Source organism: Pongo pygmaeus, chromosome 1, assembly GCF_028885625.2.
Source record: "Pongo pygmaeus isolate AG05252 chromosome 1, NHGRI_mPonPyg2-v2.0_pri, whole genome shotgun sequence".
NCBI classification, from domain to species: Eukaryota; Metazoa; Chordata; class Mammalia; order Primates; family Hominidae; genus Pongo; species Pongo pygmaeus.
The window spans coordinates 217,936,434-217,987,394 of NC_072373.2; the positions used below are offsets into that span (position 1 = coordinate 217,936,434).

Below are 50,961 nucleotides of genomic sequence, written 5' to 3' on the forward strand. Positions count from 1 at the left end.
AAGTGAGATTTTTGTCTCCAAAACAAAACAAAGAACAAGAATGGGCGGGAAATACTCAAAATGTTCAAATTTTATTTGGTTGCTTTGATGTTCTACAGCTGAAACTCAATCACAGACAAATTAGTATTTCATTATTTTTCCATCAGTAACTCAATCACTAGAGATTTCTGATGGATAAATTGCTACACAGGTTAAAAGTTTTCATTCAGGCACTCTTTGTTTCTGACATTCCTTGGTAACCGTCCTTGCAGGGATAACATTCTCATCAATGCAGAACTTTAGCTTCTCTTTCTGACTCTGTAGGACACGTGTCCCTGAAGTTCTCATTGACGTCACCTCAACATTTCCCTCCAGCCTTGCCCCTTGCTGTTATCTTTTTTTTTTCCCTTGCACTGAGCACTTGCCTGTGATTCCTTTAAGTTGCATGTGACCTGGACACAGTCACTCATCCCAGTAATCGCAGCACTTTAGGAAGCTGAGGCAGGAGGATCCCATAAGCCCAGCTGGAGCAACATAGAGAAACACTGTCTCAAATTGTCTTTAATAAAAATTTTGGAATTATTAAAAATGGAAATAAGAAAATAGAAAAGTAGCTTGCACCTACAGAGTAGACTTTAGTGTCCAGGAGCCTGGAAGAGTACTTTGGATTTATCTACCCCGCTAGGCACGCCTTCCCCAGCAGCAAAGATGGAGCTCCAGTTCCTCAGATGGTGATGAGCCACAGAAGGGCAGGGGGTGGGGCCAATGAAAATCCTCTTGGGCTGCCTGACTTCCCTCATTGTGCACATCAGCTCAGCCCGAAGTGGGGTGAAGATCTCCCAATTGACACGAACCAAGGAATTCAAACTCTCCTCAGGGGCAGGATACGTCTCCAGGCTTAACTTGCTCAGCCCACTGGTGTGGCGCAGTAGGTCCTTCAGGGCGTCCATAGACATGCAATTTCTGCCAAAGTAGAAGGTGGTGAGCTGGGAGCAGCAGCTCAGGCCAGGCAGGATGGCACTGTGTTGGGAGTAGTGGAACTGAGAGCCCTCCAAGCTGAGAGTCTCGAGAGAGGCAGCAATTTTCTCTAGCAGAGCTCCGAGGGGTTCAAGACTGATGCGGAACAGCAGCACATAGCTGAGATTCAGATGCTTTAGGTAACCGAGGCTTGGGTACTGGGAGAGGCACTTCACATCCTCTTCCAATAAGTATCCACAAGTTAATTCCAATTTCTCCAAGGGGTTCTGGAGGCACCTGTGGAGATCAAGAAGTTGGTTCTGAGCAATGGTACGAGTTAGATGAAGGTAGTGGGGAATAACCTCAAGGAAAATGCCTGCTTCAAACAAACACATTTGCTCCCACCATCTGATGATGGTCAGCATGCAAGTTGCTGCATGATGAGGACCCTGATCATTCAGAGGCAGTCCCATGTTAGCCTCAGCCCTTTCACCATTGCTTGTGTGATTAGTTCAAGGCCACAACATCTCTAAAGCCTTTTTTTTTTTTGGTCATCTTTTAGCAGAAAACTTCATCTCTGAGCCACAGGTACCCAGTGGGAGATGTGCACAAAGAACTCAACTCAGCAAGGTGTGGGGACATCATCTAGGGCTACCTGTTGGCAGGAGCTCCCTGACATGCCTGCATCTGCAAACCAACTATCACTTTTTATCACTGTCATGCCTACTCCCTCACTCCATCCTGGAAGCCCGCATTTTCCATGTCAATTGACTATCCTGGAGTTCAGAACAACCTTTTAAAGACAGGGAATTAGAGACAGGATCATACGTAATCACTAAGCTAGTGAGGACAGACCTATTGTTAAATGCACAGGTTTGATGCACTTTCCCTCCTTTCATACCCTCGTCTATTGTCTCTTTGACATCATATCAACTTGAAACACACTTTGTAAAAGGAAATTCACACGTGCAACCCCAATAGACCTGAAACCCCCACTAACTAGCTTGTGCATGGTGTCCCTCTCTAGCTTCTACCCCAGGACCCCAGGTGACCCTTCTGCCCTTTTTGGAGCGATCCTGTGATAGCCACCCCAGGACATGGAACACTGAATGGGACAATGTGTTGACCTTCTGGTGACCCCTTCACTGCGACGTTGCCACTGGCTGGCACACAGTACATGCCTTCTAGTGTTTGCTGTAGCAAAATAAGGCTGTGCTGTGGTCTGCATACAAAATGCAGGATCATTTCTCACCTGATCAGCTGTTCCAGGTGTCCACTGAAGAAGGTGATCACTTTTATTTTAAGCAACTGGAGGTGTTGCAGCCTGAGGAACACAGAACTGAATTTGGATGAACCATCCTTCGAATTCATTGTCTGACGTGTAATGATGGCACCTGGAGAAAACGAGTTTGCGAAGATTCTTCATCTCCTTCAGGTAACAACGAAGCTTTCTTATCAGTTGTGGCCAGGACATGTTGCGAATTTCCAGCTCCTGAATACTACTCAGATGTGTTATTTTCAATGACTTTCTGAGATAATTAATCGGCGTTAGATAATTGACCAGCTTACTACAGCACAGGTGTACTAAACCTCTCCTTTGGTAAACCCACTGAAAGAGGTATCTCAGGCACTCATCCTGGGGTATTTCCTTGAGGCAGACGTCTATGAACACCTTTAAGATCTAGTGTTCTTCCATCCTTTGACAGTCCTCTGCTGTCTCCTTCTTACTCATGGCCTCTGGGAAGCAGGACAGGGCCCAGGCTCCAGGCCTTATGGCCCAGAAATTCTCATCAACATCCCACACATCCAGCACTTGAAGTTTCTACCTCCTGTGGGTAAAGTAAGGGAGAGGCTCAGAATTTAGAAGGACCCATCCCTGACCTTTGCTTTCATTCTCATCCCATAAGTCAGCTACTCCTGTCCTCAGTGCTCCCTGTTCACTTTGTCTTTTCTCAATCCCTTTCCCTTTTTGATTCTGACTGGTCCCCACTTCTATTCCCTTTACCTTCCACTGAGTAAAGGCAGGTTTCTGTTCCCACAGTGGACCCTGTATTGTGAACAGTCCTTTCTCTGAGGATCTGGACAATGACCAAAGCCTCCCTGAGCTTCCTTGCCAACACCATCAGAAGACTCTGGGCCACCTTTGGGCTACTTCTCTGCCTGACCCTGCTGTTCTTTCCCTGGACACTTGAGTCCTATCTACCAGCCCTCCTGGGTCACCTTACCTGGTGTGAACCTTCTGTGTAAGCAGCATATGAAGTCCTTCCAGCAATGCTTTTAAGGTCTCCAGATGAAGCGTCTTCATCAGCGATCCCAGAGGGAGGCCGGTGAAGGGCCAGGCCTGCACCATCACCGTCAGAGTCTGGAAGAGTCTCCTGCTGAAGGCCTCCAGGAAGAGTGGGAGATAGAGCACCCTGGGCAGCTCCTCCACGGCAGAGATGGCCAAGGCCTGGTCTCTCAGCAGGCTCTGCCCCACCAGCTCCAGGGGTCTGGGTGGGACCTGGATGCTCATCCTGATGGATCTGCAAGGAAAATTTCTAGAAGACAAATCCAGGGAAAACATATCAATCTCAGGGCAAACACAATCACCTCATCTTCTCCTAGGACCAATATCATTGCTCTGGTAGAGGTAGAAAAATTACCACTTTACCCCAATTCCACTCTGCGCTTGGTGGCTTCAAATCTATATTTCTGCTTCTACTGGTACCAGGAAGAATGTCTTCCAAACACCAAGGAGGGAGGGGTCAAAGAGACCACTGGCTTATTAACTTTCATCCATTGCTCCACTGAATCCCAGAACCACCGGATAGTGCCACTGAGGATCCTGAAAGCCAAGCTCTAACTTTCTGAGGAAAAATTCCTTGTCACTTACCACCTTAAAGCAATAAGAATGAGAGTGTCCTGTGGCCTCAGACAACCTACATGCTCAGTTCACACCATGAACATGCTGGGGAAACACTAAAGGGACTTCCTAAAATCGATGCCATTATTTTTTATTTTGAAAATTTTCTACCAGAAATGGACCGGATGCTGTGGCTCATGTCTGTACCCAACACTGCTGGACGCCAAGGCAGGCAGATCACTTGGGGTCAGAAGTTCGAGAACAGCCTAGCCTACATAATGAAACCATGTCTCTAATAAATAAAAAAAAATTAAGAATCATTTGACTCCAGAAGGCAGAGGTTGCAGTGAGCCGAGATCGCACCACTGCTCTCCAGCCTGGGTGACAGAGTTAGACTCTTAACTCAAAAATAAGCAAATTGACAAATTAATTAATTTAAATATTGGCCAAGCATGGTCATGCATGACTGTCATCCTAGCTACCGTGGAGGCAGAGGAAGGAAAATCACTTGAACCCCAGAGGCAGAGTTTCCAGGGAGCCTAGCTCAGTGCCCTGCACTCCAGTCTGGGTGACAGAGTCAGAATACATCCCAGAAAAATACAAAATAATTCACTGGAACTGTAAAAGTGGTGTGATGGTATTCCACAGCATTTGGAAGGTATGTAGAGAAATGCTAAATGTAGCCGGGCGCAGTGGCTTACTCCTGTAATCCCAGCACTTTGGGAGCCCGAGGTGGGCAGATCACCTGTGGTCAGGATTTTGAGGCTAGCATGGCCAACATGCGAAACCCCGTGTCTACTAAAAATGCAAAAATTAGCTGGGCATGGTGGTGAGTGCCTGTAATCCAAGCTACTCAGGGGGCTGAAGCAGGAGAATCACATGTAACCGGGAGGCAGAAGTTTCGGTGAGCCAAATCACACCATGGCACTCCAGCCTGGGCAACAGTAGGGAAACTCCATCTCAAAAAAAAAATGATAATAATTAACCAGAAACTGTAAAAGTGCTATGATGCTATTCTAGAGCACTGTAACTCCAAGATGAACGTTCCAATACACATCACTTCCACATACTCACAACTACCCACTTTTGGACAGATCCTAGCGGCAAAAATAAATCCCATGATCTGAGCAAAACTGCACTCTTGAGATTGGTATGTGGGATACCTTTAAGGATTTCATGAAAATGAAAGCACACTTGGAGAATCACAATAACACCAAGTCTATGAACTGTAATTGAAGGGCACAAAAACAAATAACTTCAAATATCAAGAAATAAAAATTCATCTAACTGTAAATTTTTAATATATTTATTAAAAACTGCTTCCATAAGAATTTGAAAAGGACAGAAACCAAGCACAAATCACAATTTGATGGATGAAGACAAAACTACATTTAGAGGAAAAATGAAAGCCTAAATCTCTTCATCTCACAAAACAGACAGAAAAATATTCTGTGCCACTTTGGGATGTGTGTCACCATCCCTGACTGGCTGGCTGCAGATCAAATGGGTGTGACCCTAAGAAGGTGGTGACTTACAAGCGCTGGACTCACTTTGCAGAGTTCTGGGACCTCTCAGAGAACCAAGCAGTAGCTTCAGGTACGAGTGCTGTGGGTCTCTTCTGTGTACCCTCAGGAGCTTTTATACCCCTTTCTAACCCCACCCTTCCCTTCTCAATCACCAGCTTCCAATCAGAAAGTGATACCTGATTAGATCTTGTAGTCACACCCAGTCAATCCTGATTGAGTTTTCAACTTTCTTCTGACTAACTGATTGAATTAGATACACATTTATGGAAGTCAAAGAAGAAATAATAGGGTAAAAGTCCAAAACACATTCGTTCATTTATTCCCCAAATACTGATGAAGTTTGGCTAATAGATGACTTTCATAGTGATACAGGGAAGGGATTAATCTGTTCCTGATGTTAGACAAAAAAAAAAAAAAAGCCTTAAGGCTTCCTTATTGGAGGACGTTTGGCCCATCAAAATTGTCAAAATGTTTCAGAGCTGCAACAGCCTGAAGAAGACAGTGATGTCATTCCCAAGAAAACAGAATAAAAAGCTGTGTATATCAAATGGTCACCTTGGTTTTATGCTATCTAACATAGCAGATCATGTGCACATTCAGGTAGAAGAAAGGAACCACTGAGGGCCTGATCTATCTCAAGACTAACTGAAGGCTTCACTGAAGGAAATCAGGACAAAGTGACCAAGTGAGGTGGGGAGTGACAGTATGAGACTAGGTGTTCTGATGGGAACCTGGAAAGGAAACAAGACAATATAAAACATGGCAGTTATCTTGTGGGCACCTAGATGTCAGGATTGAAAGTCTATTGTCAAGATTCAGTTTATTTATTGATTGTTTGATTGATTTTCAGACTGGGCCTCCATCTGTCACCCAGGCTGGAGTGCAGTGGCACGATTTCAGCTCACTGCAACCTCAACCTTCTGGCTTCAAGTGATTCTCTAACTTCTGCCTCCTGAGTAGCTGGGAATTATGGGTGCACTCCAACATGCCCCACTAATTTTTGTATTTTTAGTCGAGATGGGGTTTCACCATGTTGGCCCAGCTGGTCTCGAACTCTTGACCTCAAGTGATCTTCCCACCTCGGCCTCCCAAAGTGCTGCGATTACAGGCATCAGCCATCTCACCCACCCTACATTGAGTTCAGAAATTAAAAGGAGAATCATCAAAAGAGATAGGGCAGACCCTTAAACCATAACATTGGCTTTGAGAACACAGGAGGCAGGTATTGTCCTGGCCCTACTAGAAGGTAAAGTGTGTTTACCCACAAAAATGATGGGCTCCTCTCAGAAAAGCAGCTTGCAAAGATGGAATCAGAGAATGTGAGCTGGAGCAGAGGCCAGAGAGAAGATTGGGGCCAGACCTGGGAAGGGAGACTTTCCCAAGCTGGAAGCCACCCAGGTAGAAACTGTTGGCTCTACAGGATGTGAGAAAGAAATGTACGAGATTTCATATGTCCCTGTCATGGTGCAATCATCTGGAAACCTTTTCTTTAGACTCTGGAATCTTCCCACAGTGGAACATTTCCCAGCAACTATTGGCCCCAGTCATTTTCCAGGACCCTTCATCCAAATCTTAATTTCACTGACTCCCTTCCTACATTAATTTGATAATTCATTTTTCTTCCTTCTTAGAGTCTTTTCCTGCTGCTAATATTGAACGCAGAGATTCTTATCAGAGCATCACCGTGAGGCCTACAAAGAAAGCTCAGACAAAGTCACAGTGGCTCATGCCTGTAATATCAGCACTTTGTGAGGACAACGTGGGCTGATCACGAGGTGAGGATATCGAGACCATTCTGGCTACTACGGTGAAACTCGGTCTCTACTAAAAATACAAAAAATTAGCCGAGCGTAGTGGCAGATGCCTGCTCTCCCAGCTACTCAGAAGGCTGAGGCTGGAGAATCGCTTCAACCCGGGATGTGAAAGTTGCAGTGAGCTGAGATGGCGACACTGCCCTCCAACCTGTGTGACCGCAAGACACTGTCTGAAAAAAGAACAAAAGAAAAAGCAAGCAAGCATGCAAGACAGAAAAAGAAAGTGAGAAAGAAAGAAAGAAAGAAGAAAGAAAGAAAGAAAGAGAAAGAAAGAAAGAAGGAAGGAGAGAGAGAAGAAAGAAAGAAAGAAAGAAAAAGAAAGAAAGAAAGCTCAGGCCTCCAATCCCAGTCCTTTGGGAAGCCAAGAAAGGCAGAGCACTAGAGCTCAGGAGTTTGTGAGGAATATGCGCAATGTGATGAAACCCTGTCTCTAATAAAAATACAAGATATTAGCCGGGTGGAGGCAGTGTGCGGCTGTAGGCCAAGCTGCCCGGGAAGTTGAGGTGGGAGGATCACCTGAGCCCAGTGAGGCTTCTACTTCCCATGCCCCACTTTGTAAACCTGAGGCTGAGGGTGAGCTCAGCACCAATAATGGTTGTGAGAATCTGTGTTCACTGAGCATCCAAGAGGCACAACAGACAGCTGGTACCGATCATACTGGACCTCAGCTCTCACTCATGGAGAATCTAAGGCACGTTGCAATTTTCCCCATTTTTAACCTGATAAACCTGGGACTTGGCCAGAGAAAAACCTGCGCATGTTCTGGGAGCAAATGACTGGCAAATCCCTCAGGTGAGGCGCTCAGTGGAAGCCCCAAGCTGTTCAACAAACTAAGTATTGGAAAGAACTGGCTGACTGACTTCCTCTTCCTGCCTATTTCAAGGGCTGCAGCAGCACCCCCAGGACCCCAGTAAGAATCCTGCGCTTGGGGTCTTTTCTACCATGTCCTGTCACCAGTTCTTCTCGAGGTGCTCATCTGCTGCCTAGCTTAGAGCAACCTTCGAAACCCATCTCAGGAAATGATCTGACCTATTCTCCAGTCCCAGCGTCCACACTGGGATTCCAAAGCTCCTATGAGGCCCTTGCTTAGGCTCTCTAGAATATTCCTGAGCACTGTTTTCTCCCCCAGCCTGAGCTGATGGGGCCGGTGTCACTTTATGCATCCCAAGGCCATCAGCCCATCTCTCCTGGGCTTCAGAACATGGCCACAATGCAGAGAGATCCAGCAGTAATTAAGAAATTTTCCCCAATTCATGTTGAGTGATGTTGGTGAACATGGCAAGGCACAAAGCAGGAAACTCCACAGCTGCTGCTCTGGACCTAAAGAGGCACCCTGGACTTCTGGGTGGTGACGCTGCCTGGCTTTCAGAAGAAGATCTGACCCTTCTGGTCTTCCAAGGCTGCCAGGATGATGGCAGAGCCTAGGACAGGTCCCAGTGCAGGGGCCATCCCTTCCCAGGTTCCCCTGGCCCAACCCTTAGAGATGATAAGGCTGCACCTGGAATGCAGTAAGTATTTTTTTGTCCAAGCCACGTCTCTTCTTTGCCTTAGGTGAGGCTTTTTTCAGCTGGGTGCTATGAAAGAACTCCAGGCCCAGTGGGCATCACTGCAATGACCACATGGTAAGCATGTGTGTGTGTGTGTGTGCGGCCACCTAGAAAGGTACAACTCTACCTGACAGAGCTGCTTCTATGGAAGAGAAAAGTAGAACATCCCACGAATCTGATAGGACAACTTCCTCTGGGAGTCCCGCAAGAAGACATGGGATCTGCGGACAAGAGTTCACTGGGTAAAACTCCTCATTTGAGGATAATGTGTAAAGTTGAACTTTAGACCCTGAGGGATCTATGCCTTTCCCACAGGGTTGCAGCGGAGCCAGCCCTGACTCCCATGTACAATAGCCCAGAGACATCTTGGGAGGGAGGTAAACCTGCTGGGGCCTCAGGGCTCAGAAAAAGCCCTGGACCTATCTCCCAGTCATGCCTCTCCCACTCCCAAGTGCCTCTGGTCCTGGAACTGTCAGAGACCCCTGTGTCTTTTCCATGTGCTCCTCTTCTCCTTTCACTCAGCCCTGCCTTTGCCAATGATCCTTGCATTTGCCTCCATGTGGGGCCCCCAACCCCAAGCTCTGGCAGTGGCTGGGGAGCTAGGGGTTTTTGTGCCCACCTGGAGAAAGCCTTACTCAGCATGGGCCCTTGTGGGTTCTGCAATCTTTTCCTACACAGGGTTACCTACAGGTGTTATAAATGCATCTCCCCTAGAAGAGCCAATGGGGATGGGTGAGGAATCTGAAATCACTCAGGAACCCCACATACAAATGAGAGCGAGGGTCCCTGCAAGCACAGGCCCCGGGGTAGGTCCCGGCCCTTGTTGTTACCTTCTGATTTCAGAGGCCTTGGGTTTGTGGTCACAAGAGCCCTACCTACTTCCCATGCACCCACAGCCCAAGATAAACAAACTGCTGTATCCTCTCTGGTCCACGTACGTGAGATCTCCAGATCATGCCACTTCATTCCAACCTGGGAGGCAGGGTGAGACTCGGAGCCAAAAAAATAATTAGCCGAGCATGTTGGTGGGCACTTGTATTCCCAGCTACTTGGGAGGCTGAGACAGAAGAATCACTTGAAGCTGGGAGGCAGAGGTTTCACTGAGCTGAGATAACACCACTACGCTCCAGCCTGGGTAACAGAGCAAGACTCTGTCTCAAGAAAAAAAAAAAGAAAAAAGAAAAAACAAAAGAAAAAGAAAAAAAGAAAAATTAAAAGTACTGAGCTGTGTTTTTAATGAAGTCCTGCCCCAGGAAGTCAGGCATCCATGATATTTCCTCATTTTTATCAATCCCTCCTGTTCTTTACTTCTCTTTACAAATCTATTACCTCCTTGCTTTCTTCTGTGGCTGATCGTTGGGTTAATACACACAAGATATACAGACAGGGCCAGGAACATTCTATGTGGGCAAGGAGTGTGAGTCAGTCAAGTAAAGCCCCTTCTCAGGGTCCCTCCCTGCTAACCAGATGCTGAGACCCTGTTCAGTCCTAATGGGCAGATCCAGAAGAATCCATTTCTGACCATTAGCTGTGCTGGGAAACAGCTTCATTGCACAAGGAATGATCCCTGCTTTGGAAGGGTGCATTCACATCGCTGATTACCTGGAGCCTCCGGGCATCACCAACCCATACCTGCCTCATGGTGGGCAGTGGTCCTTCCTTAATTAAATTGTTGTGTCTTATAAAGATATCAAAATTCCCTTTTAGCAAAATACTACTAATAATATATAAATATGGCCAGATGTGGTGGCTCATGCCTGTAATAGTAGCCCTTTGGGAGGCCGGAGCCGGTGAATCACAACATCAAGAGATCAAGACCATCCTAGCCAACAAGGTGAAACCCTGTCTCCACTGACAATATGAAAATTAGCTTTGCATGGTGTCACATGCCTGTACTCCCAGCTACTAGAGAGGCTGAGGCAGGAGAATTGCTTGAACCCTGGAGGGTGGAGGTTGCAGTGAACTGAGATTGTGCCACCACTCTCCAGCCTGGTGACAGAGCGAGATTCCATCTCAAAAACAAAACAAAACAAAATAATATATAAATACTAATAATCATATAGACATGAAACATGGTTTAAATATTTCTTTACCACATTGAAAAATCAAGCATGCTTTTTGGGGGCTAGGTCATATTGATGAGAGATCTTTTCTTAACACCCTTCCCACATCTAGCAGACTAAAGAAGAAGACTAGTGTATGCAGGGAAAAGAAAGAGAGATCAGTTTGTTACTGTGTCTATGCAGAAAAGGAAGACATAAGAAACTTCATTTTGATCTGTACCGTGACTTTGCCCTGAGAGGCTGTTATTCTGTAACTTTAGCCCAAACTTTGAGCTCACAGAAACATGTGTTGTATAGAATCAAGGTTTAAGGGATCTGAGGCTATGCAGGATGGGCTGTGCTGACAAAATGTTTACAGGCAGTATGCTTGATAAAAGTCATCACCATTCTCCATTCTCAAGTAACCATGGGCACAATGTACTGCAGAAACCCACAGGGACCTCTGCCTTGGAAAGTCAGGTATGTTCAAGGATTCTCGCAATGTCATAGTCTGAAATATGGCCTCATTGGATGGGAAAGACCTGACCTTCCACCAAGCCTGACACCCATGAAGGGTCTGTGCTGATGAGGATTAGTAAAAGAGGAAGGCCTCTTGCCACTGAGATAAGAGGAAGGCCTCTGTCTCCTGCCTGCCTCTGGTAACTGAATGTCTCAGTATAAAACCCGATTGTACATTTGTTCTATTCTGAGATAGGAGAAAAACTGCCTTGTGGTAGGAGGCAAGACATGTTGGCAGCAATTCTTCTTTGTTACTCTTACTCCACTGAGATGTTTGGGTGGAGAGGAGCATAAATCTGGCCTATGTGCACATCCAGGCATAGTACCTTCCCTTGAACTTATTTGTGACACAGATTCCTTTGCTCACATGTTATCTTGCTGACCTTCTCCCCACTATCACCCTCCTCTCCTGCCTCATTCCAATTACTGAGATAGTGAAAAGAGTAATCAGTAAATACTGAGGGAACTCAGAGACTGGTGCCAGTGCGGGTCCTCCATATGCTGAGCACCAGTCCCCTGGGCCCATTTTTCTTTCTCTATACTTTGTCTCTGTGTCTTATTTCTTTTCTCAGTCTCTCAAACCACCTGATGAGAAATACCCACAGGTGTGGAGGGGCTGGCTCCCTTCATCTGGTGCCCAACATGGGTCCTTTCTCGAGGGTGAAGGTATGCTAAAAACGTGAGCATTGAGGACAGTCAATGAGAGATTCCCGAGTACATCCACAGTCAGCCTTTTGGGAAGCTTGTGCACTCGGAGGAACCCAGGGTAACAATCGTACAAACTTAAAGTAAGTATGCCTCTTATCTCAGCTTCATTAAAATTCTTCTAAGGAGGGGGAGTTAGAGCTTCTACAGAAAATCTAATTACGCTATGTCAAACAATAGAACAATTCTGCCCATGGTTTACAAACCAGGGAACTTTAGATCTAAAAGATTGGGAAAAAATTGTCAAAGAATTAAAACAAGCAAGTAGGGAAGGTAAAATCATCACACTTACAGTATGGAATGACTGGGCCATTATTAAGGAACTTTAGAACAATTTGAAATAGAAAAAGATAGTATTTCAGTTTCTGATACCCCTGAAAGCTGTGTAATAGATTGTGAAGAAGAGACAGGGACAAAATCCCAGAAAGGAATGGAAAGTTCACATTGTAAAAATGAAGCAGAGTCTGTAATGGCTCGGTCAACACAAAATATTGACTACAATCAATTCCAGGAGGTAATAGATCCTGAATCATCAAAATGCGGGGAAGGAAGTCCAGAATTATTGGGGCAATCAGAACCTAAGCCACAATGGCCATCAACTCCTTCTCCATTGGTTCAGATGCCTATAACATTACAACCTCAAATGCAGGTTTGACAACTGCAAACCGCAAGAGAATATCAAGTAGAAAAGGATAGAGTCTCTATGCCAGCAATGCCAATTCAGATACAGTATCCACAACATCAACCAGTAGAAAATAAGACCCAACCACTGTTAGTTTAAAAATACTGGCCGCCAACTGAACTTCAGTATCAGCCGTCTCCAGAGGTTCAATACAGACCTCAAGTGGTGTGTCCCCTGCCAAATATCACGGCACCTTACCAGCAACCCATGGCAGTGGTGTTTAATCCTACATCACCACCTAGTGTACTAGGTAGTACACTGCATGAAATCATTGATAAAACCAGAAAACAAGGAGATCTTGAGGCATGGTAGTTCCCGGTAATTTTACAACCAATACCAGCCAGTAAAGGGGGGCAAGCAGGAGCGTCTGTCCAAATTGAGGCTAGATATGAATCTTACACCATGAAAATGTTGAAACAAATGAAGGAAGGAGTTAAACAATATGGACCCAACTCCCCTTATATGAGAACATTGTTAGATTCCATTGCTCATGGAAATAGACTTATTCTCTATGATAGGGAAATTTTGGCTAAATCTTCCCTTTCACCCTCTCAGTTCCTACAATTTAAAAACTAATGGACTGATGGAGTACAAGAACAGGTATGAAAAAATCAGGCTACTTATCCTGCTGTTAATAAAGATACAGATCAATTGCTAGGAGCAGGTCCAAATTGGAGCACAATTAGCCAACAATCAGTAATGCAGAATGAGGCTATTGAACAACTAAGAACTATTTGCCTCAGGGCCTGGGAAAAAATTCAGAACCCAGGAACCACTTGCACTTCTTTTAATTCAATTAGACAAGGCTGTAAAGAGCCACATCCAGACTTTGTAGCAAGGTTGCCAGATGCCACTCAAAAATCTATTTCAGACGACAATGCCCAAAAAGTTATTGTAGAAATAATGGCTTATCAAAATGCAAATCCAGAATGTCAATCAGCCATAAAGCCATTAAAAGGAAAAGGTCCAGCAGGAGATGATGTAATTACAAAATATGTTAAAGCTTGCGCTGGGATTGGAGGAGCTATGCCTAAGGCAATGCTAATGGCTCAAGCAATGATGGGAGTCACTTTAGGAGGACAGTTAGGAGATTTGGGGGAAAATGTTATAATTGTGGTCAAATAGGTCATCTAAAAAGAACTGCCCAGTCTTAAATAAACAGAGTGAAAATAAGGAGCTACCTGGCCTGTGTCCAAGATGTGGAAAACGAAAACGCTGAGCTAATCAATGTCATTCCAAATTTGATAAAATTGGGCAACTATTGTTGGAAAACAGGATGAGGGGCCAGCCTAAGGCCCTACAACAAACTGGGGCATTCCCGATTCAGCCATTTGTTCCTCAGGGTTTTCAGAGACAGCAAACCCCACAGCAAATACCACCACTTCAGGGAGTCAGTACAACAATACAACAGCAGTCCCCCGCCACAGCAGGCAGCGCAGCAGTAGACTTATGTTCCACTCAAAAGGTTTCTTTACTCCCTGGAGAGACCCCCCCCCAAAAGAGTTCTACAGGGGTATATGTCCCACTGCCAGAAGGGACAGTGGGTCTTATTTTAGGGAGATGAAGTCTAAATTTGAAGGGGGTCCAAATTCATACTGGCATAATTGATTCCAATTTTAAAGGGGAAATTCAGTTAGTGATCAGCCCACTATTCCCTGGAGTGACAATCCAGGTGATAGAATTGCTCAATTATTGCTTTTGCCTCATATTAAAATTGGAGAAAACAAAACGGAAAGAACAGGAGGATTTGAAAGTACCAACCCTGCTGGAAAAGCCACTCATTGGGCTAGTCAGGTCTCAGAGAATAGACCTGTGTGTGCAGTCACTATTCAGGGAAAGCAGTTTGAAGGATTTGTGGATACTTGGGCTGATGTTTCTATCATCGTCTTGAATCAATGGCCAAAAAAATGGCCTAAATGAAAGCCTGTTACAGGAGTTGTCAGTGTGGACGCCGCCTCAGAAGTGTATCAAAGTGCCATGATTTTACATTGTCTAGGACCTGATCATCAAGAAAGTACAGTTCAACCTATGATTACTTCTATTCCAATTAATATATGGGGCCAAGACTTGCTACAACAATGGCATGCAGAGATTACTATCCCAGACTCCCTATACAGCACCACGAGTCAAAAAATCATGACTAAAATGGGATATCTCCCTGGCAAAGGATTAGTCAAAAATGGAGATGGCATTAAAGTCCCAAATGAGGCTGAGGGAAATCAAGAAAGAAAAGGAATAGGATATCCTTTTTAGGATTGGCCACTCCAAAACCCATTCCATTAACTTGGAAAACAGAAAAACCTGTATGGGTAAATCAGGGGCTGCTACCAAAACAAAAGCTGAAGGCTTTACAGTTATGAACAAAAGAACAATTTGAAAAGGGACATATTCAGCCTTCATTTTCACCTTAGAATTCTCCTGTGTTTGTAACTCAGAAAAAAATCCGGCAGATGGCCCATGCTAACTGATTTAAGAGCCGTCGATGCTGTAATTCAACCTATGGGGGCTCTCCAACCTGGGTTGCCTTCTCTGGCCATGATCCCCAAAGATTGGCCTTTAATTACAATTGATCTGAAGGATTGCTTTTTTACCATTCCTCTAGCAAAACAGGATTTGGAAAAATTTGCTTTTACTATACCAGTCATAAATAATAAAGAACAAGCCACCAGGTTTCAGTGGAAAGTGTTGCCTCAGAGAATGCTTAATTGTCCAACCATTTGTCAGACTTTTGTAGCTCAAGCTCTTCAGCCTGTTAGAGACAAGTTTTCAGACTGTTATATCATTCATTATGTTGATGATATTTTGTGTGCTGCAGAAATGAGAGACAAATTAATTGACTGTTACACATTTCTGCAGACAGAGGTTGCAAATGCAGGACTGAAAAAAGCATCTAAGATTCAAATCTCTACTCCTTTCCATTGCTTGGTAATGCAGGTAGAGGAAAGAAAAGTTAAACCACAAAAAATATAGATAAGAAAAGACACATTAAAAACATTAAATGACTTTCAAAAATTGCTAGTAGGTATTAATTGGATTTGGCCAAATCTAGGCATTCTTACTTATGCCATGTCAAATTTGTTCTCTATCTTGAGAAAGGATCCAGAATTGAATAGTAAAAGAACATCAACTCCAGAGGCAACTAAAGAAATTGAGTTAATTGAAGAAAAATTTCGGTCAGCACAAGTAAATAGAATAGATCACTTAGCCCCACTCCAACTTTTGATTTTTGCTACTGCACATTCTCCAACAGGTGTTATTGTTCAAAATACAGATCTTGTGGAGTGGTCTTTCCTTCTTCACAGTACGATTAAGACTTTTACATTGTACTTGGATCAAATGGCTATGTTAATTGGTCAGGAAAGATTACAAATAATAAAATTGTATGGAAGTGACCCAGATAAAATCATTGTTCCTTTAAACAAGGAACAGGTTAGACAAGCCTTTATCAATATTGGTGCATGGCAGATTGGTCTTGCTGATTTTGTGGGAATTATTAATAATCATTACCCAAAAACAAAAATCTTAAAGTTTTTAAAATTGACTACTTGAATTTAACCTAAAATGACCAGACATAAAGCTTTAGAAAATGCTCTGGTGGTGTTTACTGATGGTTTCAGCAATGGAAAAGTGGCTTACACCAGGCAAAAAGAACGAGTCATTTAAACTCAGTATCACTCAGCTCAAAGAGCAGAGTTGGTTTCTGTCAGTTCAGAGTTATAAGATTTTAATCAGCCTATTAACATTGTATCAGATTCTGCATATGTAGTACAGGCTACAAACGATATTGAGACAGACCTAATCAAACATAGTATGGATGATCAGTTAAATCAGCTGTTTAATTTGTTACAACAAACTGTAAGAAAAAGAAATTTCCCATTTTATGTTACTCATATTCGAGCACATACTAATAATATACCAGGCCTTGAACTAAAGCAAATGAACAAGCTGACTTGATAGTGTCGTCTTCATTCATGGAGGCAAAAGAACTTCATACCCTGACTCATGTAGATGCAACAGGACTAAAAAACAAATTTGATATCACATGGAAACAGGCAAAAAATATAGTACAGCATTGCACTCAGTATCAAGTCCTACACCTGCCCACTCAGGAGGCAGGAGTTAATCCCAGAGGTCTATGTCCTAATGCGTTATGGCAAATGGATGTCAAACATGTACCTTCATTTGGAAAATTGTCATTTGTCCATGTGACAGTTGATACTTATTCACATTTTGTATGGGCAACCTGCCCAACAGGAGAAAGTACTTCCCATGTTAAAAGACATTTATTACCTTGTTTTGCTGTCATGGGAGTTCCAGAAAAAAATTAAAACTGATAATGAGCCAGGATACTGTAATAAAGCATTTCAAAAATTCTTAAATCATTGGAAAATTACACATACAACAGGAATCCCCTATAATTCCCAAGGACAGACCATAATTGAAAAAAACTAATAAAACACTCAAAGCTCAATTGGTGAAACAAAAAAAGGAAAAAGAAAGTAAGGAGTATAAAACTCCCCAGATGCAACTTAATCTAGCACTCTATACTATACATTTTTTTAACATTTATAGAAATCAGACCACTACTTCTGCAGAACAACATTTTACTGGGAAAAAAGAACCAGCCCACATGAAGGAAAACTGATTTAGTGAAAAGACAACAAAAATAAAACATGGGAAATAGGAAAGGTGATAATATGGGGGAGAGGTTTTGCTTGTATTTCCCCAGGAAAAAAACCAGCTTCCAGTTTAGGTACCTACAATTTACTGAAGAAGTTGTCATCCACCAAGGAAGTGGAACCGCTGACCTGGGCCCAACTAAAGAAGCTGACACAGTTAACTAAAAAAAGCCAGAGGAATATAAGGCTAACACAAACTCCAGAGACTATGCTGCTTGCAGCTTTGATGATTGTATCAATGGTGGTAAGTCTCCATGTGACTGTAGGAGCAGCTGCAGCTAATTATACTTACTGGGCCTATGTGCCTTTCCCACCCTTAATTCAGGCAGTCACTTGGATGGATAATCCTATTGAAGTATATGTTAATAATAATGCATGGGTACCAGGCCCCACAGATGACCATGGCCCTGCCCAACCTGAAGAAGAAGGAATGATGATAAACCTTTCCATTGGGTATTATTATCCTCCTAATAGCCTGCAGAAAGCATCAGGATGCTTAATGCCTACAACGCAAATTTGGTTGGTAAAAGTACCTACTGTCAGTGTCACCAGTAGATTTACTTATCGTGTTATAAGCAGAATGTCACTTGGGTCACAGATAAGTAATTTACAGTACTCTTCTTATCAAAGATCATTAAAATTTAGGCCTGAGGGGAAGCCTTGCCCCAAGGAAATTCCCAAAGAATCAAAAGACCCAAAAGTCTTAGTTTGGGAAGAATGTGTGGCTGATACTGTGGTGGTATTACAAAACAATGAATTTGGAACTATTATAGACTGGGCCCCTTGAGGCTAATTATATAATAATCATATGGGCCAGACTCACTCATGCTCACAGGCTCCATCTGTCTGGCCCACTAATTCGGCCTATGATAGTGATTTAACTGGAATGCTGGACCAGGTTTAGAGAAAGTTAGAATCACCCTATCCATGGAGATGGGGTGAAAAGAAAATTTCATCACCTCGACCAAAGTTAGTTAGTCATGTTACTCATCCTAAACATCCAGAATTATGAAAGCTTACTGTGGCCTTGCACCACATTAGAATTTGTTCTGAAAATCAAGCTGAGGGAACAAGAAATCATAAGCCATATTATACTATTAACCTAAATTCCAATCTGATAATTCCTTTGCAAGGTTGTGTAAAACCCCCTTATATGCTAGTTGTAGGAAACATAGTTATTAAACCAGATTCTCAAACTATAACCTGTGAAAATTGTAGATTTTTTACCTGCATTGAGTCAACTTTTGATTGGCAGCACCCTATTCTGCTGGTGAGGGCAAGAGAGGGCATGTGGATCACTGTGTCCATGGACCGACTGTGGGAGGCTTTCCCATCTGTCCATATTTTAACAGAAGTATTATAAGAAGTTCTAACTAGATCCAAAAGATTCATTTTTGCATTGATTGCAGTGATTATGGGTCTTATTGCAGTTACAACTACTCCTGCGGCTGCTGGAATTGCTTTACATTCCTCTGTTCAAACTGCCAAATATGTAAATAATTGGCAAAAGAATTTCTCAAAATTGTGGAATTCTCAAAACCAAATAGATCAAAAATTAGCATACCAAATTAATGATCTTAGACAAACTGTCATTTGGATGGGAGATAGGCTCATGAGCATGGGATATCTTTTTCAGTTACAGTGTGACTGAAATACTTCAGGTTTTTGTATTACACCCCGAGCCTATAATGAGTCTGAGACATGTTTAGATGCCATCTACAAGGAAGAGAAGATAATCTTACTTTAGATATTTCAAAATTAAAAGAACAAATTTTTGAGGCATGAAAAGCCCATTTAAATCTGGTGCCAGGAAATGAGCCAATCATGAAAGCTGCTGATGGCCTCACAAATCTTAACCCCGTCACTTGGATTAAAACTATCAGAAGTTCCACTATTGCAAATTTTGTATTAATCCTTCTGTGTCTGTTTTGTCTGTTGTTAGTCTACAGGTGTATGCAGCAGCTCTGGAGAGACGGCGACCAGTGAGAACAGGCTATAATGACGATGGCAGTTTTGTCAAAAAGAAAAGGGTAATATGTAGAGAAAAGAGAAATCAGACTGTGATTGTGTCTGTGTAGAAAGGGAAGACATAAGAAACTCCATGTTGACCTGTACCCCGAACAATTGCTTTGCCCTGAGATGCTGTTAATCTGTAATGTTACCCCAACCACTGTGCCCCAAGCTTGAGCTCACAAAAACATGTGTTGCATGGAATCAAGTTTTAAGAGATCTGGGGCTGTCCAGGATGTGCCTCATTAACAAAATGTTTACAAGTAGTATGCTTGGTAAAGTCATCATCATTCTCCATTTTGATAAACCCGGGGCACAATGCACTGCAGAAAGCCACAAGGACTTCTGTCCTGGAAAGCCGGATATTGTCCAAGGTTTCTCCACATGTGATAGTCTGAAATATGGCCTCGTGGGATGGAAAAGACCTGACCCTTCCCCAGCCCAACACCCATGAATGGTCTGTGCTGAGGAGGATTAGTAAAAGAGGAAAGCTTCTTGCAATTGAGATAGAGGAAGGCCACTGTCTCCTGCCTGACCCTGGGAACTGAATGTCTCGGTATAAAACCCAACTGTACATTTGTCCAATTCTGAGATAGGAGAAAAACCACCCTATGGCAGGAGGTGAGACATGTTGGCAGCAATGCTGCTTTGTTATTCTTTACTCTACTGAGATGTTTGGGTGGAGAGAAACATAAATCTGGCCTACGTGCACATCCAGGCATAGTACCTTTTCTTGAACTTATTTGTGACACAGAATCCTTTGCGCACATGGTTTCTTGCTGACCTTCTCCCTATTGTCACCCTGCTCTCCTACCACATTCCTGTTGCTGAGACAGGGAAAATAGTAATCAATAAAAACTGAGGGAACTCAGTGACCTGTGCTGGAGCAGGTCCTCTGTATGCTGAGTGTCGCTCCCCTCGGCCCACTTTTCTTTGTCTATCCTTTGTCTCTGTGTCTTATTTCTTTTCTCAGTCTCTCATCTCACCTGATGAGATATACCCACAGGTATGGAGGGGCAGGCCACCCCTTCACTCTAGTCATCAAAAAAGTCTGATTTCAGGTCAGATTCATAAACATCTTGCTTAAACCAGGGGCTGCCCTTCTTTCTTCCTTCAATAAAAAACTGAGTAGAAAAATCACTCTGAGAGCAGAGAGTTGATCCTGAGGGAGGTGCTTGTAGCAGCCCAGGGGTTGGGGGAGGCCTGGGGACTCATCCGGGCTGGATAAGGCAAGAGCAATGAAGAAAAGGGACAGGGCACAAAAAGGGAGTGGCCCGGAAGAGCTGATAGGGCCCAAATAAAAAGGAAAGAGGGAGGTGGCAGCAGGGCAGTGGACCAGGTTCTCTAGCTCTCACAGATCTCTGTCCACCAAAGCCTGGAGACTTGTGCCTGAGACCCTGGGGAATGTAGGGCTTGGATGTGGGGCTGTTAGTTCATAAGGCCCTGCGCTGCCTTAGGTGCAATGGGCTGCCCCACCCCACCCCAGGGGCACAGAATCAGGCCAGTGAGAAGTGCTAGGGAGGAAGAGTGGGTGGTGAGTGTCCATCCATAATGCAAAGACAAGGGACAGGTCAGAAGAAAGCAACCTTGGTATGATGCCAAGGGAATGTTGCTATTTGGAAATTATACAGTTCTGTCTCATCTCCTTACTCGTCAGAGCCTTATGGGACCATAAGGAGTGGGCTTTACAGGAGAGAATGAAGCAGAATGGGGTCTGGGTCAGAGTCCCTCTCTTCCAGTCGACCCCAAATCTCTTCCATGGAGGACAGAAGTCAAGCCAGGGCCCATCAGGTTTTCCAGCACTTTTCTGTGAATCCAGAAGAGGCCTAATCATCCTCACTCAAAGAAATTATTCAATTTCAAGTTCTGAGGCTCAACAGGAGCCTCTAGAGGGAAGACTCTGGGAAAGGTCCAAAGAAAAGATTCTGGCATATGTAGCCCCCCAAAAACACAAGGCCTCCCCATTTACTCTCTTCTTTTCTTTCATTCAAATATTTTTACTGAGTTTCTAGAATATTCCACGTGCTATGCCGGGTGCTACTGAGGAAGAAAAAGTAAAGGCAAGGAAGCTGCAAAATGAAATCAGCAGAGAACATTTGTCTCCACATTGTGGTCCCGGCCAGAAAAATAACTGTGCAGGAGGAAATGTGCAGAGTGATCTTCATAATCCATATGGGGAACATGAGTTGCCCCATGTCCTCACATCAGCAGGACCAAGAACAGAAACCATATGATCTTTTCAATAGATGTTGAAAAAGCTCTCAATAAAACTCAACATCTCCTTATGATAAAACTCTCCACAAACTGGGTATAGATAATAACACCTCAAAATAATAAAGGCTGTTTTTGACAAACCCACAGCCAACATCATACTGAATGGGGAAAAATGGAAAGCCTTTTATCTGAGATCTGGAACAAGACTAAGATGCCCACTTTAACCATTTTTTAACATAATACTGGAAGTCCTGGCCAGAGCAATAAGGCAAGAGAAAGAAATAAAAGGCATCCAAATTGGAAAGCAAGAAGCCAAATTAGCGTTGTATGCAGAAGACATGATCTCATATTTAGAAAAGCCTAAAGACCTTAACAAAAAGTCTATTTTCCTAAAAATTTAGGGTACAAAGACAACATACAAAATTAGTGGCATTTGTGTATGCCAAAAGCAAACAATCTTAAAGGCTGTTAAAGAAATGAAGAAATTATTCCCATTTTCAATAGCTACAAAGAATATAAAATACCTTTCCTGGTATGTTAAACATCCTATCCTTTACCACAAGCTTGTTCATCCTAAGCTTTATCACAAGCTTGTTCTACCTGCAGCCCTTGGGCCACATGCAGCCCAAGAGCTCTTTGAGTGCGTAAATGGTTCCAGGGCAGAGTCCTACCTGATGCGGGGGCTACATTTGTAAGGCACTAGTCTAACTGCCCCATGGAAAGGTAGTTTAGCAAAGGGAGTGGCAATCTTAGGGTAAGAGGATGTTTAAACACATCAGTTAATAGATTCAGATTAATTAGGTGATGAGGATAATAGGAGAAAATGGTTGATGTCAACTCAGTCACCACACAATTCTTTTTACTTTCCTCCCTCAATTATCTCTTCAGCATTTTATTTTTCTTCTTCATCTTTAGTACTTGGTATTTTCCAGAAGCTCTTTTGGAATCAGTCAGTCTTTTAGAATCCTCCAAAAGTCAATTCTTAAAAATGCGTTTCTGTGTTTCTGAGGTGTCCAGGATTTCTCCTTTTCCTATGAGTCCTGTTATTCTTTTGGTGGACATTTTTTTTTCTTTTGTAATTTGTGGCTGTTACAAAAACAAAAGCTTTATATGTCTGACTTTTGCCTTTCTACCAAAATGGCTGGACAGTACCAGAGATAATTTAAGTTTGTAGTGACGGAAAAGAGGAAGGTTTAATCTAAATAAATTGTTCATTTACAGGACAATGATTGTGGATGGACTAAAGTGTGGTCTGTCCATACAGTAGAACACTGCACAGTAATAAAAACGAAGAAACTACCTATGCACACAACAACGTAGATAATTCTCAAAATTACCAATCAGAACAAAAGAAACCAGACACAAAGACAGCATCCTGTATGCTTCCATTTATATGACATTCCAGAAAATAGCCTAAAAAGACCAATTGGGCTGGGCATGGTGGCTCATGCCTATAATCCTAGCACTTTTGGAGGCCAAAGCAGGAAGATCACTTGAGGTCAGGAGTTCAAGACCAGCTGAACAAGACGGTAAAACCCCATTTCTAACAAAAATACAAAATTAGCCGGGTGTGGTGGTACACCCCTGTAACTGCAGCTACTTGGGAGGCTGAGGCAGGAGAATCATCTGAACACAAGATAATCACTGGAACTCAGGAAGCAGAGTTTACAGTGAGCTGAGATCATACACTGCCCTCCAGCCTAAGTGACAGAGCCAGACTACATCTCAAAATAAATAAATAAATAAAGGCCGCATGCAGTGACTCATACCTGTAGTCCCAGCACTTTGGAAGGCCAAGGCGGGTGGATCACAAGGTCAGGAGTTTGAGATCAGCCTGGCCAATATGGTGAAACCTCATCTCTACTAAAAATCCAAAACTAGCCTGGCATGGTGGGGGGCGCTTGTAGTCCCAGCTACCTGGGAGGCTGAGGCAGGAGAATCGCTGGATCCCAGGAGCTAGAGGTTGCCATGAGCCAAGGTCACACCACTGCACTCAAGCTAGGGTGGCAGAGCAACACTCTGTCTCAAAAAAGAAAAAAAAAAGACCAGCTGTTTCCACAAACTAGAGATAGGGTGACAAACCACAAAGGACACAGGAAACCGACTAGGAGTCGTGAAAATGGGTTATGTCTCTCATGAGTGAAAACACAAGTTAAAACTCATCAAACGGGCAGGGCTTGGTGGCTCATGCCTATAATCTCAGCAATTTGGGAGGCAGAGGCAGTCACATCACCTGAGTTCAGGAGTTGGAGAGCAGCCTGGCCAATATGGGGAAACCCGGTCTTTTCTTTTTTTTTTCTTTTTTGAGATGAAGTCTCTCTCTGTTGCCCAGGCCAGAGTGCAGTGGCATGATCTTGGCTCACCACAACCTCTGCTCCCTAGGTTGAAGTGATTCTTCTGCCTCAGGCTCCCAAATAGCTGAGAATACAGGCACCCACCAACACACCCAGCTAGTGTTTGTATTTTTAGTAGAAACAGGGTTTCACTATGTTGGTCAGGCTGGTCTAGAACTTCTGACCTCGTGATCTACCCATCTCAGCCTCCCAAAGTGCTGGGATTACAGGCATGAGCCACCGTGCCCAGCTGAAACCCCATCTTAAATAAAAATTTGAAAAAACCAACAAATGAAAAAAAAAGCTCATCAAAATGTACACTTGAAATGTGTATTATTTTCTATCAATAGATTATAGGAAAATATGATTTATTTTTTAACTAAATTAATCAATGTACATCTATCTCAAAACTAACATCTTGTTCCTGAAAAAACATTGAAGGAAGTCATATGAAGGATGGCACTCATGTACATTTTATCAGCACCCAATGTAATGTCTTTTATTTAGAGACAAATGTATGAAGACTATCTTTAAAACATGCATAGCAATAATGTAATAAACTCAAGAAAGTGGCTACCTCTGTGCAGGAAGAGACAGGGCTTCAGCAACAGGGGAGGGTTACCCAGGAAGAGTCATCTGTAGCTATAAATTTATAAGAGGTTTAAAAAATTTTTTAAAAAAATGAATATTGTAAGTGTAATAATGAGTGTGAGTATCTGTGTATTTTTGATATTAGTCAGTATACTGTAATGTGGCTTTGTGTTTCTGTTTTTGTTTTGAAGACAAGCTCTCATTCCACTCTATTGCCCAGGCTGGAGTGCAGGAGCACAGTCATGGTTCACTGCAGGCTCAACCTCCTGGACTCAAGTGATTCTCCCTGCTCAGCCTCCAGAGGAGCTGGGGCTACAGGTGTGCCAAAAGAAGCCCAGCTGTTTTTTTATTTTATTTTATTTTATTTGAGATGGGTCTTGCTTTGTTGCCAAGCTGCTCTTGAAATCCTCGGCTCCAGCAATCTTCCCACCTCAACCTATGAAAGTGTTGGGATTACAGGTGTGAGCCAACACAGCTGGCTTCTGTGTATTTTTCTTTCTTTCTTTCTTCTTTTGAGGCAGAGTCTCACTCTGTCACCCAGGCTGTAGTGCAGTGGCACAATCTCGGCTCACAGCAACCTCCACATCCTGGGTTCAAGTGATTCTCCTGCCTCAGCCTCCTGAGTATCTGTGATTTGCCAGGCATTTGTCTGTCATTTGCCACCATGCCTGGCTAATATTTGTATTTTTAGTAGAGACGGGGTTTCACCATGTTGACCTGCTGGTCTCAAACCCCTGACCAGGTGATCTGCCTGCCACAACCTCCCAAAGTGCTGACATTACAGGCATAAGGCACCGCACCAGACCTGCTTTTGTGTTTTATTTACAGTGTAAACAAAAATGACAGTGGCGACACATGAGAGATTAGGACAGAGTGACAGGGAATGTGGAGAACTCTTTAGAGAAGTTTGCTATGAGGAAAAAGATAAGGAATAACAGATAGAGAAGAATATAGAGATAAGCAAACTTTCTGTTTCCTTTCCTTTTGTTTCTTTCCCTAACAGAAGATTGGGGAGAGGCTGTTTATAAATTGCTAAAAATGATCTATCTGAGAAAATGAAATTGCAGAGATGGGATTGATGTGAAGAGACAACATTGAGAAGCTAAAGAGCAGCTTTGGTGTGTGCAAGAATGCTTATGACCTTATGGTTGGTAATTGAAACAAATCAGAAGAACATTGACATAGAAAAAGTGGCAAAGGGTTCAGCTGTGGACGATCCATTGTGTGGAATACTGTATAGAAGTAAATATGAATAAGGATGAATCTTTAAGACCTACACCTAAGTGAATAAAAGCAAGATGATCATCAATACCACAGGAAGACACCATTTCCATAAGGAAATAATCAGATGTCTCTATGTGCCCATAGAATTGTGTAACAAATCTTCCCAAAAATATCTGGAAGGTGCTCTAAACTGAGCCCTCCAGATAGAAGCCTGGGAGAAAAAGAAATGTCAGGGGAGATGCTTGCTCTATCACCTGTGCTGTTAGAAGGTTTACACTGAGGCTGGGTGTGGTGGCTCACTCCTGTACTCCCAGCACTTTGGGAGGCTGAGGCAGGTTGATCACGAGGTCAGGAGATCGAGACCATCCTGGCTAACATCGTGAAATCCCATCTCTACTAAAAATACAAAAAAAAATTTAGCAGGGCCTTGTGGTGGGCGTCTGTAGTCCTAGCTACTTGGGAGTCTGAGGCAGGAGAATGGTGTGAACCTGGGAGGTGGAGGTTGCAGGGAGCCAAGATCATGCCACTGCACTCCAGCCTGGGTGACTGAGCAAGACTCCATCTCAAAAAAAAAACAAAACAAAAAAAGCCAAACAAGGTTTACACTGAGAATGCTGTACTGCATTACTTGAGAAAAACAAGTGTAAAATACAAATGAAGTTTGAGAAATAAAAAGAAAATGCTAAGCCCACTAGCCAACTGAAAGGACTCCCTCTTGGCCAAGGGGGCCCCAGAGAAACCTTAAATATGAGGTGCTCATCATAAGGGCACAGGAGGTAAAAAAGACTTGCTCCATTGCTGATTTCAGCCAACCACCTGAGGCTGTAGCCAGACTCCCCTCCTTTTTGTGATCTAGCCACAATAGCTAAGCAGCATTAATGCTAAAATACAGGTCATAAGACTCACTGAGCAGACTATGTGTGGCAAAAAGATAGCAACCCACAAACAGGACCTTAGGCCCTGCCAGGCAAGAGTGAAGTCCCACGTCCCTTCATGGAAAGATTCAACTATGTTCTGACTGCAACACCATTTTCCTTTTTCTCCAGCAGCTCAACCAGCACCAGCCTCTAGATAAGCCAGATGGAAACAACTGCAGCTCACCAGCCACCAGATGCAGACCAGCAGACCCCTTCTCCACAAGCCAGGACTGCAACTGTGATTGGACAGGGGACTCATTTCAGTAACTTTCTCCTGATGAAGGACTCCGAACCATGGACTACTTCTGGCCAATTGACAGAGGCTGCCCACTGAGTGGAAAAGGGAAAGGGAATTCTCGACAAAATGTAGCTTTTTCCCCACAAGATACAACTGTGCAATTCTAATTCAAGATATGACCAAGAAACATATTTGGGGTTAAAATCTTTTGACTTCTTTTCTTATCTGTCATGCGATGCCATGCCAGAGTCAGGCTGGAAAACAAGCCACTTTACAGAGGGTTAAATAAACCCCCACTAAGGGGACTTTGTGTTTTGTAGGAGGTGACTCCCAAGGCCCTTTAGATAGGAATTGGGGACCTTCATTCCCAACTTCACCTTTGGATGTAGGAAACCTAATTATAATGCATTTAAATGTAAAGCCTCCACTGCAAAGTGAACCTGGGAACTATGTGACAGACATGTTTGCTTACTATAAATGTATGCATTCCCCACGCTGTGAATTTTCACAGCTGCTCCAATAACCTGGTGAATATGCCCACTTGCACAGGTTCAGCATAGATTCCTGGGTCTCTTTCCCTCCCTCCAAGCGCTTGCCTCAGCTCCTGCCTGGAGGCCCATTTCCCAGCGAGCAGGTTGTAAATGTTTAGAAGAAATTACACTCTCTTTTTCTAAATCTATAGACCCCATGATTCTTAGTGGATCTCATTGTTGTTAGAAGTGAGATTCAAAGGAGACCTCCAATATCTTCCTGAGCCCTCCAGAACCAACGCATCCCTCACTGGCAAGAGACCCCTGAGCTCTTCTTGGTGTTGCCATGGGAAGGCCTCAGGTAAATCTTCTGGAATTCAGATGTCCAGCTCTTAGGTGGAAGATCTCAGAGGCTTTAATTGTTTCCAGCTGGTTCTCTGCAAACAGGCCTTTGAGGGCACCCTCTCTGTCAGTTCCAGGTTTAGGGATATAAGGGACCTTCCCTTCCCAGTTCCCTCTCAGTCCCTGTCCTGGCTCCCTAATTGGGACCTTGCAGGGAATCTCTTTGTTGGTCCTGGGTTTGAGGAGACTCTTCCAGTTCCCTCCATCTGGACCCAATAGAATATTTCTCTGAGGACCCCTGCCTAGCAGGGAGGCATTCAGGTTGGACTCCATGGCTCCATCAAGTTTGGTGAAGATGCTCACCCTCTAGTGGTGCTTACAGGGATGCCTTTGGTAGGTAAGTGCCCTTATGAGGGACCTTAGTTCCAAGGGGACAGACTCAGGCCAGTGACAGTCAGAAACCCTGGTGATTCTATGTTTAAAGACTGTGTCCTGTATTATGTGGGGGGAAATCTATAAAAAACAGATGAAGTTCATCCATGTGATGACAGCACTGCCATGACACACAGGTAGTGACCATGGCATCAGGAGGTTGACTTCTTCCATATTCAACATGTTTATATTATTGCTGGAAGCTCATGTTGGCTGCCTGACATTTGCATTTTAGTGGCTATAAACTGACTTTTAAGTGCTATGTGATCAACAAGCATTTACAGCCACCTGCCAGGCTCCATGCTCTGCTGTGGGACCACAGGGTGACAGAGACACAGTCCCTCCCCTTGAAGAAGCAATCTCTGTCTACCATGAGATTGTCAAGGAAAAAAATCATTATCAAACACAACCTAGGCACGTGGTCCAGCAGTCATGCTCCTAGGCATTTACCCAAATGAGAAATGATGTGGTGTTAGCTATACCTAAGAAGCCTTCATCTACACTGATATTTATCCTTACACTATCTGTCCCTCAGCCTACATTCTGGGCTTTTCCCCTATGATACTCACAGGAGGTGGAAACTTCAAGTGCTGGATTTGTGGGATGTTGATGAGAATCTCTGGACTGTATGATCTGGAGCCAGGGCCCTCTCATGCCCTGCAGAGGCCTTGAGTCAGAGGGAGACAGTGGAGGACTGTTCAAGGATGGGAGAGCACCAGCCCTTGAAGGTGTTCATAGACCTCTGCCTAAAGGAAAGTACACTGGATGAATGCCTGAGTTACCTCTGTGGGTGGATGCACTACAGAAGAGGTCTAGTGTACCTGTGTTGTAATAAGGTGCAGAATTACTCAATGCCAACTTCAAGTTTCAGAAATTTATTGCAAAGCATATACCCAGAGAGTGTCCAGGAGTTGGAAGTCTGGGAAAAGTCCTCTCTGAATAAAACAGGAAAGTTTGCCCATTACCTGAGCCAGATGAGCAATCTTTGCAAACTCTTTTTAGACTTCGGTTATGAGCGTGAGTTATACATGAGCAGCCAATGCCAGTTCACTCCTGATGTGGACTCTCCATTCCTCTGCCTGTCCTACCCCCAGATGCTTTATATAAGAAAGGTCAGTAACATCAAAGAGCACCCAGAGCACCTGCTCAGGTAGGAAAAGATGGTGAGCTTTCTCTGCAGACCATAACACAGACTTTTGTTGTTTTTCACAGTAAACGCTAGTGGGCATCTACTGTGTGCCAGCCACTGGTGATGTCAAAGGGAATGGGATGCTAGAATGTCAATGCATTATGCTGGTTCAGTGCTCTATATTCTGAAGTGGGTATCACAAGACCGCTCAAATAAGGGCAGAGGGATGGCCTGGGGTAGATGCTACAGAGAGAGATGTGTAGGGAGCTAGTTATTTGGGGATTCAGATCTAGTGAGGGTGTATTTGTGAATTCCTTGTCAGGAAGTGTGTATAAAGTTAATATGATGAAAACCTATTCTTCATAAAGAGGAGGGTATGAAAGAAGGGAAAGTGTGGCCAGGCATGGTGTCTCATGCCTGTAATCCCAGCACTTTTGGAGGCCAAGGCAGGGGGATCATGATGTCAGGAGTTCGAGACCAGCCTGGGCAACACAGTAAATCCCCATCTCTCTAAAAATACTAAACAAATAGATAGGCATGGTGATGGGCACCTGTAATGTCAGCTCCTTGGGAGGCTGAGGCAAGGGAAGTGGAGGTTGCAGTGAGCTGAGATTGTGCCACTGCACTCCAGCCTAGATTACAGTGTGAGACTCCATCTCAAAAACAAAAAAAAAAAAAAAAAGGGGGAAGAGGAAATGAATCAAACTTGTGCATTTCACAGTAGAAACTCTGTCCTCAGCAGCTTAGTAAAAACCAATGATCCTGTTTCTAATTCCCTGTCTGTAAAAGGTTGTTTTGAACTCCAGGAAAGGTAATTGATATGGGAAGTTCATGCTTCTGGGATGGAGGATGAGGGAGTAGGCATGAGAGTGGTACCAATCACACAAGCAAGGGTGAAAGGACTGAGCCTAAAATGGAGCTGCCCCTGAATGATCTGAGTCTTCATCAGGCAGCACCTTGCACGCAGACCATCATCTGATGATGGGAACAAACTTGTGTTTGGGTGAAACAGGCTTCCCCATTGCAGGTTACTATAACACCTGTGTTGTAGTAAGGTGCAGAATTACTCAATGCCCATTTCAAGTTTACCATTGAGATTATTTCCCACCTGCCTCCTCTAACTGGCACCACTGAGCATAACTAACTTCTTGCTCTCCCCAGGTACTTCAAGAACCTCTTGGGGGCTTTTACATTCTGTCATGCTTTCCTAACTGATCGGGACATGGAGTTTCTGTCTCAGTGCCCAAGCCTCAGTCAGCTAAAGGAGCTGCATCTGATTCATATCCTAATGTGGACCACCAATCTTGAGCCCCTTGGAACTCTGCTAGAGAAAGTTGCTGCTACTCTTGAGACCCTCGTCTTAGAAGACTGTCGGATCCAGGATCCCTGACTCAGGGTCCTCCTGCCTGCCCTGAGCTGCTTCTCCCAGCTCACCACCTTCTACTTTCATGTAAAGGAGACCTCCACGAATGCTCTGAAAGACCTGCTGTGTCACACAGGTGGGCTGAGCAAGTTGGGCCTGGAGTTGTATCCTGCCCCTCTGGAGTGTCTTGACAACAGGGGTCATATCAATTGGGAGATCCTCGCCCCATTTCGGGCTGAGCTGATGTGTACACTCGGGGAAATCAGGCAGCCCAAGAGAACCTTCTTTGGTCCCGCCCCCTGCCCTTCCTGTGGTTCATGGCCATCTGAGAAACTGGACTTCCATCTTTGCTCCTAGGGAAGGTCTGTAGTGGGATGGATAAGCTTTCTTCCAGACACGTGAGAACTAAAATCTTGTACATGGGTGTATTTTTTAAATTTTAACTTAATTTTATTTTGTATATTTTTATTTTATTGATTTATTTATTTTATTATACTTTAAGTTTTAGGGTACATGTGCACAACATGCAGGTTTGTTACATATGTATACATGTGACATGTTGGTGTGCTGACCCCATTAACTAGTCATTTAACATTAGGTATATCTCCCATTGTTATCCCTCCCCCCTCTCTCCACCCCAGAACACAACAGGCCCCAGTGTGAGACAGAGTCTCATTCTATCCCTTAGGATGAAGTGCAGTGGCACAATCTCAACTCACTGCAAGCTCTGCCTCCCGGGTTCAAGTGATTCTCCTGTCTCAGCCTCCCAAGTAGCTGGTGTTATGGGTGTGTACCCCCACACCCGGCTAAGTTTTGTATTTTTAGTAGAGACAGGGTTTCATGATGTTGGTGGAGGTTGGCCTTGAACCCCTGACCTCAAGTGATCTGACTGCCTTGGCCTTCCACAGTGCCTGGTTTACAGGTGTGAGCAGCCGGGCCTGGTCAGGCGCTTTTCAAAGGAAGCACACAGCCGTGTGTTTGAGGCACGTGCTCACTGTGAGTGGAAAGACAAAGGTGACTCAGCCAGGGGCAGGACTGAGTGAAAATGCTGATGTGGCATAAATGAGGGCTTCAGGGACTCAGACATAGAACCTGAAGTTCTAGAGTGATGCAGGAGTTACCACCACAAGGATGGTTATTTAAAAATGTCATAAATAAATGGAACCTGAATTGAAACTTTCTGTTGTCCTCCATGATTCTTCAACCTGTTTTAGATATTTACACTTCAGAAGTTTCTAGAAATCTGCCTCCTGGGTTCAAGCAATACTCTGCCTCAGCCTCCTGAGTAGCTGGGACTACAGGGACCCGCCACCACTCGTGGCTAATTTTTGTATTTTTGTAGAAAGGGAGTTTCACCAAGTTGACCAGGCCGGTCTCGAACTCCAGACGTCAGGCAAACCACCCGCCTCAGCCTCCCAAAATGCTCTGATTGTAGACATGAGCCACTGCACCTGGCCTCATATTCTGATATAAGCATAAAATGTGTAATGTTCAAATCATGGTAATGGGGATATCCACCATCTCAAGAATTTATCATTTCTTTGTGTTAACAACATTCTAATTCCATTGTTTAAATTATGTAGAAATTTACTATGAAGTACTGTCAACATAAGTTACCCTATTGTGCTACTGAACCCTAGATCTTATTCCAATCTGTGTTTTTGTTCCCATTAACCATCCCCTTCTTATTCTCCATTTCCCAGTACCCTTTCTAGCTTCTGATAACCGTCATTTTACTATTTTTAAGTTTTGTGATTTTTAATTCCCAAATATGAGTGAGAACCTGCCATGTTTGTCTTTCTGTATCTGGCTTACTTCACTTAACATAACGCCCTCCAGTTCCATCCATGTTGTAGCAGATGACAGGATTTCATTCATGTTTATGGCTGAATGATATTCTATTGAGTATATTTACCATATTGTCTTGATCTATTCATCTGTTGATGGACACTTAGGTTGATTCCATATTTTGGTTATTGTGGATAGTGCTGCAATAAATAGGAGAGTGCAGGCTGGGTGCAGTGGCTCATGCCTGTAATCCCAGAACTTTAGGAGGCTGAGGTAGGTGGATTACTTGAGGTTATGAGTTTGAGACCAGCCTGACCAACATGGTAGTGTAGATATCTTCTGGATATATTTATTTAATTTTGGATATATATCCAGCAGTGGGATTTATGGTTCATATGGAAATCCTATTTTTATTTTTTGGGGGGAAACTCCATACTGTTTTTCATAGTAGCTGTACTAATTTACATAACTACCAATGGTGTACCAGGGTTCTCATTTCTGCATATCTTCCCTAGCATGCATTATTTTCTGTTGGTTTTTTATTTTTATTTGTTCAGAGACAGAGTTTTGCAGTGTTGCCCAGGTTGCTTTTGAACTTCCGGCCTCAAGTGATCCTCCCACCTCAGCCTCTCAAAGTGCTGGGATTACAGGTGTGAGTCAGTGCACCAGATCTACTGAGTGAATTAGAATCCTCGCAGGAGGCTGTGACTCTGAGTTAGCTGGTTTAAATCAGTTGACACACATTTATTAGGACCGGGAAAGCATAAAAATAAATGACTACAGCAGGGTGGAAAACGCCTGAGGAAAGTATTATCATCCCTTCAAAAGCTACTTCCAGAGATGACCCAAAAGATGCAGCAATCCCCACTGCCTTGCCACGAAAGATTGACTGGTCCGTTGTTATTTATTTATTTATATTTTCTGAGACAGGATCTCCCTCTGTTAACACACCTGGGCTGGAGTGCCTTGGTGTGATCATAGCTCACTGCAGCCTCAACCTCCTGGTCTCAAGCAATCCTCCCACCTCAGCCTCCTGAGTAGCTGAGACCACAGATGCACGCCACCACAGCTGGTGAAATTTTTGTGTTTTTATACAGATGGGGCCTCACTCTCTTTGCTAGGTTGGTCTCTAACAACTGGCTCAAGTGATCCTCCTGTCTCCGCCTCCAAAAGTGCTGGAATTAGTCTTCAGTCACCACACATAGCCAACTGGTTTATTATTGAATCATGTAAACAGAAGACAGAAGTGTCAGTTTTTGATTCCAAGTTTAGAATAGTAATTTCCTATGTAAAACATTCTGGTCTTATATTAATAGCTAGGGAGTATTTCCTGCTAGAACTTGAAAGGCTTGGACAACTTTACTCATTGATGTACTTCGACCACAGCTTGGTAACCTGATTGAAAAACATAACATAAGAAGTTACCAGGCCGGGAGCAGTGGCTCACACCTGTAGTCCCAGCACTTTGGTAGGCCGAGTTGGGTGGCTTATTTGAGGTCAGGAGTTCAAGACGAGCCTGAATAACATGGTGAAATCCCATCTCTACTAAAAATACAAAAGACCAGGCACAGTGAGTGGCTCATGCTTGTGATCCCAGCACTTTGGGAGGCTGAGGTGGGTGAGAATCACGAGGTCAGGAGTTCAAGAGCAGCCTGTTTAACATAGTGAAACTCCATCTCTACTAAAAATACAAAAATTAGCCACGTGATGGCACAAGCCTGTAGTTCCAGCTACTTGGGAGGCTGAGGCAGGAGAATCACTTGAACTCAGGAGGCAGAGGTTGCAGTGAGCCAAGATCATGCTACAGCACTCCAGCCTGGGCGATAGAAGGAGACTCCGTCTCAAAAAAAAAAAAAAAAAAAAGAAATTACTATACTATGATATGACTGAATTGGTCACCATAGGTGAACATTTTAAGAGAGTTCTAGAACATAAAATTATCCAATTTTGAAAGAAAAGAATGCAAAGGATCATAAAGTGTTTGTAGCTAAAACAGCTGAAGGGACAAGAGCAAGGGGAGCTCCCCTTACTATTAAAACTCAAATCCAGTTCGTTGTAAACACAGAAACCCTGCTAGAGTTGCCTGCCACCTTTGAAACAGGCCATTGGAATGAAAATTGTCCACCTATGCACCAGGTCTCTATTGGACCGAATGCTTTTGTCCCAGATGTTGTTCACGTTACAGGACTTTTCTTTTCTTTTATGTCTTTTTTTTTTTTTTTTTTTTTTTGAGATAGAGTTTCAATCTTCTTGTGAGGCTGGAGTGCAATGGTGGGATCTCAGCTCACTGCAACCTCCATCTCCCGAGTTCAAGTGATTCTCCTACCTCAGCCTCCCAAGTAGCTGGGATTACAGTCATGCGGCACCACAGCTGGCTAATTTTGTATTTTTAGTAGAAACAGGGTTTCTCCATGTTGGTTAGGCTGGTCTTGAGCTCCCAACCTCAGGTTATTCCCCCATCTCGGCCTCCCAAAGTGATGGGATTACAGGCGTGAGCCACCGCATCTGGCTAGAGGAGATTTCTGATGTCTCCATATTGATGGAATTTAAAATAACACTCTGGTAAATTTTTTTCTATACTAGCCTCAAATAAAAATGGAGAAGCTGAGATTCAGATCATTGCAGACTTAGGTACAAAATTGGTGAATACAAAGGCTGCCATATCCAGTTTACAGCCAATATATCAGCAAATCCATTGGAGTAAGGAAAATATTTCTGAGGAGGGGTTTCACATGAAGTTCAGAAAATTCCTGTGTTTGAAGCAGTCCAAATGACATTTGGACCATTTTTAGGAAAGTATGCCTTTTTACTAAGTGACAACACAGGGTTGAGATTTGCTTTCTAAGTTAAGGTGATGTCAAAAGCTTTCTTTGGAGGGAGAGAAAACCCTAGGATTTCATAACCTTCCTTAACCTGAACTGCTTGGTTCCCTAGAAGCCGAAATCTATCATATTGGAACCAAAACTCATACCAACCTTGACCTTCGTGAAGTACTCAAGTGTTTCTACTCTTCCTCCTCATGTGATGTAGAAAGTATTAAAAGTGATGAGTTTAGGTCGGGCATGGTGGTTCATGCCTGTAATCTCAGCACTTTCAGAGGCCAAGTTGAGTGGATCACCTGTGGTCAGGAGTTCCAGACTAGCCTGGGCAACATGGTGCAAATCTGTCTCTACTAAAAATACAAAAACTAGCTGTGTGTGGTGGCCTGTGCCTGTAATTCCAGCTAACCAAGAGACTCAGGCAGGAGAATCACTTGAACCAGGAGGCAGAGGTTGCAGTGAGCCGAGATTGCACCATTGCACTCCAGCCTGGAAAACAAGAGTGAAACTCCATCTCAAAAAAATTAATAAATAAATACATTATAAATAAATAAATAAATGCTTTAAAGAAAAAAGAAATAAACTTTACCTACAAGTTTCATATGCAATTGAATACCTCTTAAATTTTGATGTGAACCGACCAGGCATGGTGGCTCATGCCTGTAATCCCAGCACTTTGGGTGGCCGAGGCGGGCAGATCACGAAGTCAGGAGATTGAGACGATCCTAGTTAACACGGTGAAACCCTGTCTTTACTAAGAATACAAAAAATTAGCCGGGTGTAGTGTCATGCGCCTGTAGTCCCAGCTCTTTAGGAGGCTAAGGCAGGAAAATAGCTTGAACCGGGGAGGCAGAGGTTGAAGTGAGCTGAGATTGTGCCACTGCATTCCAGCCTGGTGACAGAGCGAGACTCCGTCTCAAAAAATAAATGAATAAAATAAATAAATATATAAATAAATAAAAATATTGTGATGTGAACCAACATTGCTCAACTTGTACACTAATGTCCTACAAAATCCTTTCCTTGTCACCTTCAAATGTCCATTTCAAACGCTACACTCTGCATAACTCTACCACTTTGATGCCATTTTCTGATGATGGAGAAGATCACACATGTGTGTGTGGCATCAGAACTATTGACTCCTCCTATTGATGTTTAAGATATTCCATTACACAAACCTGGGTTCATACTTTTTGTTGATAGATCTTATGTCAAAAATGTAGGCAAAAAATGCCAAGCAGGAAATGCCATCACTTCTGAAGATGAATTCATAGAGATGAAATTCTTTCAGATTTTATTTTTCCAGCTTTTTTCTTTGTTTGTTTTTGTGTTTTTGTTTGTTTCCTTGATTTTTGTTTGTTCTGAGACGGAGTCTCGCTCTGTCACCTGGTTGGAGTGCAGTGGTGCAAACTTGGCTCACTGCAACCTCCTCCTCCTGGGTTCAAGCGACTCTCCTGCCTCAGTCTCTTGAGCAGCTAGGACTATGGGTGGGCATCACCATGCCCAGCTAATTTTTGTATTTTTAGTAGAGACAGGGTTTCACCATGTTGGCTAGGATGGTCTCAATTTTCTGGCATCATGATCTACCTGCCTTGGCCTCCTGAAGTGCTGGGATTACAGGTGTGAGCCACCACCGTGCCCGGCCTTTTTTTCTTTTTTTTCTTTTGAGATGGAATCTCACTCTATTGCCCCAGCAGGGAATGGGACTCCTCCTATCAATTTTTTTAATTTTTTTTTTTTTATTGACATGGCAAGGCTCAAATAAAGTTGAGTTTTTGTTTTTTTTTTTCCATTGGAAGGGACAATACAGATGTTAAAATCATTGGCTTTAGATGACAACAAAACAGGATAAAACATATTCCTTGCAAGACAACAAGCAAAATTTCATGATCAGAATCAAATCAGTGTCCTTCTCACTGTCAGTAGGTGGAAGCCTTTATCAATACTTGTAGAGTTTGAGGCACTCATGAACTCACGATCAGACTCTTTACTCAGGGACAGGATATAAGAGAATCAAAAGACCTTCCACAGGTGGTTAATTTGGAAGCCTGCCCAATGTGACCTGCAGGTTTTCACTGGCAATATGCAGGTGCAGATATGACAAAGAATAACCATGATCTTTATATCCCATGACCCCCAGCTGTTGAGGAATACGACCCTTTTGACACTTTCTGTCCATAAAACCAGGTTACTCATCTTGTGTGGCAACAAAATATATGGTCTACTTAACAGAGAAGAAGACTCTGTAAAAAAAAAAAAAAAAAAAAAATGTTTATTATGAAGTAAGCAAAGAAATGGGAATAGACGTGAGATTATTCAGGGAGATAAAGGAAGTTGAAGGTTTTGAAAGGAAAAATAAGGAGGATTATATAAATTGTTTTGAGAGACTCCTACTTGGTCATAAGGAATAAAACCAAAAGGGCATCAGAGCAATGATAGATAGATTCCTCTTACATCCCCTCAATAACCTCCAACATGACCACCAAGTCTCGGTTCACTCCCATTAAAAACCCAGCTCAACCCTGACCTGCTCCACCTTCACTTCCATTTGTAATTTTGACATGACTTTATTACAGGACCATGAGGTTCCTATGCCTGCTGCACAGTAACTTAGCAATATTCTGAGACAGCAGGGTTTGCAGCAGAGAGTTTAATGATCACAAGGTGGCTGAATGAGAACCTAGGAGGAGATCCTCAAATTCATCTCCCCAAGGAGTACTGAGCATTTCCAGTGGATCCTGGATAGCAAGGGGCTGGAAAGTTGGGGTAGCGGTAAGAGGGAAGAACTCAACAGGATGTAGAAACTGCATTCTTTGGTGAGTTAGTGCATTGCAGGGCCCTTCAGATCAGCTGGCATCACTAGTTTCACTGACATGCCGAACCTGAAAGAATATCTCAGATGAAAAAAGTTAATGTTTTACAATGCTTACATTGTTGTCTGCAGGGAAGTTAAGGGGAACTGTAATCTAAGGTCTATATGATTTTGGAACAGTAGGCTGCCAGCAGCCATGAGGAACCAGGTCAGATAGCAAGCTGACCTCCTGATGAATGCTGAATGTGTTGCAAGCTTGGTTTATTTTTGTTTCTCTCCCTCCCTTCTTCGCGATTACATTTATAAAGTTTATGGATGTGGTTTCAATTTCTTCCAAAGAAGACTGAACCTAAGTCCTGAGACCACTCACGCCCTCAGTGACACCTCTCCTCCACCAGAACGAGCATATAATCTGCTACCTTAGGTTATACAAAATCCCCAAGACCATTCGATACATTGAGATTTTTATTCTGACTTTGTAGGGATGACTCCTCTGTTTTTATAAAGTAAGTATAAAGCATTTTTATATTTTGATGTGACCAAAGATCTCCTAACAACACTACTTTCAGATTGTATTTTTCTGTCTAATGTCGTAAACAGATCAAGCCCCTCCCTGCCTCACACTCAAGACTATGAAGTTCACATATTAGTAAAATTCCATCAGTGTTTGTGGAGTTCATGAATGAATGAATTTTTTTATTTTTTGACAGAATCTCCCTCTGTCACCCAGACTGGAGTGCAGTGGCACAATTCTGGCTCACTCAAACCATTATCTCCTGGGTTGAAGCAATTCTCCTGCCTCAGCCACCCAAGTAGCTGGGTTTCATGTGCCTGCCATCAGGCCTGGCTAATTTTTGTATTTTTGTATTTTTGTAGAGCCGGGGTTTCACCTTTTTGACCTGGCTGGTCTTGAACTCCTGACATCAGGTGATCTACTCAACTTGCCCGTCCAAAGTGCTGGGATTACAGATATGAGCCACCTCACCCGGCCTTGAATGAATGTATTCTTAACTTCTACCCTATCCCTAACACTGTCAATTTCTTGCTTCACGAACTGAATACAGATATGTGATATGAATGGATATCTGATTCAATCCATTAATCAGGGGAGAGCCAAAAACTCAATCAGGATGAAGTGGGTGGAGCTTCAGAAATGCAATCAGATATCGCTTTTTGATTGGAAGCTCGCAGCGGATATGTGGAGGGGTGTGGGTGGGAGTTGTGATTAGAAAGCTCAATAAAAGCTTCTAAAGACCCACAGGAGAGACGCAAAGTCCTCAAGCCTGGAGTTCCTGCTTGGTTCTTCCTGAGGTCTGAGCACCTTCTAAACTACATCCAGATCTGGTAAGTCACTAAGTTCTGTAAGAACACTCCCATCTGACCTACAGTCAGCCAGTCTGGGATGTTGACAGTGCAGCTTACGATGGCACAGAGCTATATCCTGTCTTTTTTTTTTTCATACGAACAATTTAAAGCTTGAATTTTTTCCTCTAAATGCAGTTCTGTCTTTATTTCAAAAAAGTTGATTGTGCTTTGGTTGATGTCATTTCAAAATTCTTGAAGGGAGCAGTGACTCATGCCTTTAACCCCAACACTTTGGGAGGCCAAAGTGGGAGGATCATTTCAGCCCAGGGGTTTGAGACCAACCTGGGCAACATGACAAAAACCCTCCTCTACACAACGTTTTTTTTTTTTGAAGGCGGGGATGGAGTCTCGCTGTGTTGCCCAGACTGGAGTGCAGTGGCATGGTCTCAACTCACTGCAACCTTTACCTCCCGGGTTCAAGCAATTCTCATGCCTCAGTCTCCATCCTCAGAAACTGGTATCACAGCCATCTGCCACTATGCCTGGCTAATTTTTTTATTTTTAGTAGAGGTGGGGTTTCACCATGCTGGCCAGGTTGGTCTCGAACAGCTGACCTCAAGTGATCCACCTGCCTTGGCCTCCCAAACTGCTAGGATTAGAGCCATGAGCCACTGGTGCTCAGCCTCTGCTTTTTTTTTTTTTTAATTAGCCGGGCATGGTGGCATGCATCTGTAGTCCCAGCTATTTGAGTGTCTGGTGTGGGAGAATCACTTGAGCCCAGAAGATTGAGACTGCAGTGAGCCAAGCTCACACCACTGCTGTACTCCAACCTGGGCAAAAAAGAGAGACCCTGTCCAAAAAACAAAAACAAAATCTTAACCAAAAAGCATCTTTGACCTTTATTTTAAACCAATCACATCCTCACTGTAATTCTTCCACCCGAATGGAGACATGGGTGTTGTTGTGCATGCCTGTAATCCCAGCTACGTGGAAGGCTGAAGCATGAGAATTGCTTGAATCTCAGAGGCAGAGGTTACAGTGAGCTGAGATGGCGCCGCTGCACTTCGGCCTGGGTGACAAAGTGAGACTCAGTTTCCCCAACACCAAAAAAAATTAGATTATACCACCCAGGTGATCATTGGATACATGAAGATTTCTATTGTGTTTTCTTGGGGACTGACAACTCTGTCTTTGAAAACTGTTTTAACTCTGAAATATTTTGGTAAATTTGATGTGGCTAAGGATCCCTCAACGAAGATACTTTCAAGTTTTTTCTTTCTGTCTACTGTCAGGAAGAGATTCAACCCTTCCCTATCTCACACTCAGAACTTTGAAGGACACATATTAGTAAAACGCCATGTTAGTGGAGGGAATCAGTGAATGACTTCTGGACTTTCACCCTATCCCTAATTCTTTCACTTTGATGGATGAATATCTAATTCGATCAGTAAATCTGGAAGAAAGACAAAAATCTACCCAGAATTAACTGGGTAGAGTTTAAGAAGTCTAATCAAATAATCAAATATAGTTCTCTCTCACTCTCTTTTTTCTTTTTTCTTTTTTTTTGAATCTAGCCTATTTCACAGGCTGGAGTGCAGTGCTGTATTGTCAGCTCACTGCAACCTCTGCCTCCTGGGTTCAAGCAATCCTCCTGCCTCAGCCTCCCTAGTAGCTTGGACTATAGGTGCAGACCACCACACCTGGCTAATTTTTGTAATTTTAGTAGAGGTAGGGTTTTACCATGTTGACCAGGCTGGTCTCAAACTCCTGACCTCAGATAATCCACCAGCTTCTGCCTCCCAAACTGCTGGGATTACAGCTGTGAGCCACCTTGCTCAGCCTTGAATGAAGGTATTCTTGACTTCTACCCTATCCCTAACACTGTCAATTTCTTGCTTCATGAACTGAATATAGATATCTGATATGAATGGATATCTGATTCAATCCATTAATCTGGGGAGAGCCAAAAACCCAATCAGGATTAACTGGGTGGAACTTCAGAAATGCAATCAGATATCACTTTTTGATTGGAAGCTGGCAGCGGATACATGGAGGGCTGTGGGTGGGAGTTGTGATTAGAAAGCTCAATAAAACTTCTGAAGACCCACAGGAGAGACACAAAGTCTTCAAGCCTGGAGTTGCTGCCTGGTTCTTCCTGAGGTCTGAGCACCTTCTAAACTACATCCAGATCTGGTAAGTCACTAAATTCTGTAGGGACACTCCCATCTGACCTACAGTCAGCTGGTCTGGGATGGGGACAGTGCAGCCTACGACAGCACAAAGCTATATCCTGTCCTTTTTTTCTTCATATGAACAATTTGAAGCTTTGAAATTTTTCCTCTAAATGCAGTTCTGTCTTTATTTCAAAAAAGTTGATTGTGCTTTGGTTGATGCCATTTCAAGATTCTTGAAGGGAGCAGTGACTCATGCCTTTAACCCCAACACTTTGGGAGGCCAAAGTGGGACGATCATTTCAGCCCAGGGGTTTGAGACCAACCTGGGCAACATGACAAAAACCCTCCTCTACACAACGTTTTTTTTTTGAGGATGGGGATGGAGTCTCACTGTGTTGCCCAGACTGGAGTGCAGTGGCATGTTCTCAACTCACTGCAACCTTTACCTCCCGGGTTCAAGCAATTCTCATGCCTCAGTCTCTGTCCTGAGAAGCTGGTATGACAGCCATCTGAAACCATGCCTGGCTAGTTTTTGTATTTTTAGTAGAGGGGGATTCACCATGCTGTCCAGGTTGGTCTCGATCTCCGGAACTCAAGTGATCCACCTGTCTTGTCCTCCCAAAGTGCTGGGATTAGAGCCATGAGCCACTGGTGCACGGCCTCTACTTTTTTTTTTTTTAATTAGCCGAGCATGGTGGCATGCATCTGTAGTCCCAGCTATTTGGGTGTTTGGTGTGGGAGAATCCCTTGAGCCCAGAAGATTGAGACTGCAGTGAGCCATGCACACACCACTGCTTTACTCCAGCCTGGACAAAGGGAGAGACCCTCTCCAAAAAAGCAAAACCAAAATCTTAACCAAAAAGGATCTTTGACATTAATTTTAAAGCAATCACATCCTCTTCCACCCAAAAGGAGACATGGGTGTGGTGGTGCATGCCTGTAATCCCAGCTACGTGGAAGGCTGAAGAATGAGAATTTCTCGGATCTTGGAGGCCGAGGTAACAGTAAGCTGAGATGGCATCACTGCACTCCAGCCTGGGCGATGAAGTGAGACTCAGCTCCCTCATCACCAAAAAAAATTATGCCACCCAGGTGATCATTGGATATATGAAGATTTCTATTGTGTTTTCTTAGGGACTGTCATCTCTGTCTTTGTAAAACTCTTTTAACTCTGAAATATTTTGATAAATTTGATGTGGCCAAGGATCCCTCAACAAAGATACTTTCAAGTTTTCTTTCTTTCTGTCTAATATCAGGAAGAGATTCAACCCTTCCATATCTCACACTCAGGACTATGAAGGACACATAATAGTAAAACTCCATGTTTGTGGAGGGGATCAGTGAATGAGTCCTGGACTTTCACCCTATCCCTAAATCTTTCATTTTGATGGATGAATATCTAATTCAATCAGTTAATCTGGAAGAAAGCCAAAAATCCAATCAGGATTAACTGGGTGGAGATTAAGAAGTCTAATCAAATGTAGCTCTCTCTCTCTCTCTTTTGAACCTAGCCTATTTCCCAGGCTGGAGTGCAGTGGTATAATGTCAGCTCACTGCAACTTCTGCCTCCTGGGTTCAAGTGATTCTGCTGCCTCAGCCTCCCTAGAAGCTTGGACTACAGGCGCAGACCACTGAACCTGGCTAATTTTTGCAGTCTTAATAGAGGCAGGGTTTTACCACTTTGGCCAGGCTCAATTTGAACTCCTGATCTCAGAAGATCCACCTGCCTCGGCCTCACAAAATGCTCCAATTACAGGTGTGAGTCACTTCACCCAGACAAAGTGGTCCATTTTGAATATGTATAAGAGGTGTGTATTGGAAACATCTATCATGCGAATGATGCATAACAGTGTCACATAGCTTTCAAAGATTCCCACTGAAATTTTCAATAATGAGGCTGGGGCGGAGGCTCACACCTATACTCCCAGTATTTGGGAGGCCAAGGGGGGTGGATTGCTTGAGACTAGCAGTTCAAGGCCAGCTTAGACAACATAGCGAAATCCACTGTCTTTATAAAAAGCCAAAAAATAAAAGATTAGCTGGGTGTGGTGATGCATAACAGTGGTCCCAGCTACTTGGGAGGCTGAGGAGGAGGAATCCTTTGAGCCTGGGAGGTCAAGGCTGAACTGAGCAAAGATCCCACCACTGCACTCCAGGCTGGGTGACAGAACAAGAGCCTGTCAAAAAGAGAGAGAGAGGGAGAGAGAGAGAGAGAATGAGAGAAGGGAGGGAGGGAAAGACCAGAAAGAAAGAAGGGAGAGAGAGGGGGAAAGAAAGAAAGAAGGGAGGGAGAGAGGGAAAGAAGGAAAGAAGAAAGAGAGAGAAAGAGTAAGAAAGATTAATAATGAAAAGAAAACAATCAGAACCTATTCTAGGAATGCCCCATGAATGTTCCCAACAAGTTTATTTGTAGGAACTGAAAATGTAGGCATGTAGGCTTCGGACGCTCCAATTCCCATTGTTTTCGAACCTTGAGTAATTAGTAATTTCCCCCAACGGTGGGAGGGGTTAGCTTTCAGGTTCCTCCACACTCACTAGTCACTGGATGGAGCACTGGATAGAAAGGAAGAGCTAGTGGTGGCCCTGCCTCCTCACTGCTGGGGAGACGCTCGTGCTGATGCAGCAGAGGCAGAATGCTGGCTTAATGGCCAATGAGTAGAGACTAGAATTGCAGTAAACTGAGGGCTCTTTCACCATTGCCAGAGCAGTGACTTTGGCTCTGAGAGAACATGAGATTGCATGGGCTTGGCCTGAGAGTAATGCCTTTTCCCTGGGTTTGTCCTCTGGAAGCTTTCCCTGCAGATTCATGAAGATGAGCATCCGGACTCCACCGAGACTCCTGGAGCTTGCAGGGCGGAGCCTGCTGAGGGACAAAACCTTGGCCATCTCCACCCTGGAGGAGCTGCCCATGGAACTTTTCCCCCCACTGTTCATGGAGGCCTTCAACAGGAGACGCTGTGAGGCCCTGAAGCTGATGGTGCAGGCCTGGCCCTTCCACCGCCTCCCTCTGAGGCCTCTGATGAAGATGCCTTGTCTGGAGGCCTTCCATGCTGTGCTCGATGGGCTTGATGCACTACTTACCCACGGGGTTCATCCCAGGTGAGGTGGCCCAGGTGGGCTGGTGGAGAGGGCCCAGGTGTCCAACAGAAGGAGCAGCTGGGTCATGAGAAGTGAGGAGGCCCAAGGGGGGATGGTGGTGGTGAGGAAGCTGAGAGGCCTTGGCCATTCACCAGCTCCTCAGGGAAAGCACTGCCCACCATGCAAGTCCATGGAGGTAACAGGAATCTCTCCTCTAATGGCACTGAAAGGCACCATGAAAAGTGAGAACTGGGCCGGGCACGGTGGCTCACAATGTAATCCCAGCACATTGGGAGGCTGAGGTCGAGAGTTTGAGACCAGCCTGTCCAACACAGTAAACCCCAACTCTACTAAAAGTACTAAAATTAGCTGGGCATGGTGGTGGGCTCCTGTGATCCCAGCTATCTGTGAGGTTGAGACAGAAGAATCGTTTGAATCTGGGAAGCGGAGGTTGCAGTGACCTGACATTGCATCACTGCACTCTAGCCTGGGCGACAGAGGGAGACTTGGTGTCAAAAAAAAAAAAAAAATTGTGGAAGTGGGCAGGATCCAAAGGGAAAACAGGGTGGAGAAAAGTCAGAGAGAGGGACAAGAAGCAGGGAGAGGAGGAGCTGCTATCCTGTATGTGGAGTTTAAGTACAGAAATGAGTCCTTAAATTCTCAGTCTCAAGTCTATTTTCCCACAGGAGGTGGAAACTTCAAGTACTGGATTTACAGGATGTCTGTGAGAACTTCTGGATGGTTTGGTCTGAAACTATGGCCCATGGGTGCTTCCTCAATGCCATGAGGAATAAAAAACCAGTGCAGGACTGTCCAAGGATGAGAGGACAGCAGCCCTTGACTGTGTTCATAGAACTTTGGCTCAAGAACAGGACTCTGGATGAATACCTCACCTGCCTCCTTTTCTGGGTCAAGCAGAGGAATGATTTACTACACCTGTGCTGTAAGAAGCTGAAAATTTTGGGAATGCCCTTCCACAATATCAGAAGCATCCTGAAAATGGTGAACCTAGACTGTATCCAGGAGGTGGAAGTGAATTGCAAGTGGATACTGCCCATCCTGACACAGTTTACCCCATACCTGGGCCAGATGAGGAATCTTCAGAAGCTCGTTCTCTCCCACATGGATGTCTCTCGCTACGTTTCCCCAGAGCAGAAGAAGGAGATTGTTACACAGTTCACCACTCAGTTCCTCAAGCTGCACCACCTCCAAAAGCTTTATATGAATGCTGTTTCTTTCCTTGAAGGCCACCTGGACCAGCTTCTCAGGTGAGGGAGGGTGGTGAGCTTACTCTGCAGACCACAGCAGAGCCTGTTACATTAAATGCTAGTGGGCATCTGCTGTGAGCCAGCCAATGAGGATGTAACAGTGAAAGGGACACTAGCATGTAAATGTGTTGTCCTTTTGGTGGCCCTGTCCTGAAATGGGTATCACGCAGCCATCCCAATAGAGTCAGAGGGATCAGCTGGGGTAGATGCTATAGAGAGGCTGCCATGCTAGGAAGCTAGCTACTGGGGGGTTCAGATCTAGTGAGGGAGCCTTTGTGAATTCTTTCTGAGGACGTGTGTAAGTTAAGATGATGAAAACGAGGCCAGGGATGGTGGCTCATGCCTGTAATCCTAGCACTTTGGGAGTCTGAGCAAGAGGATAGTTTGAGCATAGGAGTTTAAGACCAGTCTGGGTAACATCCCAAGACCCCTGTCAGAAATGAATAAATAAAAGTAAAAACAAACAAGACCATTTTTTTTTCCGAGATGGATTTTCACTTTGATCCTCCAGGATAGAGTGTAGTTGTGCCATTTCAGCTCGCTGCAACCTCTGCCTCCCAGGTTCAAGTGATTCTCCTGCCTCATCCTCCCAGGTACCTGGGATTACAGGCGGGGGCCACCACACCAGGCTAATTTTTATATTTTAAGTAGAGACAGGATTTCACCATGTTGGCCAGGTTATTCTCGAACTCCTGACTTCAGGTGATCCACCCACCTTGGATTCCCAAAGTGCTGGGATTATAGGTGTGAGTTACCATGCCCAGCCAAGAATATAATTTTTAAGAAGATGATGTGAAGTAGGGAAGTGAAGTGGGCACTGAAGGGAGGAATGCTTAGCAAACATGCACATTTCAGAAAATCAGCTTTGTGCCCCACAGTTTGGTGAACACAAATGATCCCATCTCTAATTCCCTGTTGTAAAATGTTGTTTTGAGCTCCAGGTAAATTAATTACCTAGGAAATGCATGATTCTGAAACAGAGGGTCAGGGAACGGGCACAAAGAATCGTGAAAGTGATAGATGGTTTGTTGATGATACAGGCGTGTCAGGGACACCTGCAGGCCACCCACTCCAGCTGATGTTGCAGGACCCTGCCTGGCTTTGTCTTTTATGCCTGAATCTCCCCTGGGCTCCTGTGGCCCAGAAATGTGGTTTTCTGCCTGACAGAGGAGGAAAGGGAGCTTTAGGGATTCTGTGAACTTCATCCATTCCTGTAAATGACGATGAAATGACTCAGCCTCAAATGGAATTATTTTTTCTCTCTTTTTTTTTAATACGAGTCTCGCTCTGTCACCCAGGCTGGAGTATAGTGGCATGATCTCTGCTCACTGAAACCTACACCTCCTGGGTTCAAGCGATTCTCCTGCCTCAGCCTCCCAAGTAGCTGGAATTGGAGTCGCCCACCACCACATCTTTCTAATTATTGCATTTTTAGTAGATAGGAGGTTTTGCCATGATCACCAGGCTGGTCTCAAATTCCTGATCTCAAGTAATCCACCAGTGTCAGCCTCCCAAAGTTCTGGGATTACAGGTGTAAGTTACTGCGCCGGGCCTAAAATGGAATTGTCCTCAGTGGCAAAGCTCTTCATCACACATCATCCTAAGTGTTGACCATCAGGCCATCAGAATGACCCTGGGCTTGGGTAAAATGGTCTCCATCCATTACCATGAAGCAATTCCCCACCACCCTCCACTCACCCCTATGATTCCCCAGAACTAACTTCTTACTCTCTCTCCCCAGCTGTCTGAAGTCGTCGTTAAAGATCCTCGCAATAACTAACTGTGTGCTTTTGGAATCAGACTTGAAGCATCTATCTCAGTGCCTGAGCATCAGTCAACTAAAGACCCTGGACCTGAGTGGCGTCAGACTGGCCAATTTCAGTCTTGTGCCTCTCCAAATTCTCATAGAAAAAGTTGCAGCCACCCTTGAGTACCTGGATTTAGATGACTGTGGCATCGTAGACTCCCAAGTCAACGCCATCCTGCCTGCCCTGAGCCGCTGCTTTGAGCTCACCACCTTCAGCTTCTGTGGAAATCCCATCTCCATGGCCACCCTGGAGAACCTGCTGTGCCACACAATCAGACTCAACAACTTATGCCTGGAGCTGTATCCTGTCCCACGGGAGAGCTATGATGCTGATGGTACTCTCTGCTGGAGCAGATTTTCCCAACTTAGAGCTGAACTGATGAAGAGAGTGAGGGACTTAAGGCATCCCAAGAGGATCTTGTTCTGTACTGACTACTGCCCTGACTGTGGCAACAGGTCATTTTATGACCTGGAGGCAGATCAGTGCTGCTGTTGAATGCCTGCCTATTTGGATGGATATGTCAAACGCTTTCTTCTGGACACTTGGAAACTAAAACCTAGGTCTTAGGTACATCCTAAAGGGAGCACAGAACCCATCGTTTCAGACATGGGCTCTGAAAGTGGGAAAGGAAATGTGATCAAGCAGGGGTTGGACTTGGGGGAAATGTTGCCATGGATTCGATGGGACTTTTGGGAGCTATGTCCTGTAGAGTCAAAAGTGGGAATCTGAATGTCTAGAGTGGAATTCTGGCTTGAGAATACATGAGGGAGTTACTCTTGCATGGATGGTTGTAAAGAAACAATCAGAAATAAAGGAAAACTGAGTGGAAACTGTCTGGTGCCCTCTATTATTAAGTAACCTGTTTTCCAGTTTAAGCCTCAGGAATCTTCAGTTATTGATGGAAAAAACAAAAGACACTGAGTTGTCCAATCAATAAGATGCAGCCCAAGAAAATCAAGGCATTTAAATGAAATTTGGTTATTGTAATCAGGTTCCTCCCATTCTTTAATTTGAGACAGAGTTTCACTCTTGTTGCCCAAGCTGGAGTTTGGAGTGCAATGGTGCCATCTCGGCTGACTGCAACCACCACCTGGGGTTTAAACGATTCTCCTGCCTCAGCCACCCAAGTAGCTGGGATTACAGGCATGCATCACTATGCTCAGATAATTTTTGTATGTTTAGTAGAGACAGGGTTACATCACTATGTTGGTCAGGCTGGTCTCAAACGCCTGACTTTGGGTGATTTACACAAGTTGGCCTACCAAAGTGCTGGGATTACAGGTGTGAGCTATTGTGTCAGGCTTTTTTTTTTTCTTTTTTTAAAGTCTCCTTCTGTCACCCAGGCTAGAGTGTAGTGGCACAATCATAGCTCACTGCAGCCTCAATTTCCTGGGTTCAAGCGATCCTCCCACCTCAGCCTCCTGAGTAGCTAGGACTACAGTTGTTTGAGCCACCACACCTGGATGCTTTTTTTTTAGGAGAGACAAGACCTCGCTGTCTTGCCCAGTCTGATCTGGAACTGCTGAGCTTGTGATTTTCCTGCCTTCACCTCCCAAATTGCAGGGAGTATAGGCATTGGCCACCAAGCTTGGCTTGGCCTCCTCCAGTTCCTCATTTCTTTAGATATCTGTTAATTCCTTGTTAGTTTCTGTGTCTGTTCAGTGGGTTAATACACACTAGGTGGACACCCGGGGCCTGGAACACTACTGGGCAAGAACAGTGAGCCAATCCACATGGAAAGCACCTTCTTCTCAGGGTCTTTCACTGCTAGCCGGATGCTGAGGCCCTGCCCACTCCTTGTGAGTCTCCACATGGATCCAGAAGCCTCAGTTGGTGGAAGTCAGCATCACTGCACAAGGAGCCACTCTCTTCCCGCTGTCCTGGAAGGGGATGTCCATATTGTGTATTAGCTGGAGACTCTGGGCAGCACCAACCCTTGCTTGTTGCCCTGATGACCAGCAGCCCTTCTTGAATTAAACTGGTTGTAACCAGTAAAGACAGCCACTTTCCCTTTAACTGAAATAATAAAACAATACAGGCATGTAACACTTTTTAAATATTTCCATCTGATATTTAAAAAGTTACATCTTTTTGGGGAGATCGATGAGAGATTTTCTCATAACACCTCCCCTCTCTCCCTATCAAGGAAGAGACTAGTGCAGCATGTTCTGGAATCTCACATCATCAAAGGGTGGATACCGATCAAGTGCCTGTGGGTGATGAGTGACCTTCCCTGTGCTGAGGAAGCCTTCATAATGGGCACCCAAGAGAAGAATCCTGCTGAGGATTCAGGGACTGGTGTTGCTGTCAAGGATCTTAACCAAGAACCACAGGTTCCTGTAAAACGAGGAGGATGATGTCCAACGGCTTATAGGATCATGGTAGGATCCAATAAGATGGTTCATGTTTAGGGCTTGGCATTGGGCCTGGCATACAGTAAGATCAATACATCTTGTTCTTTTTTCTCTTCTCAGCAGAAGTCTCAGCATTTTTCATCTTTCAGTCTCACCTCCTATTCCTGATAACAGGGAGGCAACAAGAACTCAGGGCATGCAATGGGGCTCAACTTCTACTCTCTGCCACAATTTCATCATGATTCCCCCAAACAGCAGAGCCCCAGGAGCCAGCAGGGGGCAGGGTGGGCATTTCTGGACTGGATTCTTTCATAATGAGTATGAGATCAAGATTTCCAATCCATAGGTCTCAGGTGCCATCTGCTGATAGATCAGACTAGATGGTGTAATTGAGTGTTGCAAGGATTATACTTTATGGTGCTTTTAAAACTTTACTATTATGAGCCAGGTGCAGTGGCTTATGCCTGTAATTCCAGCACTTTGGGAGGCTGAGGCAGGTGGATCACCTGAGGTCGGGAGTTTGACACCAGCCTGACAAACATGAAGAAATCCCTTCTCTACTTAAAATACAAAAAATTAGCCAGGTGTGGTGGCACATGTCTGTAATTGCAGCTACTTGAGAGGCTGAGGCAGGAGAATCATTTGAACCTGGGAGCTGCAGGTTGTGCTGAGCTCAGAATGAGCCATTGCACTCCAGCCTGGGCAACAGTAGCAAAACTCCATCTCAAAAAACATAATAAAATACAATTTATTATTATGACCAGGCATAGTGTCTCACCCTTGTCATCCCAGCATTTTGTGAGGCCAAGGCAGCCTCAGGATTTTGAGACCAGCCTCGCCAACATGGTGAAACCCCATCTCTACTACAAACACAAAAAATTTGCTGGGAGTGGTGGCATTCACCTGTAATCCCAGGTATTCAGGAGGCTGAGGCAGAACAATCACTTGAACCCGGGAGGTGAAGGTTGCAATGAGATGAGATCGCACCACTGCACTCCAG

At 44.1% G+C, this 50,961-nt stretch overlaps 1 protein-coding gene and 2 pseudogenes across 1 annotated transcript; 2 read left to right on the plus strand and 1 right to left on the minus strand.

Moving 5' to 3' along the window:
• Positions 1 to 660: 660 nt before the first annotated feature.
• Positions 661 to 3,448, minus strand: LOC129008037 (PRAME family member 1-like; annotated as a pseudogene).
• Positions 3,449 to 21,329: 17,881 nt separating this feature from the next.
• LOC129008088 (PRAME family member 17-like) lies at positions 21,330 to 30,912 on the plus strand (annotated as a pseudogene).
• An 8,359-nt stretch (positions 30,913 to 39,271) lies between these two features.
• On the plus strand, positions 39,272 to 48,102 carry LOC129007782 (PRAME family member 5). The gene is made up of 4 exons (XM_054439055.1): positions 39,272 to 39,318; positions 44,244 to 44,552; positions 45,218 to 45,799; positions 47,541 to 48,102. Exons 2-4 carry the CDS (start codon positions 44,260 to 44,262, stop codon positions 48,100 to 48,102), a joined length of 1,437 nt encoding a protein of 478 aa, XP_054295030.1. The 5' UTR covers positions 39,272 to 39,318; positions 44,244 to 44,259.
• The last annotated feature ends 2,859 nt before the right edge of the window (positions 48,103 to 50,961 follow it).

Coding starts and splice junctions, on each gene's coding strand:
- LOC129007782 (XM_054439055.1), top strand. CDS start 44,260: ATGAAGATGAGCATCCGGACTCCACCGAGACTCCTGGAGCTTGCAGGG. Junction 44,553..45,217: donor ACCCACGGGGTTCATCCCAG/GTGAGGTGGCCC, acceptor ATTTTCCCACAG/GAGGTGGAAACTTCAAGTAC. Junction 45,800..47,540: donor CACCTGGACCAGCTTCTCAG/GTGAGGGAGGGT, acceptor CTCTCTCCCCAG/CTGTCTGAAGTCGTCGTTAA.